The sequence below is a fragment of the Solanum lycopersicum genome, chromosome 6 (genome assembly GCF_036512215.1).
Source record: "Solanum lycopersicum chromosome 6, SLM_r2.1".
Lineage (NCBI taxonomy): Eukaryota > Viridiplantae > Streptophyta > Magnoliopsida > Solanales > Solanaceae > Solanum > Solanum lycopersicum.
The window spans coordinates 20,637,424-20,709,512 of NC_090805.1; the positions used below are offsets into that span (position 1 = coordinate 20,637,424).

Sequence of the window (72,089 nt, forward strand, 5' to 3'; positions counted from 1 at the left end):
CCATCCAACTTATGAGTGTGATATGTTATCCATACTGGTATTTTTTAACAAAAGGGTGGACTACAAGGGTATTTTAAGGCCAAAAGATGGATAGAGGATAATTTTTTACCTGTTCATGTACTTGAGGGGTATTTAAGGCCCTTCTCCATTTAAGATATTGATATTGCACAAAATTGATTCATAATTATATCAATTAAAACCTCGAGCAATTAAATTTTTTAAAATACATTGGAAGTTGCATTCATCAAGAAAGAATGTATTCTGAAGAGATGAGGAAAAATTTCCCAAAAGAAAAGCACACTGATATAAACAAAATATTTACTACAAAATATGAAAAGAAAATATAAAAAAGTACAAACAAAAAAGGAATAATTTCAAGTAGGCCATTGGCCCACCAAAACTGAAAAGTAGTGTCATCAATGCTCAATAAACGAAATACTAGGAGGCTAATAAAAGTTTCTCACCAAATTTCTGTAGTGGAGAAGCCTCAAGTAGGGGATAGATGTCTACAAATAGGATGATGGAGGTTGCAAGAAAGCTCGACTTGGGCATTAGTTCTTGACTCAATAAAGACAATTGTTGTTGACCATTAAGTGACTCCACAAGACCTGACTTATGTAGTCTTCCTAAGAGACTTCTATAGGTGTCACATCCAAGTTTACTCCCTAGACGTAACTGGCATCGTCGTCCTCTTTCAGGACTAAGACTAGCCTCTTAGTTTACATCATTACATTCATAGGTCAAATTTAGCGGAATACTTAAAACATTTAATTATTTTTACTTGGAGGTTTACATACACCTCTACATACACATAACATATATACCGAGTATACATTGACCCTTCATATAGGAAGGTTACATAGCCTTCAACTTTTATTACACATAAGTGTATAAGAGATAACATAGACATAATAGTCATAATAGTCTTCTCATCTCATAACCGTCTAATAAGATTGTAAGAACTTGGGCATAGCCCATACATCAAGTAAAAATGCCTCACATGGGCTATACAATGTTTCATACTAAATGGAAAGAAAGAACCATAATAGTCTTTAACGAAAAAGAAAACTCCATAAGCTAGATAGTGGCATCGCCCTCATAAAATGAGGACCTACCCTACTTGGATGAATAAGAGATCCAAGCCTTCTTCAAGTTGCCTTCCAAAACACTTCAACGACTGGAACCTAAAATGTTGGGGAAAAGTAAGAAATGTGGTTAGTACGCCACTTGTACTAAGTATGAGACCATATGCACACATACTTTGAAATCATGCTAAGAAAAAGGACATTTCATAAAGATATGCAATTTACATTGAAAACGCTTATGCATATTCAACAAGACCATACCAATCAATATTGCATATTCATTAAGTCATAGGCATGTACATTACAAAATAGCCAAAGAAAGTCAATTACTCATGAACCCCTATCAAGTCAACAAGTGCAATGACCAAGTAAAGCCCCATAACCTTACTCAATCAAGTAACCCAACAAGAATCATGACTAACATCCTACTTTACATAACATAGCATTTAAGAGTGCATATCATCTTACTTTAACCATATAGACCAATATATATACATAAGTGAAACTAATCATCATATAGTATCAACAATGTGTAAGTTCATCATATACATGTCATATAGAATTATAAGCATATTTATACATAAGAACATCCTTCCAAGACTCCCTTCAAGGCTAACTAGTGCAATGTTTAGGTAGAGTCTCATACCCCTACATAGACTAAGCTAGACCTCTTACGTTATCATAGTTAGAGTTCAATCTTTTAGTTCATTTTCACTTTTGGGAACATCTTTCCCTAACCGACATAGACCACATGAGCTAGTGTGGAATTCGTGTCATAAAACCCTACACCAAAGGAAGGCGGACTACATGCCAAGGTAGTACCAAAACATAAAACATAGAAACTATGTGGATCCAATAGCCAGTATTCCTTTGGGGTCAACATAGTTCAAGAACTAGGAGATATAATTGGGACCCTCATTAGGATATTAGCATTGTAGTCTCCAATCTCAAGAGTACATTAGTGATCCTACCATCCCTATGTGGGAAGGGACACTCCTCAATCTAGTTCAATTGGTGCTAAGCTAGAGTCCTTTTTTAAATGTCTTTAAGCCTTTATTATCTACCACAACTTAGTTTAGGTCATAGAGTCTAACCCTTGTATAACATCATCATCATAACTCAATAAGAATTGCATGAGTATAGTACTTTCATTATAATTCATATAGGTAAGGCTAGCACATTAGCATTTCATATCATGATAAGATACATTTGTATATCATTCACCCTCCTTATAATATTTACATCTTAATCAACCTGACAATCATTATCAAGAAATTTAAAATTCAACATCATACCACCCTATCAATCCTTATACAAGGCATAATCCAACACAACATCATAATTTAATCATATTTAACCACAATTTGAAGTAAAGGGTAGAGATTATAAGACTTACCAAGTCTTTATCGTAGTTCATCATCAAGGTCTTACCATAAACCCTCAATTCAACCTAATCTAGGTATACATCATCATAAATCAATAATCAACATGATAACAAGGGTAGAAGAATCACTACATTACAATTCAATACTAGATCATAGCTTAAGACAAGATACTTAGGTCAATTCACTTCCTAACCTAGATAATCTTCTCAAAAGCTAGAATGAAAGACTACAAATCACTCTAATTAGTTCATGATTAATTTAAAAACATCATATAATAGTAATTCAACAAAAAATAAAGTCAATCGAACCAATCACAACCTAATTCATATCAAGATAAAACCTACGGTTAAGGGTTAATGGTCATCTTCTACAAACTAGACCAAACCATCAAGATGTATCATAATTAAGTTAGAATACATGTTAATCAATCCATATTATCCAATAGAAAACATAAAAAAAATTCATAACATAAATTTTGAGATTGAGACCCACATGAAAACCCAATTTTTAGAAATACTTTGAAGGAACCCTTTGATGAAAGAGGTATCAAAGGTGAATTAGATCACATACCTAATCCTTTGATGAAGATTTGATGGTGAAATCATAGCTTTACAGCCTCCAAATCACCCCTATCTATTCTTCAATGGTGTCTTCCAATAGAGAGAGAGAAAAGAGAGAAGGAAGAGAGTATTGTTTTAAGCGTTGTAATTAGATTAATGGGGCTGGGTTCTTTATATGGGGGGTTAATTAGATAAGTTAGGATTACCTAAACCCCTAACTAACTACCTAAACCCTTAATTAAATAATTGAAACTTAATAAAAAAATGTGTAGGAAAATGCAGGTACACCGACAACACCACAATTGACGGATTATGGGTCTGTCAATAGACTAGCAGCCCTCTTCCATGCTGCACATCCGTCCTTCTTTGGAATAGACTGTAAAGATGAAGGACTCCAAAGAAATGGCTAAGTTTTTGTTGAAGTTTGGCATCGACTCCACTTCGATCAACACACTCTCAGTGGATTGCCCTTTCGTGGGTGCACACTGCCAATGCAGTATTGACTCCAATGTGCAAGGTTCCTCCTCAAGGTCCTTTGGTTGGTCCATGGGGAGTCGTACCCAGAAATTTTGACCGTGAATTAACTTGAACACATGTTAGCTACCCTTCCACCAATTTTCATGGATTTTGGACTCTTAAAATCTATTCAAATAAACTATGGCATGCTAGTACCTCCTAAAACTAGTTTCCGGATATCATGGATGTTCTAGTTCCTAGACTTTCTAAAATAGTGTATAGACCTTATGAAACCCATGTTAGTCAATTATCCAAAGTTCAACTTACCAACATGCTACATATCATTTCATAAAGATTCATCATATCAAAATGCACAAGATAACTCAAACAAGCCAAAGAGCAAAAATTTCAAGTTCTAATATACAAGTTCACTGTAAGTCACTATAAAGATACTCCAAAAGCACATTTTGCAAGACTTCACCAAAATCAAAGTAACTTCAACTTTTTCATTATTTTCATTATTAGCAAGAATTAATAACCTGAGTTATCAAATAGATATGGGTAACAGGACATCATGTCGGCCACGGCCTTCCATATTGCACCCTCAACTAGTTTATTCTTCCATAACACCTTTATTGAAGCCACCTCTTTATTTTTCAACTTCTTGACTTGCTTATCAAGAATTTGAACTGAAACTTCCCCATAAGAGAGGCTATCCTTCACACCAAGACCCTCAATATAAAGAATAGACTCGGGATCACCAATACACTTTTTAAGCATGAAAACATGGAAAATTGGATGACTCGAAGTCAATTCACTAGGAAGTTTCAATTCATAGGCAACCTTACCAACCCTTTGCAAGATTTCATACGGACTCACGTAACGGGGACTCAACTTTCTTGCCAAATCTAACCACCCATTTCATAGGTGAGATTTTCAAATACACTTTATCACCTTCTTCAAACTCCAAATCCCTTCTCTTATGATCGACATAAGACTTTTTCCGACTATTGGCAGCTTGCAATCGGTTCCTTATGATATTAACTTTCTCCAAAATCTTATAAATCAAATGGGGACTAAGAAGAGAAGGCTCACTCACTTCAAACCATCAAATAGGAGACGTACACCACATGAGTTAATGTGGAATCTGGTGTTATGGAACCCTTCACTAAAGAAAGGTAGAGTACTTGCCAAGGTATTACCAAAAGATGAACTTAGCAACTACGTGGATCCATTAGCTAGTATTCCTATGGGGGTAACATAGTTCGAGAACTAGAAGATATAGTTAGGGCCTTCTTTGTGATACATGCATTTTAGTCTCCAAATATCAAGAGTACATTAGTGATATTACCTCCCCTATGTGGGAAGGGACACTCCTCACTCTAGTTCACTCGGTGTTAAGCTAGAGTCCCTTTTTGAAATGTCTTTAATGCCTTTATTAATAATTATAGGTTAATGTAGGTCCTAGGGTCTATCCCTTGTATAATCATCATCATCATCATAGCTCAATAATAATTGAATGAGTATTGTACTTTCATAACAATTCATACAAGTGAGGTTAGTACATTTACATAGTCACATTATAATAAGGCACATTGGTAAGTTATCACCATCCTTATAACATTTAGATTTTAGATAACACCTCACAAACTAGAGTCAAGACATTTCAATTCAACATCATATCATCCCTATCAATCTCACATAAGTTAAACTAAAAAAATCATCACTTAATCACAAGTAATCATAATTGAAGTAAAGAATAGAGATCGCAAGACTTACTCATTCTCCTTCAAAATGTCATCATCAAGGTCTTACCATCAACCTCCAACTTAACCCAACAATGGTATAATAGCATCACATAATAGTAACCAACATAAAACAAGGCCAATTAATCACTATACAATAATTCATCACTAGTTCATAGCCTAGAATTAGAGACTTAGATCAAGTTCATACTCTACTTCACAACCTAGGTCAATTAATCATAAACTAGAATAATTGGATTATAATATATCACAATCTACTTATAATTATCATGATAACAACATACGATAGTAATTCACACACTAACCAAGACGATTGAGTCAATACTATACAAATCAATTCAAGATCACAACCTAGGGTAAAGGGGAATAGGTCATCTTCTAAAATTGAGACAAATACATAAAATTAACATAATGTAACAATTATACATGTTATTATATGTTATGCCTCGTATTTTTTTTATACGTAGTGCGCATCGTGATCTAGAAGACGTAAAGAAATATTAGGCAAGGATGTTATTTCCAAATGTGATATTAAGTATGAGTTGGTTAATGTAAGTGCCATTAACTTTAAGTGAGGGATTAATTAGTGGCTAATTTGGATTGATTTAATCCAATGGGCCCCACCACTCAAGGCAAAAAATTAAAAAGGGATCAGATTGTGGGCTGGCCTTAGTGGACAGGTGTAGAGGGGGGCTGCTTCCACTTCATACTATTAAATGAGGTGGGGAAATCCACTCCATGCTATATAAAGTGGTGAAATGCATTGCTACATATCATCTTCTTATTCACCACTTGTCTTAGGCAGCCATGGAAATGAAGAAACCAACCCTGCAACTCTTGGCCAGCAGCTGCAAATAATTTGGTTAGTAATCTCCTTGTTTGGTGTGTTAATTCTTTAGAATACCCTTGTTAATTATCCATTAATTTTAAGAAGGGGGCGTGACCAGTAGTTTAGGAAGTTTGTTTTAGTTATTGAATGTGCTAAGTATGAATGGAAACCATAATCAGATTATTAGTGGTGTCATGTTGGTGCTTGGGCTGTTTATATGATTCTTTGGGTTATATGTGTTATTGGTATTGCTGTGGATAATTTGGATTGTTGTCGAATTGGGACGAAGTAAGGAAAATAGGGGAGGTGCTGCCGAATTTTCGTTAGATTATTAGCTAGCTTACAAGAAAGTAAAGCACGATGTTTATCTAATTGCGGCACGATTGTTGCTTGTTATAGATTAATAGCTTGAGCAGTAAATATTGGACGTGCGGCTCAATTATACGGTATGTAACGCTGTCCCTTCTTTCTTTGCTTGGCATGACTTTTAAAAATAAGCGAATAACGGACAGATTTGATACTTACCTCTAAAGCGTCTAGGTGATGTATATTCTTGCTTCCACAATTATTCCTCTATATATCGGTTATGTCTAAGGCTATGATGATCTCTAATATCTATGGTAATGCTTCTTAGAGTCATTGAAATTTTACGTTTTCATATCGTATTAAAGGTTCATAATCTTGATAAAACATTAATCTTTGGTAATACTCCTTGCTGGTTCACGTTGATTGTTCTATTGAGTTATAAGAAATGATTTTAATTGCATATGGTTGCTCATAATATTCTGCTCGTGCATAGAGTCATTTATCATTTCACCGAGTCCCGGGCCGGGTAATGTTCGTGCGGAGTTTCTTGCATATGTCACCGAGTTCCTCACTAGAGGGCCGGGTATGTATATTATATATATGATTGGTGATGAGGATGGTTATGATGATGATGATGACGGAGATGACGTGATGATTATTTTGCCGAGCCCCTTACTAGGGAAGCTGGGCACCTTAAATGTTAAATATATGCATGATTTCACTTAAAAAGTATATGTGTAGCGATATTTTGTTTCGACTTGCCACATTGGTATCCTGTCATCTTTACCTTATGCTTTACATACTCAGTACATTGTCCGTACTGACCCCCCTTTCCTCGGGGGGCTGCGTTTCATGCCCGCAGGTGTAGACGCGCAGTTCGGTGATCCTCCCGCCTAGGATATCTACTCTGCTAATTGGGAGAGCTCCACTGTTCCGGAGCCCAGTCGTTTTGGTACATAACTTTTGTGTAGTCTTTTGCTCGTCTATGGGTATGGCGGGGCCCTGTCCCGCCGAGTTTCACTAATGTACTCTTAGAGGTCTGTGGACATTATGTGGGTTGTATATATATGTTTTGGATAATGGTCTGGACATGGTTTGTTTGGGATGTCCGCTTGTACAGGGGCAGCCTTGTCGGCTGCGTACATCATTATGCTTTGAATAGTGGCGGCCTTGTCGGCTCGCGTATGCTGTTATGGTTGAATGGTTATGACTCCTTATGAGACAGGTCCTCTTATATATATATATGACGTTGGGGTTGGCTTGATTTGATTAAATTCCATATTGTCTTAGTTTCAGTTGGTCATACTTAGCAGGTTTGTATGTGGGTGTCCAAAACGGGCACTAATCACGGCCTATCGGGTTGGGTCGTGACAAAGAGTGGTATCAGAGCGGTTCTTCCTCGGAAGTGCCTACAGACCGTGTCTAGTAGAGTCTTGTTTATCGGTGTGTTGTGCACCACATCTATAAACAGGAAGCTACAGGACATTTAGGATGTCATTCTTTCTTCTTATTCTAGATCGTGCGATAGAGCTATATTAACAGGATAATCCCTCTCTAACGAATCCATGTGTTTTCAGCTATGCCTCCAAAGAAAGCGACAGCCGCCCAGAAGGGAAAATCGGTAGCAGAAGGTACTAGTCAGACCCGAAGAGTTACTAGGGCCCGTGCCCAGTCTATGCCTGGTATTATGCTCCAGTCGGAGAGCTCTGCTACACCCCCACCGCCAGAAGAGCTTAGAGCAGCAGCAGCTCCAGTTCGGGGGACACCACCAGCCCCCGAGGCCCCAACATCTGAACCTCCAGCTCCTCAGTCAGGGACGGAGGATAGGGCCATGAGAGATGTGGTTCAATTGCTGACTAGATTAGTGGCAGATCAGGCTCGCAGGCATGGACTAGGAGTTGATCATGCGGACAGATCTGATAGCTTAAGGGCTCGTGACTTCTTAAGTTGTAATCCTCCAGAGTTCTTTGGGTCAAGGCCACAGGATGATCCGCAAGAGTTTATTCGTCAGATGCAGCGTACATTGAGGATAATCAAGGCTTCGGAGACCGAGTCTGTTGAGTTGGCTACGTATCATTTGCGGGATGTAGCTATTAATTGGTATGAGTCTTGGGAGTTATCTAGGGGTGAGGGTGCCCCTCCAGCGGTATGGGATGAATTTGTGGAGGCTTTCCAGGGCCACTTCCTGCCTCCAGAGATGAAGCGAGCTAGAGTCGATAAATTCTTGCGTTTGAAGCAAAATGGCAGGAGCGTTCGAGAGTATAGCCTCGAGTTTGATTCATTGGCTAGGCATGCGCCTACTATTATGGCTGATATGGCAGACAGGGTACATCGTTATGTGATGGGATTGGATCGTTATCTGATTGACGGTTGTATGGCAGTGACTCTTCAGCCAGGTATGGACATTGCTCGGGTGCAGGCATATGCACAGGGGGTAGAGGATCGGCACCGGGGACGTCAGCCAGATAGAGATTATAATAGAGGCCAGCATAAGAGGGCTAGATCAGCAGGTTATCCTGACGAGTTTCAAAGCGGGCAGTCTCAGCAGCATGTTAGATTTTCTTCCCAACCAGCACAGAGTGCACCCCCACGTATCATGGGTAGGGGGTTCGATCGTATGGGATATTCGGAACCTGGTCAGAGCTCTAGGGCGTCAGGGTCACAGATGGGCAGGGGTTTGAGCCAGTCGAGGCCACCTTTGCCTCGGTGTTCTCGTTGTGGTAAGTCCCATCCTGGGGAATGTCGTTGGGCTACAGGTGCGTGTTTTTCTTGCGGCCGTCAGGGCCATACTATGAGGGAGTGTAACCTTAGAGGTAGTGCAGGTGGTATGGCACAGCCTACAGGGTCCGTTGCTGGTTCATCTTCTTCTGTGGCTATGCGCCCTACGGGGCAGGGTATTCAGGCACCAGCAGGCCGTGGTAGAGGACGTGGTGGAGCTTCTAGTTCTAGCGGTCCCTCAAACCGTATATATGCTTTGACTAATAGGCAAGATCAAGAGGCGTCACCTAATGTGATCATAGGTATATTATCACTATTCTCCCGAAGTGTGTATGCATTGGTAGACCCAGGTTCCACCTTATCATATATATCTCCCTTTGTTGCTAGTAGGATCGGAATAGAGTCTGAGTTGATAGAACCATTTGAGGTAGCTACACCTGTAGGAGATTTTGTCATAGCTACGCGAGTATATAGGAATTGTTCAGTAGCTATATATAGTCATCATACCGTAGCAGATCTAATAGAGTTAAATATGATTGAGTTTGATATTATCATGGGCATGGATTGGTTGGCTGCTTGTTATGCTAATGTTGATTGCAGAGAAAAGATAGTTCGATTTCAATTTCCAGGGGAACCGATTATATAGTGGAAGGGAAGTACAGTATCGCCGAAAGGTAAGTTCATTTCATACCTCAAGGCCGGGAAGATGGTTAGAAAAGGCTATATTTACCATCTGATTCGGGTGTATGACATAAAGGCAGAGGCACCGACTCTTCAATCAGTCCCGGTAGTTAATGAATTTCCTGATGTATTCCCCGAGGAACTTCCAGGCCTTCCTCCAGAACGGGAGATAGAGTTTACTATAGATGTACTGCCAGATACCCAGCCTATATCTATACCTCCTTATAGAATGGCACCTGCTGAGTTGAAAGAATTGAAAGAGCAATTGAGGGATTTGCTAGAAAAGGGCTTCATCAGGCCTAGTACGTCACCTTGGGGAGCACCAGTACTGTTTGTGAGGAAGAAGGATGGGTCGCTGCGGATGTGCATTGATTATAGGCAGTTGAACAAAGTAACAATAAAGAACAGGTATCCCCTCCCAAGGATTGACGATCTATTTGACCAGTTGCAGGGTGCAAAGTGTTTTTCAAAGATAGACTTGCGGTCAGGTTATCATCAGGTGCGGGTAAGGGAGGCAGATATTCCAAAGACAGCATTCCGAACCCGATATGGGCATTATGAGTTTAGAGTGCTGTCTTTTGGGCTGACTAATGCTCCAGCGGTATTCATGGATTTAATGAATCGAGTATTTAAACCATTCCTTGATATGTTTGTTATTGTATTTATAGACGATATTCTGGTCTATTCACGTTCAGAAGAGGAGCATGCAGATCATTTAAGGACGGTACTTAGGGTGCTTCAGCACCAGAAGTTGTATGCTAAATTTTCTAAGTGCGAGTTCTGGTTGACTTCAGTGGCATTCTTGGGGCATATTATTGGAGCTGATGGTATTCGGGTAGATACACAGAAGATTGAGGCAGTAAAGACTTGGCCCAGACCTACGACACCTACTGAGGTACGCAGCTTTTTGGGGTTAGCAGGATATTACAGGAGATTCGTAGAAAAGTTTGCCTCAATTTCAGTGCCTTTGACAAGGCTAACTCAAAAGGCAGCCAAGTTCCAGTGGACAGATGCTTGTGAGCGAAGCTTCCAGCTATTGAAAGACAAATTGACTACAGCTCCAGTCCTAACTCTTCCAGAGGGACCAGATGGCTATGTTATTTATTGTGATGCTTCGGGTGTTGGGCTAGGATGTGTATTGATGCAGCATGGCAAAGTTATAGCCTATGCCTCCCGACAACTTAGGAAGCATGAAAAGAACTATCCTACTCACGATCTGGAGTTAGCGGTCGTGGTTCATGCCTTGAAGATATGGAGACATTATTTATATGGTGTCCATGTGGACATCTATACAGATCATAAGAGTCTCCAATATATCTTTAAACAGAAGGAGCTGAACTTACGACAGAGGCGGTGGTTAGAGTTGCTAAAGGATTATGATGTTGATATTTTATATCATCCAGGGAAAGCGAATGTTGTAGCAGATGCTCTTAGCCGTAAGTCCATGGGTAGCTTGACAGATGTACAACCAGAAGGGAGGGATATGGTTCGGGAGATTCAGCGGCTATCCAGCCTTGGAGTCCGTCTAGCTAATTCGGAAGATAGTGGAGTTTCTATTCGAGAGGTTGCTGAGTCCTCAATCATAGATGAGGTAAAGAGACACCAATACAAGGACCCTATTCTGGCACAGTATAGAGATGCAGCTCTTTAAAAGGAAAAGACCCCATTTAAGGTTACACCTGATGGAGTGTTACGATATGAAGGCAGATTGTGTGTACCCGATACTGCGGGGCTAGACGGCAAGTTATGGGAGAGGCACACTCTGCCCGTTATTCTATTCACCCAGGGTCAACAAAAATGTATCATGACCTCAGATGCTTATATTGGTGGGATGGCATGAAAAAGGACATAGCAGAGTTTGTTGCTCAGTGCCCAAATTGTCAACAAGTCAAGATCGAACATCAAAAGCCTGGTGGATTATTACAGGAGATAGAGATCCCGACTTGGAAATGGGAGATGATTAATATGGACTTCATTACAGGCTTACCTCGCACTCAACGGAAGTATGACTCTATATGGGTTATTGTAGATAGGCTGACGAAATCGGCCCATTTTCTTCCAGTCAGGACTACTTATTCGGCTGAAGATTATGCGAGGTTATATGTCAGGGAGATAGTGAGACTTCATGGGGTTCCCACGTCCATTATATCAGACAGAGGAGCTCAATTTACAGCCAACTTTTGGAGATCGTTTCAGAAGGGATTGGGGACACAGGTGAACCTTAGCACAGCATTTCACCCTCAGACTGATGGGCAGGCTGAGCGTACTATTCAGACACTAGAAGATATGTTGCGGGCCTGTATTATTGACTTCAAAGGCAGCTGGAATGACCACTTGCCGCTCATTGAGTTTGCCTATAATAATAGCTACCATTCTAGTATCCAGATGGCACCGTACGAGGCCTTATATGGGAGGAAGTGCAGATCACCTATTGGTTGGTTTGATGTTGGCGAGACTAAGTTAATAGGCCCGGATGTGATTCAGCAAGCTGTTGACAAGGTGAAGCTTATTCAAGAAAGATTATTAGCAGCCCAGAGTCGACAGAAGTCATATGCAGATAATCGGCGTCGAGATTTGGAGTTTCAGATTGGTGACTGGGTATTCCTGAAGGTATCACCCATGAGGGGTGTGATGAGATTCGGCAGGAAGGGGAAGCTCAGTTCGAGATACATTGGGCCTTATCAGATTGTTCGTAGGATAGGCAAGGTTGCCTATGAGTTGGATCTACCATCTGATTTGGAGGCGGTACATCCAGTCTTCCATGTATCGATGCTACGTAAATGTATTGGTGATCCTTCTAGAGTATTCCCTGTAGATGATATTCAGGTAACAGAGGAGTTGTCATATGAGGAGAAACCCGTGGCTATACTTGATCGTCAGGTTAGAAGGTTACGTACTAAGGATGTGGCTTCCGTCAAAGTGTTGTGGCAAAATAACAATAGGGAGGAGATGACTTGGGAAGCGGAAGACGAAATGAAAAATAAGTATCCTTACTTGTTCCCCGTACCTGCAGGTAATTCAATTCCTAGCTTGACTATATTGATAGATAATGAGATTATGTAGCTGTGAGGCATCTGTAAGTTATGGAATGCAGGTTGATAGGTATAACTTTTAGAGAGACCTCGCTGGAATTTGTTTTTGCAAGACGCTAACTTAACATTCGAGGACGAATGTTCCTAAGGGGGGAAGGATGTTATGCCTCATATTTTTTTTTATACGTAGTGCGCATCGTGATCTAGAAGACGTAAAGAAATATTAGGCAAGGATGTTATTTCCAAATGTGATATTAAGTATGAGTTGGTTAATGTAAGTGCCATTAACTTTAAGTGAGGGATTAATTAGTGGCTAATTTGGATTGATTTAATCCAATGGGCCCCACCACTCAAGGCAAAAAATTAAAAAGGGATCAGATTGTGGGCTGGCCTTAGTGGACAAGTGTAGAGGGGGGCTGCCTCCACTTCATACTATTAAATGAGGTGGGGAAATCCACTCCATGCTATATAAAGTGGTGAAATGCATTGCTACATATCATCTTCTTATTCACCACTTGTCTTAGGCAGCCATGGAAATGGAGAAACCAACCCTGCAACTCTTGGCCAGCAGCTGCAAATAATTTGGTTAGTAATCTCCTTGTTTGGTGTGTTAATTCTTTAGAATACCCTTGTTAATTATCCATTAATTTTAAGAAGGGGGCGTGACCAGTAGTTTAGGAAGTTTGTTTTAGTTATTGAATGTGCTAAGTATGAATGGAAACCATAATCAGATTATTAGTGGTGTCATGTTGGTGCTTGGGCTGTTTATATGATTCTTTGGGTTATATGTGTTATTGGTATTGCTGTGGATAATTTGGATTGTTGTCGAATTGGGACGAAGTAAGGAAAATAGGGGAGGTGCTGCCGAATTTTCGTTAGATTATTAGCTAGCTTACAAGAAAGTAAAGCACGATGTTTATCTAATTGCGGCACGATTGTTGCTTGTTATAGATTAATAGCTTGAGCAGTAAATATTGGACGTGCGGCTCAATTATACGGTATGTAACGCTGTCCCTTCTTTCTTTGCTTGGCATGACTTTTAAAAATAAGCGAATAACGGACAGATTTGATACTTACCTCTAAAGCGTCTAGGTGATGTATATTCTTGCTTCCACAATTATTCCTCTATATATCGGTTATGTCTAAGGCTATGATGATCTCTAATATCTATGGTAATGCTTCTTAGAGTCATTGAAATTTTACGTTTTCATATCGTATTAAAGGTTCATAATCTTGATAAAACATTAATCTTTGGTAATACTCCTTGCTGGTTCACGTTGATTGTTCTATTGAGTTATAAGAAATGATTTTAATTGCATATGGTTGCTCATAATATTCTGCTCGTGCATAGAGTCATTTATCATTTCACCGAGTCCCGGGCCGGGTAATGTTCGTGCGGAGTTTCTTGCATATGTCACCGAGTTCCTCACTAGAGGGCCGGGTATGTATATTATATATATGATTGGTGATGAGGATGGTTATGATGATGATGATGACGGAGATGACGTGATGATTATTTTGCCGAGCCCCTTACTAGGGAAGCTGGGCACCTTAAATGTTAAATATATGCATGATTTTCACTTAAAAAGTATATGTGTAGCGATATTTTGTTTCGACTTGCCACATTGGTATCCTGTCATCTTTACCTTATGCTTTACATACTCAGTACATTGTCCGTACTGACCCCCCTTTCCTCGGGGGGCTGCGTTTCATGCCCGCAGGTGTAGACGCGCAGTTCGGTGATCCTCCCGCCTAGGATATCTACTCTGCTGATTGGGAGAGCTCCACTGTTCCGGAGCCCAGTCGTTTTGGTACATAACTTTTGTGTAGTCTTTTGCTCGTCTATGGGTATGGCGGGGCCCTGTCCCGCCGAGTTTCACTAATGTACTCTTAGAGGTCTGTGGACATTATGTGGGTTGTATATATATGTTTTGGATAATGGTCTGGACATGGTTTGTTTGGGATGTCCGCTTGTACAGGGGCAGCCTTGTCGGCTGCGTACATCATTATGCTTTGAATAGTGGCGGCCTTGTCGGCTCGCGTATGCTGTTATGGTTGAATGGTTATGACTCCTTATGAGACAGGTCCTCTTATATATATATATGACGTTGGGGTTGGCTTGATTTGATTAAATTCCATATTGTCTTAGTTTCAGTTGGTCATACTTAGCAGGTTTGTATGTGGGTGTCCAAAACGGGCACTAATCACGGCCTATCGGGTTGGGTCGTGACAAAGAGTGGTATCAGAGCGGTTCTTCCTCGGAAGTGCCTACAGACCGTGTCTAGTAGAGTCTTGTTTATCGGTGTGTTGTGCACCACATCTATAAACAGGAAGCTACAGGACATTTAGGATGTCATTCTTTCTTCTTATTCTAGATCGTGCGATAGAGCTATATTAACAGGATAATCCCTCTCTAACGAATCCATGTGTTTTCAGCTATGCCTCCAAAGAAAGCGACAGCCGCCCAGAAGGGAAAATCGGTAGCAGAAGGTACTAGTCAGACCCGAAGAGTTACTAGGGCCCGTGCCCAGTCTATGCCTGGTATTATGCTCCAGTCGGAGAGCTCTGCTACACCCCCACCGCCAGAAGAGCTTAGAGCAGCAGCAGCTCCAGTTCGGGGGACACCACCAGCCCCCGAGGCCCCAACATCTGAACCTCCAGCTCCTCAGTCAGGGACGGAGGATAGGGCCATGAGAGATGCGGTTCAATTGCTGACTAGATTAGTGGCAGATCAGGCTCGCAGGCATGGACTAGGAGTTGATCATGCGGACAGATCTGATAGCTTAAGGGCTCGTGACTTCTTAAGTTGTAATCCTCCAGAGTTCTTTGGGTCAAGGCCACAGGATGATCCGCAAGAGTTTATTCGTCAGATGCAGCGTACATTGAGGATAATCAAGGCTTCGGAGACCGAGTCTGTTGAGTTGGCTACGTATCGTTTGCGGGATGTAGCTATTAATTGGTATGAGTCTTGGGAGTTATCTAGGGGTGAGGGTGCCCCTCCAGCGGTATGGGATGAATTTGTGGAGGCTTTCCAGGGCCACTTCCTGCCTCCAGAGATGAAGCGAGCTAGAGTCGATAAATTCTTGCGTTTGAAGCAAAATGGCAGGAGCGTTCGAGAGTATAGCCTCGAGTTTGATTCATTGGCTAGGCATGCGCCTACTATTATGGCTGATATGGCAGACAGGGTACATCGTTATGTGATGGGATTGGATCGTTATCTGATTGACGGTTGTATGGCAGTGACTCTTCAGCCAGGTATGGACATTGCTCGGGTGCAGGCATATGCACAGGGGGTAGAGGATCGGCACCGGGGACGTCAGCCAGATAGAGATTATAATAGAGGCCAGCATAAGAGGGCTAGATCAGCAGGTTATCCTGACGAGTTTCAAAGCGGGCAGTCTCAGCAGCATGTTAGATTTTCTTCCCAACCAGCACAGAGTGCACCCCCACGTATCATGGGTAGGGGGTTCGATCGTATGGGATATTCGGAACCTGGTCAGAGCTCTAGGGAGTCAGGGTCACAGATGGGCAGGGGTTTGAGCCAGTCGAGGCCACCTTTGCCTCGGTGTTCTCGTTGTGGTAAGTCCCATCCTGGGGAATGTCGTTGGGCTACAGGTGCGTGTTTTTCTTGCGGCCGTCAGGGCCATACTATGAGGGAGTGTCACCTTAGAGGTAGTGCAGGTGGTATGGCACAGCCTACAGGGTCCGTTGCTGGTTCATCTTCTTCTGTGGCTATGCGCCCTACGGGGCAGGGTATTCAGGCACCAGCAGGCCGTGGTAGAGGACGTGGTGGAGCTTCTAGTTCTAGCGGTCCCTCAAACCGTATATATGCTTTGACTAATAGGCAAGATCAAGAGGCGTCACCTAATGTGATCACAGGTATATTATCACTATTCTCCCGAAGTGTGTATGCATTGGTAGACCCAGGTTCCACCTTATCATATATATCTCCCTTTGTTGCTAGTAGGATCGGAATAGAGTCTGAGTTGATAGAACCATTTGAGGTAGCTACACCTGTAGGAGATTTTGTCATAGCTACGCGAGTATATAGGAATTGTTCAGTAGCTATATATAGTCGTCATACCGTAGCAGATCTAATAGAGTTAAATATGATTGAGTTTGATATTATCATGGGCATGGATTGGTTGGCTGCTTGTTATGCTAATGTTGATTGCAGAGAAAAGATAGTTCGATTTCAATTTCCAGGGGAACCGATTATAGAGTGGAAGGGAAGTACAGTATCGCCGAAAGGTAAGTTCATTTCATACCTCAAGGCCGGGAAGATGGTTAGAAAAGGCTATATTTACCATTTGATTCGGGTGTATGACATAAAGGCAGAGGCACCGACTCTTCAATCAGTCCCGGTAGTTAATGAATTTCCTGATGTATTCCCCGAGGAACTTCCAGGCCTTCCTCCAGAACGGGAGATAGAGTTTACTATAGATGTACTGCCAGATACCCAGCCTATATCTATACCTCCTTATAGAATGGCACCTGCTGAGTTGAAAGAATTGAAAGAGCAATTGAGGGATTTGCTAGAAAAGGGCTTCATCAGGCCTAGTACGTCACCTTGGGGAGCACCAGTACTGTTTGTGAGGAAGAAGGATGGGTCGCTGCGGATGTGCATTGATTATAGGCAGTTGAACAAAGTAACAATAAAGAACAGGTATCCCCTCCCAAGGATTGACGATCTATTTGACCAGTTGCAGGGTGCAAAGTGTTTTTCAAAGATAGACTTGCGGTCAGGTTATCATCAGGTGCGGGTAAGGGAGGCAGATATTCCAAAGACAGCATTCCGAACCCGATATGGGCATTATGAGTTTAGAGTGCTGTCTTTTGGGCTGACTAATGCTCCAGCGGTATTCATGGATTTAATGAATCGAGTATTTAAACCATTCCTTGATATGTTTGTTATTGTATTTATAGACGATATTCTGGTCTATTCACGTTCAGAAGAGGAGCATGCAGATCATTTAAGGACGGTACTTAGGGTGCTTCAGCACCAGAAGTTGTATGCTAAATTTTCTAAGTGCGAGTTCTGGTTGACTTCAGTGGCATTCTTGGGGCATATTATTGGAGCTGATGGTATTCGGGTAGATACACAGAAGATTGAGGCAGTAAAGACTTGGCCCAGACCTACGACACCTACTGAGGTACGCAGCTTTTTGGGGTTAGCAGGATATTACAGGAGATTCGTAGAAAAGTTTGCCTCAATTTCAGTGCCTTTGACAAGGCTAACTCAAAAGGCAGCCAAGTTCCAGTGGACAGATGCTTGTGAGCGAAGCTTCCAGCTATTGAAAGACAAATTGACTACAGCTCCAGTCCTAACTCTTCCAGAGGGACCAGACGGCTATGTTATTTATTGTGATGCTTCGGGTGTTGGGCTAGGATGTGTATTGATGCAGCATGGCAAAGTTATAGCCTATGCCTCCCGACAACTTAGGAAGCATGAAAAGAACTATCCTACTCACGATCTGGAGTTAGCGGTCGTGATTCATGCCTTGAAGATATGGAGACATTATTTATATGGTGTCCATGTGGACATCTATACAGATCATAAGAGTCTCCAATATATCTTTAAACAGAAGGAGCTGAACTTACGACAGAGGCGGTGGTTAGAGTTGCTAAAGGATTATGATGTTGATATTTTATATCATCCAGGGAAAGCGAATGTTGTAGCAGATGCTCTTAGCCGTAAGTCCATGGGTAGCTTGACAGATGTACAACCAGAAGGGAGGGATATGGTTCGGGAGATTCAGCGGCTATCCAGCCTTGGAGTCCGTCTAGCTAATTCGGAAGATAGTGGAGTTTCTATTCGAGAGGTTGCTGAGTCCTCAATCATAGATGAGGTAAAGAGACACCAATACAAGGACCCTATTCTGGCACAGTATAGAGATGCAGCTCTTTAAAAGGAAAAGACCCCATTTAAGGTTACACCTGATGGAGTGTTACGATATGAAGGCAGATTGTGTGTACCCGATACTGCGGGGCTAGACGGCAAGTTATGGGAGAGGCACACTCTGCCCGTTATTCTATTCACCCAGGGTCAACAAAAATGTATCATGACCTCAGATGCTTATATTGGTGGGATGGCATGAAAAAGGACATAGCAGAGTTTGTTGCTCAGTGCCCAAATTGTCAACAAGTCAAGATCGAACATCAAAAGCCTGGTGGATTATTACAGGAGATAGAGATCCCGACTTGGAAATGGGAGATGATTAATATGGACTTCATTACAGGCTTACCTCGCACTCAACGGAAGTATGACTCTATATGGGTTATTGTAGATAGGCTGACGAAATCGGCCCATTTTCTTCCAGTCAGGACTACTTATTCGGCTGAAGATTATGCGAGGTTATATGTCAGGGAGATAGTGAGACTTCATGGGGTTCCCACGTCCATTATATCAGACAGAGGAGCTCAATTTACAGCCAACTTTTGGAGATCGTTTCAGAAGGGATTGGGGACACAGGTGAACCTTAGCACAGCATTTCACCCTCAGACTGATGGGCAGGCTGAGCGTACTATTCAGACACTAGAAGATATGTTGCGGGCCTGTATTATTGACTTCAAAGGCAGCTGGAATGACCACTTGCCGCTCATTGAGTTTGCCTATAATAATAGCTACCATTCTAGTATCCAGATGGCACCGTACGAGGCCTTATATGGGAGGAAGTGCAGATCACCTATTGGTTGGTTTGATGTTGGCGAGACTAAGTTAATAGGCCCGGATGTGATTCAGCAAGCTGTTGACAAGGTGAAGCTTATTCAAGAAAGATTATTAGCAGCCCAGAGTCGACAGAAGTCATATGCAGATAATCGGCGTCGAGATTTGGAGTTTCAGATTGGTGACTGGGTATTCCTGAAGGTATCACCCATGAGGGGTGTGATGAGATTCGGCAGGAAGGGGAAGCTCAGTTCGAGATACATTGGGCCTTATCAGATTGTTCGTAGGATAGGCAAGGTTGCCTATGAGTTGGATCTACCATCTGATTTGGAGGCGGTACATCCAGTCTTCCATGTATCGATGCTACGTAAATGTATTGGTGATCCTTCTAGAGTATTCCCTGTAGATGATATTCAGGTAACAGAGGAGTTGTCATATGAGGAGAAACCCGTGGCTATACTTGATCGTCAGGTTAGAAGGTTACGTACTAAGGATGTGGCTTCCGTCAAAGTGTTGTGGCAAAATAACAATAGGGAGGAGATGACTTGGGAAGCGGAAGACGAAATGAAAAATAAGTATCCTTACTTGTTCCCCGTACCTGCAGGTAATTCAATTCCTAGCTTGACTATATTGATAGATAATGAGATTATGTAGCTGTGAGGCATCTGTAAGTTATGGAATGCAGGTTGATAGGTATAACTTTTAGAGAGACCTCGCTGGAATTTGTTTTTGCAAGACGCTAACTTAACATTCGAGGACGAATGTTCCTAAGGGGGGAAGGATGTTATGCCTCATATTTTTTTTTATACGTAGTGCGCATCGTGATCTAGAAGACGTAAAGAAATATTAGGCAAGGATGTTATTTCCAAATGTGATATTAAGTATGAGTTGGTTAATGTAAGTGCCATTAACTTTAAGTGAGGGATTAATTAGTGGCTAATTTGGATTGATTTAATCCAATGGGCCCCACCACTCAAGGCAAAAAATTAAAAAGGGATCAGATTGTGGGCTGGCCTTAGTGGACAAGTGTAGAGGGGGGCTGCCTCCACTTCATACTAGTAAATGAGGTGGGGAAATCCACTCCATGCTATATAAAGTGGTGAAATGCATTGCTACATATCATCTTCTTATTCACCACTTGTCTTAGGCAGCCATGGAAATGGAGAAACCAACCCTGCAACTCTTGGCCAGCAGCTGCAAATAATTTGGTTAGTAATCTCCTTGTTTGGTGTGTTAATTCTTTAGAATACCCTTGTTAATTATCCATTAATTTTAAGAAGGGGGCGTGACCAGTAGTTTAGGAAGTTTGTTTTAGTTATTGAATGTGCTAAGTATGAATGGAAACCATAATCAGATTATTAGTGGTGTCATGTTGGTGCTTGGGCTGTTTATATGATTCTTTGGGTTATATGTGTTATTGGTATTGCTGTGGATAATTTGGATTGTTGTCGAATTGGGACGAAGTAAGGAAAATAGGGGAGGTGCTGCCGAATTTTCGTTAGATTATTAGCTAGCTTACAAGAAAGTAAAGCACGATGTTTATCTAATTGCGGCACGATTGTTGCTTGTTATAGATTAATAGCTTGAGCAGTAAATATTGGACGTGCGGCTCAATTATACGGTATGTAACGCTGTCCCTTCTTTCTTTGCTTGGCATGACTTTTAAAAATAAGCGAATAACAGACAGATTTGATACTTACCTCTAAAGCGTCTAGGTGATGTATATTCTTGCTTCCACAATTATTCCTCTATATATCGGTTATGTCTAAGGCTATGATGATCTCTAATATCTATGGTAATGCTTCTTAGAGTCATTGAAATTTTACGTTTTCATATCGTATTAAAGGTTCATAATCTTGATAAAACATTAATCTTTGGTAATACTCCTTGCTGGTTCACGTTGATTGTTCTATTGAGTTATAAGAAATGATTTTAATTGCATATGGTTGCTCATAATATTCTGCTCGTGCATAGAGTCATTTATCATTTCACCGAGTCCCGGGCCGGGTAATGTTCGTGCGGAGTTTCTTGCATATGTCACCGAGTTCCTCACTAGAGGGCCGGGTATGTATATTATATATATGATTGGTGATGAGGATGGTTATGATGATGATGATGACGGAGATGACGTGATGATTATTTTGCCGAGCCCCTTACTAGGGAAGCTGGGCACCTTAAATGTTAAATATATGCATGATTTTCACTTAAAAAGTATATGTGTAGCGATATTTTGTTTCGACTTGCCACATTGGTATCCTGTCATCTTTACCTTATGCTTTACATACTCAGTACATTGTCCGTACTGACCCCCCTTTCCTCGGGGGGCTGCGTTTCATGACCGCAGGTGTAGACGCGCAGTTCGGTGATCCTCCCGCCTAGGATATCTACTCTGCTGATTGGGAGAGCTCCACTGTTCCGGAGCCCAGTCGTTTTGGTACATAACTTTTGTGTAGTCTTTTGCTCGTCTATGGGTATGGCGGGGCCCTGTCCCGCCGAGTTTCACTAATGTACTCTTAGAGGTCTGTGGACATTATGTGGGTTGTATATATATGTTTTGGATAATGGTCTGGACATGGTTTGTTTGGGATGTCCGCTTGTACAGGGGCAGCCTTGTCGGCTGCGTACATCATTATGCTTTGAATAGTGGCGGCCTTGTCGGCTCGCGTATGCTGTTATGGTTGAATGGTTATGACTCCTTATGAGACAGGTCCTCTTATATATATATATGACGTTGGGGTTGGCTTGATTTGATTAAATTCCATATTGTCTTAGTTTCAGTTGGTCATACTTAGCAGGTTTGTATGTGGGTGTCCAAAACGGGCACTAATCACGGCCTATCGGGTTGGGTCGTGACATTATACTCATAATATCCAAAATAAATCACAAAAAAAGTCATTCATAACATCAATTTCGTACTGGAAAAAAAGCCACTTGAATTTCATACATTTGAAATCAATTTGATGGAATCCTTCGGGAAAGAAGTTTCAAAGGTGAAAGAAATCACAACTTAATATTTCATGAAGTTTGATGGAGAAAATTGACATTTTTCATACCTATACCCCACTTCTATATGGGTCTTCAATGGGGGTTTATTTGGGAGAGAGAAGGAAGAGAATTTGGGTTTGGGAATTATGAGGGCTTAGGTTAGTTTAATTAGTTTCAGGTCTTTATATAGGTATATAACTAACTTAATTAGACCTCCCTTAACCAATAACTAATTTTCTAACCACTTAATTAATTAATTTATCCAACTTGAAAATGAGTAGCAAAATCATCCTCTCACAAACAAGACCACGACAAACGGTCCGTTTGTCAAACGACGGCCAATGGACCAACTTTCTTGTTAGTCCGTCGTTTTGGTCAAAGACAATGCAAAACATCCCTCCCATGGATTCGGATAAGTGTGTATTTATGGTGTCCATCGACGCCCCGTTGATTGACACACGATCCGTCGATAGCACTCGTTTATGCACACTACCTTTTTGCAGCTTTTTTCCAAATTGCAAGGGTCCACCTCAAGGGCTTTTTGTTGGTACTTGGAGAGTTATACCCAGACGTTTAGACTACAAACTAACTTTAATACGTGTTAGACACCATTCCACCAAATTTCATCATTTTTCAACTCCTAAAACTTAGTCAAATAGGCTAAGGCATTCTAGCACCTCATTAAACTAGTTTCCGGACGTCATGAACGTTTCTTGACGTTTTGGTTCCTAAACTTCATAAACGACTCATACACATTAAAATTTACCTTAAAATAGTGTCTAAACCTTTTGAAACTTATGTTAAGCTCTAGAACACGTCTTAGATTTTCGGAGTATAACACCACTGGCTTGAAGGTCCATGATTGCCTCAATCGGCAACATGTCAAAGTCGGCATCCGAGGATGTATTCACCGGTTCTACCCTCCTTCCGCCGGCCTCATCCCATATTTTATCGACCACATTACACCATATTTCAGTATAAGAGGTAGGAGTAACCTCCACATCCATCTTCACATCTCTCGGAACACGAGCCCATCTGTATAGCACAGTGATCAGCACCGGAAATGGGACTGGTGTCTTGATCTGTTTGGACCTTATGGTCATCTCTTTCTCAATTAGCAGCCCCAAATTCATCCTCTGGCAATCTGTGATTGACCATAGATAGCCTATCTTTGGGTGTCGGAGGATGGACTCATTCACAAAGTCATGATGGTGCTACTGATAAACCCAAACCAGTACCAAGCGACCATACTCAAGTCTTTCTTCTCGATATGTGCACTTACCTCAATCCACCTCAGAGTAGTTCCAACCAAACCTTTGGATCCTCTAAGGTCTTCTTCTTGACAAAATCTGGGTAGTTATCCATGAAATCTGATGAACACCAATTAAGCATTTAAATAAACAAAAATACCCTTAAGCATTATTACAAAAATCACATGATTATACCCCAAAAATTAGGATTTTAGCAACACATCACAAAAAGAGAGAAATATTTACCAACTATATTAAACATGAGTTGGGTATTCGTTTCTAAGTCTCTACAATGCTAAAAATCAGATTAATTAAAAACCTCAATTAAAATTCCTCAAAACCAAGTCTTAAAAGCATCAAAGTCTACACTAGAAAACTTAAGAGAACATAATTTTGATTCTAAAACTCTTAGATTAGAAGATTGATTATATTTCGTGACTTTCAAATTTGAATCTATAGTTTCCCAATTTTTGAACTTGATGACCATTAGGCGAAGTAAGTCGCACCTCATTAACTAGGTCGCGATATACCCTTTGCTCCATTCCAACGTTAGTTTGCCTTAGCTCTCAATATTTTGAGTTCTATGACTTTGCACGATCAGGATCGTGCTCACTGATTCATTTAGCTGTCTACCAAATGTCAATTTCCCTTGCCAAGTAGGTTACTGCCTAGGGCTGGAATGCTAGAACTTTAGGCAAGCTAAAGAGCCACATGAAGGCTCGCTGAGTGGTCTTCACGATCACCAGGATTGCCTTTATTCAATTTCTTAAGCTTTTTCTCTCCTTTTTGCCCGGTAATGTCCTTGTCTTGCTCTTTTAACCTTCATTGCATCAAATAAACACTTAAACAACAATTTAGAGCATAAATTAGTCACACAGGAAACTTAAGCTATCAAGACAAAACCCTAAATGAGTCGAAATCCTAGACTCATCAATGGCTCAATTTCATTCTTATGTACTAGATGGATAATAAGACAAGTGCTTAGACTTCTTCTTTGCTTTTGTAAATTGATCTGGACTAGAAATGATCATATTTACCTTTTTTTATTCTATTTCTTATGTTATGAATGACAAATGGCTTCTATGGGGCCTCTCGGGTCCTATACGCTATGTTACCCATAAGTACCTTGGGTCATGAAAAAACTTAGAAATCAAAGCACAAGGTTTAGAAAGTTCCTATAAGGCATCATAAACCACATTGAGTAGAGTCTTCTTTATGACTGTGTAGCGCACCACATTTATGAATGAGAGGCTACAAGATGTTTAGGAAACTCCTTTTCTCTCATTATTCTAAGGTTATGTGATATAGTTTAACATTATCAGGTCTCTCTCTCTCCTTATCCTTATTGGGTGCTCTACCAGATATGGCTACTCAAAGAGCTTATGCTAGAAGGAAAGTGAGGGAGAATGTGAAAGAAGAAGCCCCTCATCAAGCTACTCAAGTTGTAGTCGACCCTTTGGCCGAGAAAGTGAATAATATAGAGTTTAGGTCTACTTTTAAATTTCTATATAAATCAATGAATTCCCAATACAATAGGAAGTATGTAGTTCCCTTGAATCCAAATATGGGTACGGCGACATCTAGATTAAGGGACTTTACTAGAATGATCCTCTGGAGTTTCATGGTTCTTTGGTTGATAAAGATCCTCAACTGTTCATTGATGAGGCTTACAATGTGTTGATGATCATGGGAGTGATGATGGTAAAAAATTCAGAGTTAGGCACTTATCAACTTCTCAAATGTTTCTTAATCAATGGAAGGAAGGGAGACCAAAGGTATGGTTTCTCTCGATTGGGAAAAGCTCAAAGTTGCTTTCCTTGAGAGGTACTTTCCCCTTGAGATGAGGGAGGAAAATGTTCTTGAGTTCATCAACCTTCGTCAAGGAAGTATGAGTGAGAAGGAATATATTTTTAAATACACACAATTGTCTCGATATGCTCCCACAATGGTTGTCGATCCTAGGTTTTACGTAAGTAAGTTCACTTTAGGTGTGTCCAAAATGATGGTTAAAGAATTTCATACCGCCATGCTTGTTAATGACATGAACATTTATCGTCTCATTGTTCATGATCAACAAATTAGAGAATAGAAATTTACGGAAAAGTCTAAGGATACCAAAAGGGCTAAAATTAGTGATGGTAATTTTACTCATGCAAAGTCTGATGGACATGGTCATTCTAAATTTTGACATACATTTTCTAGCCTAGATACCTCCAATGATCCTTCTAATCTCAATAAAAATAAGGTGTCTAACCCTAAGCCTAAAAGAGAAAATGGTAGTCGATCAGTATAGCCTACTTGTAACAAGTGTGGAAGAAAGAACGAGGGAAAATATCTAGTCGGTTCCAATGCTTGTTTCATTTATGGTAATATGGAGCACAAGATAACAGATTTTCCTTCAGTTTCTAAGAATGAAGGAGATAATCGTTGAAGGGCTCAACCTAAACCTTTATCTTGTCCAAGGGGTTCGTGTCCAAATGCTGCCAAGAAAAATTGATATTATGCACTCCAGACTCGTGGTGAACAAGAGATTTCTCCCGATATGGTTGTCGGTATATTGAATTTCTTCTAATTTGATGTTTATGCTTTACTTGATCCCAGTTATACCTTGTATCTTGTGAAGCCATATGTGGCTATGAGGTTTGATGTTTTCTCAAAGTTGTTGTTAGATCCTTTTTTGTCTTCACTCCTGTTGGAGATTCTATTATGACTAAGAGGGTATACAAATCGTGTCTCGTCTACTTGTCCGATGGAGTTACTCTTGTTGACTTCGTAGAGCTTGGTATGTTAGATTTTGATGTCATGCTTGGTATGGATTGGTTTCATGTGTGTTTTGCTTCTATTGATTGAAGATTTCATGTAGTAAAGTTTCACTTTTTGAATAAGCCTATCCTAGAGTGGAAAGAGGGAATTCTATGCCTACAAGTCAGTTTATCTCTTGTATTAAACCTAGAAAGATGTTTTCTAAGAGTTGCATTTACAATCTAGTTAGGGTAGGGATGTGGGTTCCGAATCCCCTACTCTAGAGTCGGCCCCATTGTTGATGAGTTTCTGGAAGTGTTCCCAAATGATCTACCTAGTATTCCTCTCGAAAGGAAAATAGACCTCATTATTGACCTTTTCCAAGATACGCAACCTATCTCTATTACTCTTCATCATATGGCTCCAGCAAAACTTAAGGAACTTAAGGAGAAATTAAAAGATTTGTTGGATAAGGGTTTTATGCGACCAAGTAGTTCTCCATGGGATGATCCAGTTTTATTTGTTAGAAAGAAAGATGGTTCAATCCATATGTGTATTGACTAACGGCAATTAAATATGGTCATTGTGAAGAAAAAATGTTCTCTATCAAGGATAGTGATTTGTTTGACCAACTTCAAAGAGAAAGTTACTTCTATAAGATTGACCTTTGATCGGGTTATCACCAATTGTGGGTGAAAGAAGATGACATTCCAAATATAGCTTTTTGAACTCTCTATGGTTATTATGAGTTTTTGGTGATGTCGTTTGGGTTGACCAACACTCTAATGGCATTTATGAATTTGATGAATAGGGTGTTTATGAAATATCTTGATATATTCGTGATTGCGTTCATTGATGATATATTGATTTATGCGAGAAATGAGGATGATCACATCAATCATTTGAGTATTCTGTTGAAAATTCTCATATACCAACAACTCTTTGCAAAGTTTATGAAATGTGAGTTTTGGCTAACTTTCGTATCTTTTCTTGGTCACATTGTTTCAAATTAGGGTATTGAGGTAGATCCTAAGAAGACGTATGTGGTCAAAAGTTTGCCTAGTCCTCTATATCCTTCGGATATTAGAACTTTCTTAGGTTTAACTGGTTACTATAGAAGGTTTGTTGAAGGGTTCTCTTTGATTTCCTCTCCTTTAACGGCTTTGACTCAAAAACAAGGTTAAGTTCATATGATCTAAAGCATGTGAAAAGAGTTTATAAGAGTTGAAGGATAGACTTACTTATGCTCTAGTGTTGACAGTACCTAAAGGTACTTATGAATTTATTGTTTATTGTGATGCCTCGAGAATTGGGCTAGGATTCTTGATTTGGTAAAATGTTAAAGTCACTGTTCATGCTTCAAGGCAACTCAAGATTCATGAGTAGAATTATCCTACCCATGACATTGAACTAACGGCGGTTGTTTTTGCCTTAAAGGTTTGGAGGCATTATTTGTATGGTGTTCATATAGATGTTTTTAACAATCATAAGAGTTTGCAATACATGTTTAATTAGAAGGATCTAAGTCTTTGCCAAAGATAGTGGCTTGAGTTATTGAAAGATTATGATATGAGTATACTCTATCACCCAGGTAAAGTGAATGTGGTGGCGGATGGACTTAGTTGATTATCGATGGGTACTGCTATACATGTTGAGCATGATCAAAAGGAGTTGGTTAGAGATGTTCATAGATTGTACCACGTGGGTGTTCAGTTAGTGAACTCTACCAAGGTTGGTGTTATGGTTCACAATGACTCAAAATCATCTACTATGGTAGATATATGAAGGCCAAGAAAGGTCTTGATCAGACTTTGGTTGAGTTAAAAGAGGTAGTGCTCAAAAAGTATGTAAAGGTTTTCTCCTACAGGGGAGATGGATTACTTAGATATCAAGATGGCTTGAGGGAGAAGATCTTATCAGAAGTCCATAGTTCTCGATATTCCATTCACCCGGGAGCCACCAAGATGAACCATGAATTGCAAGAGATCTATTGGTGGAATGGAATAAAGAAGGATACTTGCGGGATTTATGGCTCAGTGTTCTAATTATCAACAAGTGAAAGTTGAGCATCATAAACATGAGGTTTGCCTCAAGACATTAGCATTCCTACTTGAAAGAGGAAATATGTGAATATGGACTTCATCATTGGTTTGCGTCGCACTAAGCGACAACATGACTCGATTTGGGTTTAAGTTGATAGCATGATGAAGTCATCCCATTTCATTCCTGTCAAGGTTTCTTTTTCGATAGAGGACTATGCTAGATTATACCTGAGATAAATGGAAAAGTTGCATGAAGTGCCTTTATCCATTATCTCTAACCGTGGTACCCAATTCACTTCAAAGTTTTGGAGATCTTTTCAAAACAGTCTCGGTACTTATGTTAAGCTCAGTATAGGCTTCCACCCGATGGGCAAGCTGAGTGTATTATTCAAACCTTGGAAAATCTGTTGAGAGCTTGTGTGATTGATTTCAAAGGTAATTGGGATTACCATTTACCATTAGTCAACTTTGCTATAACGATAGTTATCACTCAAATATTTGTATGGATCCATTTGAGGCTCTTTAACGTAGGAGGTGTAGATCTCTTATAGGATTGTTTGAGATGGGTGAAATTTCCCTAATAGGTCCTGAGTTGGTGCATGATGCTACATAGAAAGTTTGACTTTTTAGAGAACGGTTTAAAATTAATCAAAGTCTACAAAATTCATATGCCAATGTGAGAATAAGAGATCATGATTTTGATGTTCATCATTGGTTTTATTTGAAAATCTCACCATTGAAGGGCATAATGAGGTTTAGTAAGAAAGGGAAGTTAACATCCCGTTATGTGGTCCTATATCAGATTTTGAGGTGTGTTGGTAAGGTTGTTTATGAACTTGAATTGGCATCGGGGTATCCCATTTTCCATGTCTCTATCTTGAAGAAGTGTGTTAGTGATCGAACAACTATAGTTCCCTTAGAAGGTTTAGGAGTTGAGAAAAAAATTTCCTATAAAGAAGTTCTGGATGAGATTTTAGACCGGCAATTCAAGAAGTTGAGAAATAAAAAAGATGATTTTGTGAAGAGTTGTGGAGGAATCAGTTAGCTAAAGTGCTACTTGGAAGGCCGAATCCAATATGATGTTTTGATATCCTTATCTCTTTCCTTATACCCCTACACTAGCTTGAGGTATTGAGTTCCTCATGGTTTAATCTTTTGGTGTTATATGTCTTAGATATTCCCATGATTTCCTCATTTATGAATGTTCGTGAAAGTCTTAAATTTTGATTAAATGAGTCAATATGATTGATTTTTACATGTTTATGTGCATTTGGGTATGAGTTGCATATAGACTTTATGGTATAATGTTTTGAACATGCTTTAGCTTGGCTTTGATGTTTCCTCCTCGGATATGTGCATTATATGATTGCATTCATGTAACAACTAAGATTCAAAAAGGGTAAAACTTTCAGCTTTTAAGAAGTTCCAAATTGAGGACGTCACAAACGATTTGTCATCTGATACACGGACCGTAGGTAGGCCTGTGGTTTGCCAACACAAGTTTTCAAAAATATCAAGTTTATATACTTTTCAATGGTCCACCAGAACGGTCACTCAGCTAATTCTCAAGTCTTAGATAGGAATCGTAATTGAGTCCCAGACTTAGAGAAAACTCAAAATCAAAGATCAATATCCACGACTGGGATCACTAAACCATCGATTGGACTATGGTACATGGACTAGGTCTATCAATCTAGGTACTCAGGACCAAGCCTTTGATCCAATGACGCCCTAACAAGACAGCCCGTGGTTTGATCTACGAATCCATAGTCAGAACGTCGTCTGGGTTGACAGTTATAATCTTGAGGGGATTTTGGATACTTTCTGAATTAGTCTAAGCTTAATAATAAATCATTTTACCTTTCACCAAAACCCCTATATAAATGTTTTAACTTCAAAACTTTCCAATTGAAAATCATTCTCTCAAATTCACAAAAGAAGAAAAAGTCTTCCTCCCAAATATTTCTCTCTGTCAAAAGCTTGAAGAAGAAGGGTCCAGGCTAGGTTTGCAAGCCAAGTATTCAATTCCACCATTGAAAGTTATGCAATTCGCATTAAGGTATGATATTTTTCATCAATAGATTCCTTCCATTCATGGAGTTCCAAAAATATCCTATTTTCAAAGTTAGAAATCATCAATTGAGTTAGGATTTTCCTTCTATATTATTGGTTCTCTGGTTTATTTATTTAATTGTTTGAACTATGATTTGTTATGCATGAATTGAGTTAATTCTATGTATTTATGATGAATTCCATGTATCCATGCTTGACCCATGTTCTAAGATGAAATTAAGTTGAGTGTATTTGCCTTCAGTTTTGGCATTGGTGTATCTGGTATTTCATGTTTCAGTTTTGAATAATTGTATTGGTAATTCTACTTTACTTGTGCCTTTTGAAAGTATTGTGTGAAAGAAAGTCTCTCTTATTAAGAGATTCTGGTTGATATTCTAGACCACTAAGTTTGGAAGTTATGAAATAAAGAAGTCTCTTTTGTGGAGGTTCTTTGGAGGATCAGTTAGTTGAGGGTGCTACTTGGAAGGTTGAATATGATATGATGGACAAGAACCCTGATCTCTTTCCTTGTGCTTCAGTTTCAATTTAGGTATTATTTCCTCCTTTTGTATTGATAAGCTCAAATATACATTTTATAAATCAACACGTATGCAATCGTTAGCAACAAATAACCCAACAAAGAGTTGTTGAATCCCACAACGAATTGTAAAGCTAGATTTCAATCACAAAGTACACCCATGAATTTATCTTTTCTGAATTGTTTAATTAACATTAACATATATAAATTCAAAAGATCTCAAATTATCAATAATGAGATTTATTAATGAAGGACAAGGGAGTTTCCTAAGTAAGAAAAGGAATCCCGGGAGTGTTGTAATTGAGTATTAATTCTGAATGTGGTTAATTGTGTGCTCACCATAGTCAGTTTTTAATAAATAGGATAGATTACCAAATATGATAAGCATTTATCAATCTAAATCTTCTTTCATGATGTTTTTGTCAAACCTCAACATGTGCAAGATACAAGGCTAATCCTTTACATTAATAAAATTTCCTTTTTCAAGAAAAACTAACAATTGAATTTAATCAATGATTGTCAATTAACCCATTCAGTCCAAGAATCTTTCTCAAGAAAGCATAGAGATCTACAACTAAATTTGAGTTTTAAACCTCAAACCATACATGAAAACATGGTAAGATAATTTAACCTATAATAAATTAATATTTCATTGAGAAAACACAGAGACCCACATATAATTTAGCACCCAATTACATTACAAACCCCTAGAATTATGGGGTTTGGATAATCATGCTACAAAGAAAAGGAATTATACCAAATAAATTGTTCTGCATTGAATCAAAATGAGCTTGAGTCTTCAATTCCAAAATACCAAGATCAGAAATCCAATAACCCAAGGTTTTACAAGCTAAAACCCCAAAAATCATTAGAATGTTATATGTTCAGATGTTCATAGTCCTGAAATATTCTTTTTCTATCTCTTCAAAAATATTTATACCTTCCAAAAGTATGAAAATAATTGCACCTCAGATGCATTTAAGTGACGTTAGTCGAGCTCGCCAAATTGCGTGCCTTCTCGCTTTTGAGCTTTATTTCAAGGCTTTAGGTGTTGAAATCTTTTGTCCATCCATATGGAACCCATCAATCATGATCCATGAGTTATCGAGACTAACTTTCACTCGCCAAATTATTTCCATTTTTAGCAGAATCCTAAGGGTTTTTTGGCGATAATACCAGAGCTAAGTGATAGGTCTGGCGAGTCTATGTTTAATTCTTTTCCTCACTTTACTGCTTTGAATTTTTAGCAAATTTTTCAAAAGTATTACACTAGTTGTTTCTTGTTAAGCGAATAGCTAAAAGTACTTGGTGAGTCTCAAGTTTATTATTGTCTGTACTTTTCCATGTTCTTAGTTTTTCACTATTTTTTATCATGTTTTGTCCTTAAGTCGCCATAGCTGCAATTTATCAATTTAATATCAGAAACAGATATAAAATAGCATCACAACACTATTTGGTGAATTATATGCCTGAAATGAGTCCAAAATATCTGACTCATCAAGACCTCCAACTTAAATTTTGCTTGTACTCATGTAATCAAGAGATAAATTAGCTTAACAAAGATGTCTACAAATAGTGTTTCTTCAGAGCTAATATGCAAGTGCTATCATCACACTGTTACATCTAAGACATATTTTCAATTGTTTACCAAAATTTTCAAATGATTACTATCCATTATCAATCAAAGTTCAATCTCACTAAGATGCAAAACTATGCTCAACAAGAGTATTCTAGTGTACATACACCGAGAAGGATTCCATGCGCACATAGAGTTAATTAAGGGAAAAACATTAGGAATCAATACAAACTCTCACACTCCCAAAGGGAAAAATATGCATGTTTCTACCAATATGTTTGCCCGTATTTTCCAAATGATCAACATATTTGCTCTTGCAAAACCACAAAGGTCTTTCACGGCTTATAACGGGGTTGAAGGGCATGGTGTGATCATTTTATTTTATAGTGACTCCACATTCTTGAATCATTTCCAGAATTTCACTTCTTATTCTTTTCTTTCCTCATTTAAACATGAGATTCATCTCATTCTTTTCAAAACATTCTTTTTCTTGTTCAGCACATTGGAGATCCCTTTTATTCTACAACTCAATAAAATAACCTTTGCATTATTTGATAGAACAAGACTTTTTTTACTTCTTTTCTCTTTTTTTCTTTCTTTTTTTATATAAGGGGGTTCTGTCTTTTTGTCAAATGGATATAAGGTCAAAATCTTTTCTCTTACGTTACCGCAGCCTTAACTTAGGTTTTTAACTTGAGTTGGTCATTCGTAAAAACTGATGCTACAAGAAGATTTTAGGTGTGAATGAAAGGTCATATAACATAACTAGTTGGGGCTTAAAGGCTTGTTTCATTGTCAAAAAAAAAGGTTTGATCCCAAATGATGTCAATTTTGGTACACAATCTCACAAGCTGGTCACAAAAAAGGTTCAATAAGTAGGCTCACATTAAAAAATAAAGCCTAAGGTTCTTTTCTCACATTTACATGTACCAAACTATCAAACCAACAATACTAGTTATGGGTAACAATAACGCACTAATTTCAAGTATACTTCACCACACATGACACTCAAACACTCTTCCAATCATAACTGTACAAAGCTAGCTTGCGTGCAACGATCATTGCAAGTCGCTCAATCGATACTTAAAATAGTCACATCTAGACACTAAGAGTTCATGCAAGAATATGCAACTTAAATTTCCATTGGAACTATATAAGCACACTTCTAATAAAAAGCACTATGATCATTAGGATGTGATTATAGATTGATCGAAGAAGTCTTATAAATTGCTTTAGGGGATGAGATTCTTAATTCAACACGAGTATTGTGAGTAGTAATCTTAATATAATTGTGTTTTACAACTTTTATAATTTATACATGGTTTAAAAGTTAAATGTTGCCGAATAATTGGAAATTGCATGTGGGACAAGTCTTATGATATTGAAATTGTTATTCGAGATATTGTAACTTTATAAGAAATATTCATTGATAGTTGAAATATTATTTTACCCTTATTGAAAATTCTTTATTACTTACTTGAGAATAATTATTTCGACATATATTTTTGGTTAAAGATTTATATACTATGATTTGATAAGATGCTTCTAGTGTTTTAAAAAAGTACAAATGGAAGTAGACCTTGATGAATTTTGTAAGTAATGGTGGGTTTGTTAGATCTGGTGCATCTTGTAGTCATAGATTATCGATATAGCCCTTGCTAATGGGAAGGTTTAACTAGCATACCGTTACTGATATCCCTCGAGTAGGGATCTACCAAAATGAAAATTTGACTTTTTTACTAGGAGTTCACTGTTATTGGTTATATCTTAAAGAGGAAGGCCACACTGATTACATGATTAATTTATGAAAACCTCCCAAATATAAAATTTGATATGAAAGTGGTTTTATGAGTTTATTGCTAAATTTTTATATTGATTTTGCAAATAAGATGATATATTGTTATCGTTTCTGAAATGACATCTATTTCATGATTTTGATTATCATACTAGCATGTTTTCTGACCCATCCCTTATTAAAACAATTTTGGTTAGGTGCTATTACTTATTCAGCTAGCATCTCATTACCCGCTAAATTTTTACAAAGCATACATGCGAGGTTGATGAGAATTGCATTAACTAGAGCTAGCAACATGACATTCCATGTTGACCCCTGCACTTATTTGCATGGGTATCAAGCTAATCTATTTGTTGTGAACCTTCCTTTGAACTCTTAGAGTCACTCTATAGTCACTTAATTTACTTGATTCATTTGTATTTTTTCATTTTTTTTAGACATCTGACTAGTGTTAAACTTCTTTCCAATTTTTTTGGAGATGAAGTAGTATTATTGTGGCAAGCAGATTCTTCATGGATATTGTGCTTTGATTTGGAGAGGTTGTTAACAATGTAACTGATTAATCAGGCATGGAAATTTGGATAAGCCCAAAAATAGAGAAAACTTTGCCCAATTTTCTATAAAATTTAATTAATGCTTGTTTTGGATTTCACTTCCTTAGCATCATCATGGTCCAAATTAGATCTTGACAGTAACAATTGTTATTAATACTTATGTATTTTATTAATGATGTCACAAAATCTTCATATTTTCTTATATTTAACAAAAAAAATGTCGGTCTTCACCAAACATAGAATAATTGAAATTGAAGAAAGAGAAAGAGGGTGAGAGAAAGACCGAAGAAAAGAGAAGAAGGAGAGAGAGAAAGACAGAAGAAAAGAGAAGGAGAGAGAGAGAAATAAAGAGAATGTATTTTTATTCTTTTTGGTTATTAAAGTATAGAACTTGTACTAGAACTCATATTAATGTTATATAATATATTATTGGGATATTTACGCGGTTAAGCAAACTTATACTACTTAATTACTCATCATAGCTATATGTCACGTCCCACTAATTCTCAGTAAGATTTGCATTCGGATAGGGGTGGAAAAGTCTAGAGTTTTGGAGAGGATTATAGAAAACTCTAGAATAGAAGCCCCTAGATCTTTCTTGAAGACTTTCGAAAGTTCTAGAAGAAAGACTATATATTTTCTAGGAAAGCTTTGGAAAAATCCTAGAAAATGTAGAATTCTCTAAAAAAGAGGGACCAAAATGAAATAACTTAGGGATTATAAGTAATTATAAATTAAACTTTAGCCCCTAGGAAGTAATATAAATAGAGGGGCTCTCATTTGTAAATCATCCAACAAAGTTGTAAGCAATCATCCAAGCAATATAAAGCATTCTTCCAAAAAAATTTAAGTCTTCATTTGATTCTCTTTGTGATCTTAGTGTTAAAGGCTTACTTGAGCTTACAAGATCGTGAAAGATTCGTGAGTAAGTTGTCAAGTGCCGAACGGAGCTTTAGTGAGACTCTAAGTCCGTGACAACGTGGTATCAGAGTGAAGGTTGATACTAAGGGAATGTCTACTGAAGGAGACGTAAATGTCGCTAACACCACTAACGTCAAGTTGGATAGTGGGGAGGAGTGGATCGCAAGGGTTGAAACAGCGAGGCGGGCCATGGAGATATTAGGACAGCGTTTGAATGTGGTTGATGGCAAGTTCAAAACCCTTGAAGACTTCAACCTCGAGGAGACAAGAAACATCTTTAAGGAGTTGGAGAGACGCCAGCAGGCCGAGTTTGAGATGAAGGAGGTTATCACTTCCTTGGAGTGTCGGCTCATGGAAGTGTTGAGCACGATTTTGAGACCATGAAGGCCGAGATAAGAGCACTCAAGAAAGGCGTGGAAGTTGGAGGATCATCGTTGTTGACCAAGATAGGGAGGCCAAAGTCGAGGCTCCTAAACCACCTATGTTCACAAACGTTCGTGATGCACAAGAGATGGAGAATTTGTGGCATTTGGAGAATTACTTCAAGTGCAACAGGTTGAAGAGCGACGAGAGTAAGATCAACACCGCTTTGTTGTATCTTTTGGAGATGGGCATGTTGTGGCAGAGGTGTAAATAGTAGGAAATAGGGAAGGGTCGTTTCACCATCAATGCTTGAGAGAAATTCCAAGAGGAGTTCGAGAAGGCGTTCTTCCCTAACAACGTCATCTATGAGGTGAAGCGCAAGTTTAGGGAGCTGAAGCAAATAGGTAGCATACGCGTATATGTGCAGGAGTTTATCACTCTCACACTTCAGATTCCCAATCTCACGGATGAAGATATGTTGTTCCACTTCATGAATGGGCTGCAGAATTGGGACAGGATAGAGTTGGAACGCCGACAGGTCAAGACTATTGATAAAGTCATCACGTAGGCCGAAGCTTTGAAAGACTTCAGGCACGAGAAGCCTGACAATGCCAATGGAGAGGAGATGAGAGGTAGTCATGACAATGGTGGGGGATATCGTGGCAAAGGCAAGGAGCAGCGGCTACATCCTAAGAAGCATGATACCTATAAGTCCGATGGCAAGAAGTCTGGACGTCATGGCGACACGGAGAGAATGACAAAAGTTGCCAAAAGAGGTGGTTGCTACATATGCGGTGGGCCGCATGACTATGCGAGATGCCCTGAACTGAAGAGACGTGGTGTTATCCTGTGAGAGAGTAAAAAGAAGGAAGCACATGAGCAAGAACAAGGCGCAGAGACGACGCAGTTGGGCTTAATAGGACTATGCGGAGCTATCACCAAGCAACCAAAGAAGCCGAAAATATGCGGCGCGCAGTATGTCGACATCATGATCAATGGAAGACCCGCTCAAGCTATGGTCGACACAGGTGCAAAGGTTAATATCATGAACACGACGACAGTGACAAGGTTGGGGTTGCGGTACAGTCCAAGTAATGCCAAACTCAGGACGGTCAATACACCAGCGACTCTCATGAGTGGAGTCGCACATGGAGTAAGCATCACACTAGGCGAGTGGCAAGGTAAGACCAACTTTAATGTCGCTCCTTTAGATCTCTTTGACATTATTCTTTGTCAAGATTTCTTCCAGTAGTGTCACATGGTGATCGATCCTTACCTCCAACGACTTTTGGTCATGGAGCAAGGAGGAACATTCATGGTTCCTATGTTTAAGGCACCGAAGATAGAAGGGCAGGTCCGACTAATGTCTGTGCGGCTCAAGAAAAATCCTAAGAAGGAGAAGTCGACATTTGTAACCACCATTACAAGTTCGAAAAAATACTATTGTGCTAAGAAGTCCTTGCCACTGTGCACAAAGAAGGTTCCAAGAGGGAACAATGTCGTGATGCCAAAGAAACCGTCGAGGCACTTGCCTCCTAGGAAGGAGGTAGATCGTGAGGCCGAGTTAGAAGAGATAAAGAAGCAATCGAAGGAGTTGAGCAAAGGCATTGCTCGAGTCAATGGACTGTTGGTCACGCATACGAGAAGACAAGACTCGGTTGCCGATGTAACGATGATGCGACACGGTCGTTGCATCAATAGGTGGGGGAGAGTGTCACATTCCGCCAATTCTCAATAAGATTTTGTATTCGGGTAGGGGAGGAAAAGTCTAGAGTTTTAGAGAGGTTTGTAGAAAACTCTAGAAGCCTCTAGATCTTTCTAGAAGGCTTTGGAGAGTTCTAGACAAAAGACTAGATATTTTCTAGGAAAGCTTTGGAAAATCCTAGAAAATGTAGAATTCCCTGGAAAGGAGATCAAAGTATAAATAACTTAGGGATTGTAAGTAATTATAAATTACATTTTAGCCCCCTAGGAAGTAGTATAAATAGAGGGGTTCTCATTTGTAAATCATCCAACAAAGTTGTAAGCAATCTTCCAAGCAATATAAAGCCTTCTTCCAAAATTTTCTAAATCTCAGTGAGACTCTAAGTCTGTGACATATAGTTTGGTATAATTATCACTCGTGACTAACACTATACATTAATTATGTGGGTTGACTCCCAATTTGTATAATTAGCCACGTTTGTATATGTATACTTCACCAGAATACACAAATACATACACATAACATACAATTATCTAACCGATATACATATACAATTCATCTCTCTCTCACTCTCTGCCCTCTCTAGCTTGCCTCTCCTCCCATTTATCTCTCTCCCACTCTTTACCCTCTCTCCCTCACCTCTCCTCCCTCTTTCAATCTCGTTTGTCATATATACAAATGCATTTGTATAATATACAATTATCTAATCGATATACATACACAATTCACCTCTCTTCCACTATTTGCCCTCTCTCGCTCACGTCTCTCCTCATTCTCCCAGTAGGCTACCTCTCTCCTCCTTATAACATAGAGCTACAATTTGTAATATCAAACATTAGCTATGGAGAGTAATTCGGATATTTTCAAGTGAATATATGAGAAAGTTCCTCAATATTATTTAAGTAATTGGGCCTATTTATTTTATCATTGTAGCTTAGATAAATTTGTGTAAGCTTCATGATTGTCTGACAGGCCCTTAGGACATTGGGTGCTTGTCCGTTGAGGGATTTGAGGAATTTTCTCAACAAGCTAATTTTTATTCAATCCAGACCAACTCAATAATCCTAGTTTCAAATTTTTTATATGAGCTTCTTCATTTACAACAATTTATAATGATTTGAAATTTAATTTCAAAGTGACAATGATTTATTACCGACCAACTCGTGGTTTAATAATCTAACATTCAATTAGAACAATTTGTATGTTTTAATTTTTAAATGTAAAATTCACATCCGATCAAATTCATATTTAGGATTTTTATTACAATTTTATTTATTTTTTTATGTTCAAACAAACCATGCATTAGATGAAGTGTGCAACTAAAAATTTCAAGTCATAGAGCAAGCGTGTGAACTGTTGTAAGAGCAAAAAAGAAGATATAATGAAACTCGCAATTAGCATTCAATCGACACCCACAGAGATAAGAACTTCCAATCCCACATAAATGCACTTCACTTGCAAGAAGTGTGGTCAAGGGAGCCATTTAATTTATTTTGTAATAAAATAGATTATTATTTTGGATAAAGAATTTTGGCATTTTGTCTAAATTTTCCTATAAATTAACTCTAAGTTGAGTTAAGAAGGTGGAAAGTTGAAAGATGAACAAAATACCATAAAGTAGTATTAAATATCATTAACGTTTTTATTGTTGGGGTACAGAATTCGAAGTTTTAATAATAACTAATTGGCAGCTAATTGACTAGAGCAACCAAGTAGTAAACCAACTTCATTAACCTCTGCTAATTACAAAAATTATTTCACCCACCTGCCCCTGGTTCCTCTTTTCTTCCCATTACAAATCAATATCAACAGCTGAAACACTTGTAAATCTCAGGATAAGCATCAAAATGCGCTTTACCAAATCCAAGTGTAGGTAGATCCAAAGAGGATAATAGTAATAATAATAATAATAATAACGTTAACAATAATAATACTTGCATACATTTACTCTCAAGCCTCCAGATTAAGGTCTTTGTGAGTGTATACAATTTCTTTATCACCATCAACAACTTGTCCAGATCCCCTTGCAAGCCTACAAAATAAAAAGGTTGTACATACCACTACGTCAGTGTTTTGAATTTCATTTCAAAGTGCAAACCAAGAAAAGTTACAATATCTACTTATGTGATAAAACCAGAAAATGGTACCGTCAGTTTGGCATAGTACACCAAAAACAGAAGCTATAATTTCATGTTCCTTGAAACCTACTAAAACCATCTAACTATTAAATCAAATAGCTATATTATCGGACCTAACGATTTCTTTGGACTAAATATTCTTCAAAAGTCATGCTATCACAAAGGAGTGAATGAATCATCATACGATTTATAGTAATACAACCAAGCAGCCAAACATTCAGGGAGAAATGCTATCAAAAATGTGGTGCTCAAAAAACTCAACTGGTTATTGGGGAACTGGAAGAAACAATTTTGAAAATGCTGACTGACTATTTATTTCTAGTAAAAAGAATATATGATCACCATATGAGGTTGCATGTGCAGAAAAGATGGAAGACATTCTGTAGGACTAGGGGTCTAACTGAAAGGGCATTATTGCAAAGAGAAAAAGCACACAATGTTTTTCCCCTCATGGCAATGTCTCATGTGAAGTTCCCAGCTAACTTCTATTTAATGCAGCATGATTGCAAGAAACATATACAAGTCAGCTGACTCATATTCAGAGAGCTAATAGCATCATACCATCTAGTTGTCAGCAATCCCTCAACTCCAACTGGACCACGAGCATGAATGCGACTTGTACTAATCCCCACCTATGCAGCCAAAAACAATGTTATGTTGCACTGTGAAACAAAGATAGCAGGTTGCATACAATCTAGATCAACAGATCAATTTTATACCTCTGCACCAAGTCCAAAGCGGAACCCATCACTAAATCTTGTGCTTGCATTATGAAGTACAGCAGCACTGAAAAGTCAATACATTAAGAAGATCAAATATTATTTATTAGCAGCTGTTATGAGTAGCAATATGTATGTTCCTGGAAACATGTGAAATCCTAGAGGTCTTAGCATGTAATGTTTCAAGAAACTATGTGTGCAGGAGGTTGAACATTAAAGGTACAGACTCAATTTCGAACTAAAGAAGGCAGTGGCATGTATGTATACCTGTCAACTTGACGTAAAAACAGTTCAGCAACTTCTTTGTCTTCAGTAATGATGCTATCAGTGTGAGCACTGTCAACAAGTGAGGTACACATAAGCATTTTGCAATTCGCATAAAAGAGATTCAAATAAAATACATTGAAAATGACATACAACAGCCTTAACATTGAATAGTTATGAAAAATGTAACTTGCCTTCCATGACGATGTATGTGCTCTATTGCAGTATTCACATCTTCAACAATTTCCACGGTGCAAGCCAGTGCACCATATTCATGATGGAAGGAATTTGCTTCAGGAATATTAAGAACTGAGCTTGCTTTAGGTCCACCAAACAAAGATACACCTGCAAAATATGCAAGCATCATTTTACATATCTTCACATCTACTAACTGTGCTTTCAGGAAAAACAATTGGACAGAAAGCCTAATATTTGGTATATTTAAAGAGATAATGGTAAAAAAATACCCGAACTATGACTTATTCACAAGCATCACACCCTAACTACTGATTGTTCCCTTTTCCTACCTTATCATCACCATCTATGTATTAAAACACACCTTGTTAAGTAGATGGGTTCAGGTACGAAAGGGAACAACTAATAGGTGGCCCAGACCAGTTCAAGGTGTGTTTTTATACCTAGATGGTAATAGCTAAGGTAGGAAAAATGAACTGATAATTGGGGTACGAAACCTGAGAAAGTGATGGTTCAAGAGTGTTTTTTACCATTAACTCATTTCTAAAACACATGACCTACTTGTTTGCTGGTGAAAGATATAGATTGAATTCATGCTTGCATGTGGTTGAAATCTATAGGATCCCTAGCAACTTTCAGCTAAATTATTTAAAGGAAAAATACCATTATCTGAAAAATACTGCTAGGAAGAAAACACTATAACTCGGGTTTACAACAGTTTCAACTGAGAATGCAATTGTGCAAATGAATAATAATCAAAATCCTTTAAAGACGTAAACTGCAAAGAAAATTTTAATTAATAACAAAAAAAGCAAACTCGGTCAATGTTGCTCGGACTCTTCAAAATATCATCAGATGTGTCGGGTCCTTTTTTAAGGATCCGACACGGGTGTGGAAACAAATTTCAGAGAGTCCGAGAAACTTAGAATTCAGTAATATATAACTTTCACGTCATGTAGATTAAAGTTGGAATGATAGATGATAGCCATAAACATATGTACAAATTTGAAGTATATTGGGAATCTTTAGTTGTACAGTGAAATTTAGAGGATCTCTAGTTTTACAGAAACCCTAATTTGCCCAAAAAAGTTGAATTACTAGGCATTGGAATGACATTAACCTAAATAAATCAGAGTAGATAAAGACGATTTGTATAGCAGACTGTGTTTATATTAATCAGAGTAAAACACAGAATTCGTTTATTTGATAGTTCATGAATGAATGGCAATCATGAGTTTCTCCAACTTATTTGGGATGGGATGAGTTGATCATACTAAGCTAGAAGTTGAATTCTAAAAAAACAAAGATGATTCGAAACTACATGGAGAATTACAACAATGAGAAGCACTTTGAAACACAAAATGAACCAAGAGGTGCCTTGAACTAACAGTAGAAAATATACAAAGTAACGAATGAAGCAAAGGATGGATTGGTTTTGTATCAACAAAATAAAGGTTTAAACAAGGAAATAAGAAGAATGCTCAAATCATACCGAACCAACAAATGAGACGACACAATGCACCTTGTGTAAACACACTTGATAGATATGATTTAATTACAACAGCCTCTTACAGCAGGAAAAGTAAAATGAAGATGTAACTAGTTATAGAATAACCATCAAGAGACCATGTCACTACCACACTTACCTTCAGATGCTTTTTTACTTGATTAAAGCTAAGCAGTCAAACAGAGCGCATTTAGAAGGTTAAAATATAGAAGGAGTCGGCAGAAGAAGCCTCACCTTTTTCCTGAAGTTCCAGAATCAGGTCATTAAGACCTCCAGTTTGCACCAGATCCTCATGAACGAGAAGTGTTTCCTATAAAAAAAAGTAATTAAGCAAATGATGTTAAAGATTTACATGATTGATTCTGGAGATTGCATTAGGACAAAGAATTACAACTTACCATTGCATTGCAGGCTGCTGGGTAATCTGTTTTTGCATCCAACACAATACGTTTGGCCATATCCAAGTCAGCAGACTTATCAATGAAAACGTGGCAAATACCATCTGGAAGAAAATGAAGCAGCTTCACCATCTTAGCACACTTGCTATCAAAGAAGCAAATTGTGCATATAGCATATAAAAGTTATAAATAATTGTGATAAGATATGAATTACCAGCATGGCCAAGAACAGGAATTTTTGTTGCAGCTTTAATTTGAGAAACAAGTTTATTGCTACCTCTTGGAATAACAAGATCAATCACATCATCAAGCTGGGCAAAGGGAAAAAAAGATCAGAGCCAAACTCACATCTCATGTACACTTCTATTTGATTTTAAAAAGTACCTTAAGCAATTCAGGGATCTCTTCTCTAGAAGTCACTAACCCAATAAGTCTTTCACCAACAATTGGAGGAATGGATGAGGTAATCACCTGATATAAAAGAAAGACCAGAAAAGGAAAGTGGAATAGGTGAAAAGCTGTACTTCAAGTGGAACACCATGGAAAAATGGTCTGAGAAAACATATCATAATCTCAACTGAACCTTGTGTAAAATTGCATTCGATCTTTTAGCCTCCTTCCCTCCTTTCAACAAAAGGCCATTCCCACTTCGGACTGCTAGAGAAGCTATCTGCTCCACAAAATAGCGTATAAGGGTTTGTGAAGATGTAAGAAATAAACCAAGAATAGACAATTCAAGCATGTTACGAACTGCTGCACAAGTACCATGGAAATCCAACCACTCTGCTTTTATTTTTCCTTTTGATATGTTTTTGTAACTTAAAATGGAACTACTCTATAAGAGAGACATGTAACTGCACATGCAGTAGAACTTTCGGATAAAAGAAAAAAGGAATATAATTTGCAGCCCTGCTTACCTGTACCAGTGCATCAGGTCGTGACTCAAATATAATCAGGAGAACACCCAATGGAGATGATGTTTTCTCCAATATGATTCCATCAGCAAGCTGGATAAGGTTATAACATTCCAGAATCAAGATTACATCCAAGAATGAATTCAAAGATAAATCAGTGATCAAATTTTCGAGTCATAACTGGATGCTCTTTATCAATATTCCCTAAAATTCCAACTTGGCCAAGCTTCTCCATGGATTAAAGATACAATAGAGTGAAAAATAGTTGTCTATACCATTTGATTTTCCATAAAACGGCATTGTTAGCTTTTTCAGGTATACAATTAGTGACGAAAACCCAGAGGACCAAGGAAAATTTAGCTGTTCACTAATATTATTTGTCGCTACTTTTAGGCTGCCTTTAAGCAACCAAAATGAGCTTCAAGTGCATGAAAGCCACTGCCTGGATTCCATTCAAGAAGTACTTGATAAAAAAAATGGGATAGATTGAAGAATGGGGCAGATACTATGTGCTACGAATACACTGCAGGTCTTTTGGTTGCAGAATTTCTGCTCTAAGGGAAAGAGCACTCTCTTCAGAAAGTTATTTCATATGAAGCTATTTCAAAAGACTCCTCTGCGAACTGATCTTTGTTCCTAATCTCAATAAAAGTAATCTTGTTGTACAAATAATGGTATCTGGTTTATTACCTCGTCATTTGCAAGTCAAAGAGAATGTTTGAAGTCATGTGGTAGTGCCCGAAAAGCAAGATTCTTACCTCCGTCCTCTTTAAAATGCGGCCAACTGGCTCATCCATGTTAGCAAGCACACGGACTGAGTTTGCAAGACTTGAAATCTGTAATTAGTTTCAGAAAGATTACTAAAATAAGTATTTGATCTTGCAGTAAAAATTATTTACATGACACTATCTATCATAAGTGAGCGATGTCTTACTTTTCCTGGTTTCATAGCTAACCGAGATATCAAAGCATTCTCATATCCAGCTTGTTGAGCCGCAGCCACATCAGCTTCATTTTCAGCCAGGATTTCTTCTTCTTTTGCTTCCAGTGCATCAGCTATATCTAGCAAAATTTTACTCCTTTCTTGAGAAGAGAGGGTCTGAAGTTAAAGGAAGAAATAGTCAGCAGCCACATCCATGCAGCTCTACTGCAATTTATTATACTTAGATGTCCTCTAGATATAATACCTGAAGCCGCCTGGCACATTCCCTCGCAGAAACTGCCATCTCTCGAGCATCAAAATCTCCTATTGATGCCCATTTAATGGCTTCACGATGAAAGAGAGTGCCAACACGTTGTCCATCTAGTGCTTTAATGATATTATTGTTGGCAAAGCCACTTGAACCACAGAAAGAAAGGGCAATCAAAAAGAGTTGACATATAGGAAGCAACACTAGTGGTGTGCAACCACAACATTACATGAACAGATTGAAGAGCAATACTTTGCTAAATGCAATATGCTTCCATCAGCTATCGATTTGTGTTCATTTTAAACTGAATGACTCGTGTGATTACAAGCATCTTGTTCTGCTCACCTTTGAAAACTCCATAGGCCTATTAGAGTAATTAGATAAACCTCTTCATAAATTTATTAAATTACTGCCTAATCTTTGTGAGGTTTAATGCAAAAGCAGATCTATACTATGGGTTCAATAGAAAACGTCATGTCTGGCTTAGACAATAGAAATGTATATAGATGAGCTCGCATGGCACACAAATTTACTCTCAGCTCTATCAGTCCCAAAACATAGGATCGGACTTGCAAAATCAAAGTAGAGATGGTTCGGCCAAGTGAAGAAGATGTGAGCAGAAGAACGAATAAGATGGTATATGAGTTTGGATATAGCAGAATATAATTGGGTTAGAGGTAGACCCAAATGAACTGGGGAAGATGATAAGACAGGGCATGATACATCTTCAGTTTACTACTGAGGGCATGACCGTAGATAGGAAGGTTTGGATGTCGAGGATTAGTATAAAAGAGTTGTAGGTAGCCGTGTGTTGTAGATTTGTACTACTTATATGGAGAAAATGCAGGGAGTTAAGGTCTACGTACATCCTACTCCCCCGTCCCTGACCCCACTTGTGGGATTACACTTGTGTATACATTTTTGATATAAAAAAAAAAAATATATATATATATAGGCTCCAAAGTTAATATCTACGCTATTCTAGGATTTTCAAAAAAATACTTTGAAGCCATAAAATTAAAATCCTAGATCTCTCTGTTTTGATGGCAGCATCACATTTTCCATGGTAAAATTGCAAGGGAGAATTTGCTACAACTTATTAGCAATTAATGCAGCCATTTGTCGATGCATCAAGCAGAAGTTAGCAATACTGTAGAACTTCTTAAACACCTCTGCTTGACCAAAAGAGAAATTTTAAAGCTTTTTATCATCAACCTACATCTTTGGATCATGAACTTGGGATCGATCAATGCATATCCATAAAACAACATAACAGCTAGAACTGAAATGTGCAAGCTAATACACCCCAATTGAAAGCTAAAAGTTAAACTAATGTAGATAGAGTTTACAATGTCAGAGTTTTGTAAGTACTAGTACCATACCTAGTTATCACAACGGGAATGCCAGCATAAGCCGCATAAACTGCAGCTTTTACCTTGGCAGTCATACCACCTCTTCCAACTCTAGACTTGTCTCCAAAAGTAATCAATCCCTCATGCTTCTCCTTAACATATGTATGAATTAGCTCTGATTGTGGATCGGTTGGAGGGCCAGTGTAAAGGCCTTCAACATCACTCAACAAAACAAGCAGATCAGCTTTTAGCTCCAAAGCCAATAGAGCTGCCAAACTGTCATTATCCCAAAAGATTCCAGAAGAATCCTGCAAGGAGAGCTAAAACTGTCATTATTATTAAGACAAACATGAACCTAGGAAGAAACGAAAATGAAAAATTTTGAAGACATTGTCCATGGATACTAGCTAAAAGTTGAAAATCAGATCACGTCAAAAAAATAAAAAAGAAGCTGAAGGTCAAATGAAATCAACATGATATTTTGGACATAATTTAAAAGAAACCAATATAATAGAAGGGTTTGTGACATGAATAATGAAGGTAATAAACAACATCCAAATAAAGAGAACATGTGTAACTCATGGTCTCAGAAATATCAATGATCAAGCAGGTTCCAAAGGATCCATATATGAAACAGCTGCATAAACATTTCTCAAGAATTTAAGAGTTGCACTCTTGGTTGGTCGGTCTTATACACAAGTTACAAGCCTGTTTTATTTTCATAAAAATAATTAATGAACTATTAGCGAAGGAACTTTTATAGGAAGCACCAACTACAGCAAGTAGAGTATAAAAAACAAGAGAAGTGATACCTCATAAGGAGCTTTCCGCGTGCTGATAGCATCGTTCTCATTAAATATAGGTACAACTTTTAGACAGAGCAATGAGTTTACAGTTTCATTGAGTTGTCTCCTAAAATCTGGATCTCTAAAGTCATTATCAGTCACCATAAGCTGAGCTGAGGTTACATCCAACTGTATAAAGGTTAGAAACAAGGTGGGAAGGTTAGGTTACTATGCAATCCTTGAGCAAAGAAAGGAATGACTCCGACAAACAAAATGAGGTACTAGACCGTAGAAATATACAGAGAAGTTCCAAAAACAAAAGTTTTACCTGACTGAACAACGTATCATACAGAGCCATGAGGCCATTCTGACCTACAGCGGCACAAGCCTTGCCATCAAGATCACCTTGAGGCTTTTGAAGGTCCGCAAAGCTGAGAACATAGAGTTTCTAAGGATTAGTAAATATACTGTCGAGGAAAAATTGATTAGCAGGCCCGATATGGAATTTGCCTATGACAAGTTTCAGAATGAACGGGAGCTGTGAGACATTTGATATTTAATAACATAGAGAAATAGCGATTGAAATATGCCAGAATGAATCAGTCAATGCGAAAATCAGATGTAAACATGTGCATATTTAGAACAGAAAGAAAGAACCTGCTATTAATAAGCTTCCTATATCGAAGGCGCTGACGGCCAACACCAACAGCACCTGAGGTGACCAAAATAACTTCAAAGCCTTGAGAGGTAAGTTCCCGAATCTGTAAGTAGTTTGTGAGGAAACAGAGTGATCCCACAGCGAAATTGAGGAAGCATAAGATTGACCTACCTGCTCACACAGTGATCCCATTCTTCCAAGTGCTAATCTTCCATCACCTCGGGTAACCACGGCAGTTCCAACCTTGTATAGATATATTTATATATATGTATATATATAACATTAGATACAGATTGGCCCATAAACAATCTAAAAGAAAAATAATAATAATAATAATAATAATAATAAAGAGAGAGAATTGGGTAATGGTACCTTAATAATGATTCGTTTGACATCCTTTACAAATGCCCGAGCAGGATCAGCGGAATCCATTGTTAAAGAATACCCGTATGTATGTTTCTGCTGGCTGGCTGCTGCTGCTTTGAGGGTTTAGTATATAGTGAGTATAGTAGAATAAAAGTGATAAGAGTGTGATAAGTTGCTATCCAACTTATATATAAACACTAATGTAGGTTGAGGGGTTAGAGAAAACGTAGGAGATCGACTCACATACCTAGAGGATTTTTTAAAAAAAAAAATACAAATATTTTATGTGGCATTCATTGTCAATACAGCAATTACGGTATGCCACGTCTGAGGGTATTTTTGGAAATTTGAAATGAACAAGTCATCAGTAAAACAAGGACTTCCACTTCCCCCCACCTTTTCTCTCTCTCTCCTTATTTCTCGCTTATTTAATCAGTACCCAAATCACGACAAATTAGGTCAGAAAACTAACTTGTCTCTTCCCAACGAATTTTCGCAAAACCTCTTTATTTATTTTTTTATATTCTATCTCAACCACAACCATATACTAAATAACAAAATTGCATGTGAAAATGAAACGTAAACAAACTAAAAACACTTCCATGTGCATACTGATTGGAGTTGTTAACCACGTCCATCAATCCAATACTATCAAATTTCTTATTTTAATTTTATTCATCTTTTTTCATCACCTTACAATTTCTAACACGTACTTAAACTACTATTGCACCCTAACAACTCTAATTTCACAATTTAATATTTATTAAAATTGTTATATAGTGATTAAATCAACTCGTTGTATGAGACAGAGTATTGATCAAACAATAATTTCATATTTAAAATATGCAAGTTATGAAAATAAGACTATTAAGATATATAGGTACGTAGATATAATAGAAGCCATGAGATTAGAAATAAGAATATCCAAGCAAAGTAAAAGTAGTCATTGTTGGGGAGAAAGAATGTTAGATTCAAAGTTTCAACTAAGTATTGATTTTTATGGTAACAAACCAACACAATTACTTGTGGTAAATTTATATGTGGTATACGTTTATTTGATGAAAAAGGATTTAGGTTCATTCACATGTACAATTACTATTACTACTACTACTATTAATAATAATAATAATAATAATAATAATAATAGGAAATGGTCGAAAACCCTTTCAATTTATATTTGCAATTTTAACTGCACACTTCAATTTTACGAGTGTCCTATTATCCATCTAAACTTTATATTTCTCTAATTTCTACACACTTAAACACTGACCTCAACATATAAACCAAATTAATAAGTCTACGTGATTGGAAACGTGGGTCCCCAACCTCTTTAACTCCTAGTTCTTGTTTTTTCCCCATTTCCCTTCTAAAACGTAAAAACCCCAAGAAAATATTCTTTCTCCTTTTCATCTCCTTCACCATTTGCATATGCATTTTTATTGATGATCGAATGAATCCATACAAAGCTTATTCAAGATTTCATTTGCCATTTTTGACGAATTTCAAGAAAATTTAAAATTTAAATTAGAGACCTAAATAAGAAATAGAGCAGATTACACACCCTAACAATAATAATATAACAACAACAATAATAATAATAATAATAACAGAAAAGGGTCGTATTTGCTCTTATACTATTAGGAAAATGTCACATTTACCCTTCATACTTTTTTGAATTATTTGCATTTGTCATCCAACTTTGAGTACATGTTCGTCTTTATACCGTTAATTATCACATTACCACCTTTACTTTCCTATGTGGTGTCTACAAGGCGCTTACATATCTTCATGTGTATATATATTTATTATAATTAAAAATTACTCCATGTATTTCACAAAGAATGAGTTAATTTGACTTCGCACGGAGTTTGAAAAATAAAGAAGATTTTTGATTTTGTGATCCTAAATTAAAGTTATGTCAAATGTACAAAATTGTTATTTAATCTTGTAGCCTTAAACATACCACGTGGAAAACTAGATTTAAAATGTTATTAAAAAAAGAAAGAGATTATTTCTTTTAGAACATACTAAATAGGAAAAACAGTGATTCTTTTTTAAACGAAGAGAGTACTTTTTATGAGTCAAATTCCTAAATGGTCACTCAAATAGAGAGAATTGCCTTACAATATCATTTATATTTTATTTAGGACCAAATGTTATCCAACTATCACTATTTTCCTGCAAATATACTTGACACTTCAAAATCATCACTCTCTTAGTTGACATGACATGTCATCAAAAAAAATTATAGATTAATTTAATTCATTAAACTCATTTAACTAAAATAATGATAATATTATTTTAAATTTTTAAATTAATTTATTACGAATAAATTTTCATACTTCAAATATTTTATCATAATTAAACTTTTTAATTTTTTTATGTTATGCAGAAACATTTTTAAAATGTACTATAAATCTCATAAATTTTGAATACTTATAAACACATACATTCAAAAAAATATTGATTTACAAATCACTCATGAATGCTAATTTACTTTAATTAATCATAAATTATATAATGAATCAATAATATTAAAGGCCGATTATTTATTTAAAAAATAATTATTTGGGTGCTTTGAAATCCATATATACTTACAGTATCGTTTTTAAAAAGAAAATAGTAAGTGAATAATATTTATAAAAATTAAAGTTAATCTTTATTTATCAGTATATTAATCTCATATAATGTGTATATTATTGAATTATATCATGAAATTCAATTAATTATTAGTTTATTCATTGATGTTTAATTGTATGAAAATATATAATATAATATAATAAAAAAAGAATAAAAAATAAAATATAAAATTAAAAAAAGATAGATAAATAATAATTTCTCTTTCTTACCATTTTTTTGTCAACGTTACAAATTTATCTAAATACTTTTATAAAACAAATTGCTTAAAATTTTCAAATAATTTAGTTAGAAATTTTAAAATTATCAGGTAATAAGTGCACACAAAGATTTTCTCATTGAATTTTTTATTGACAATATATAAAGTTACTAGACTTTTAAAAAAAATATCTTATAATCTTCATAAATTCTCATGTAATTTATATATTTATTTTGTAGAAACATAAATTTAATGAATTGAATATGTCTATTATTTTTCAAAATGATGATTTAATGACTGACATATCAACTAAAATTAAAGGAGACTTTTGAGGTATTTAGTATTTGTAATGGATGAAAAATATAATATTATTCAAAAGTATTTTCTTTTTAAAAACGATATTGTAACTCTGTAAGTATATATGGATTTCTAAGCACCCAAATAATTATTTTTTTAATAATTATTCGACCTTTAATATTATTGATTTATCATACAACTTATGATTAACTGATGTAAATTAGCGTTCATGAGTGATTTGTATATCAACATTTTTTAAAATTTAAGTATTTATAAGTATTCAAAATTGATAAAATTATAGTACATTTTTAAAATGTATTCTTCATAACATAAATAAATAAAACTTGAATTATGATAAAAGATTTTAAGTATGAAATATTATTCTCAATAAACTAATAAAAAAAATTAAAAAATAATATGATCATAATTTAGTTAAATGGGTTCAATGAATTAAATTAGTCTATTATAAAAAAAAATTAATGACATGTCATGCCAACTAGAAGAGAATGATGATTTTGAAATGTCAAGTATATTTGGAGGAAAATAGTGATAGTTGAGTGATATTTTGGTCTTAAATGAAACATAAATGATATTTCAAGTTAATTCTCTTAATTTGGGTGACCACTTCACGAATTTACTCTACTTTTTATTTAAAATTCTATGTGCCTCGTTTAGTAAAATTTGATTGAACCAATAAGACCCATTAATCCTAATTTCAATACCCATATCTTCCCATCCCTTAACTCATCAAAATATATAGGTATACAAAGACTACTGATGGTTCGATACAAAGAGAAGGAGCATAGTCATGACGAGGTGGAAATGAGGATGAGGAGGATTACTCCAACCGCCATTGTCGTTTGGGAGAAAATACTTGAGAGGGCGAAGTTAGTAGCAGCAATAAAGATAGAAGGATTTCCAGCATGACACCGTTGTTGGTATTTATTACACCATTGATGGAAGGATCTCAAAGCACACTTCACAACTCAGTCCATTGTGCTCATTGTTTACTCTCTAATTTTTACTGTATAAAGTCGCTATGCCCCACTTGTAAACCCATATCAAATATCAAAATTATAGCTACATTACACTTCTAAATTTACAAATTGACTTACTTTTGAAAAGATTCAACCAGTAAATACGATACAAAAAGGGTAAAGACATGATTTAAGAATGAAAATTTACCTTTTATTACATCTTCTCTATCAAGACATGAATGAACCTTCTCTTTAATTTCCATATAAGTTGTCTTTGTAACATGATGTTTTAATGGGTATTCAAATTAAGGTTATTTTGATTGAGTTGGATTTTACTAAATGGTTCATATAGGATACTAATTAGAAATTTAAATTTTAATTATAATAAAATATATACATGTGGAGTCATGTAAGCGCCATATAGGCATATGCCACATAAATAATAAAGGTGGTGACATGATACTTAACTGTATAGAGATAAATATGTGTCCAAAGTTAGATGATAGAGACAAATATGTCAAGAAAGTATGACGAAAAATAAATACGACCCTATTCTAAGAATACAAGGACAAATACGACCCTTTTTCCGGTAAATATATAGTTTTATCCCATGTATTTGTGCCTATAATTGTGAATAACTAACTAATCTTTATAATTTTTTTATATATATATTTCGTAAAAATAATTTTTAATCACAATTAAAATATAAATTAGCGGCTTTAAATACTTTCAAAATATGCAGTTTAAAATACTTTTTAATAAAAAAATCAATGAAATTTCACATTTAAAATATATCGAATTTGTCATACGTTGGCTTCTTTTTAAAAATAATAAGCAACAAATAATTAAAATTTTAAGAGCCTTTAAATTTGAAATCACAAAAAAAACTTTCAATAATTTTAAAAAGCATGTTGAAAGCATAGGACTGTACAAAATAACCAACTATCATGCCACCTGGCAGAAGTGGTTATAACTAATTTTATGATTAGTTAGTTGGTTAATTAGCAATAATTATGAGTAGTTAATTGATTTAGATATTTTTCACCTTCGAAGTCGGTTAGTTGTATATATAAATAGATATAAGCATTGTACTGTACATATGATGGATGAATGATAATTTCTCATTTTCACTGTAATATTTTCTCCTCTGTTTTCAGTTCATATTCATCTTTCAAGTATAGTTTTAACATGGTATCAGAGCCATTAATGACTGCTACAACTTCTTAGATTGTTAGTTTTCTTTTGTAATGTAATTCCTTAATTCTGTGCAGTCTTCATCAATGGCGATTGGGGGTGAAACATCTTCTGATGCTGCTAGATCGGAAAATGCTCAAATTTTGAGATCAACTTTTGATTCGTTCGATCCTTTATTCTTACAGAATTTAGATATTCCTGGTGTAAACTTGGCTCATTGTGTTCTTACTGGAATGGAAAATTATATTCTCTGGAGTAAATCAATGCTAATTGCATTGTTAGGGAAAAACAAAATTGGTCTCATTGATGGAACTTATAAGAAAGATATGTATGAAGGTCAGATGGCTAATCAGTGGGAGCGTGCAAATGCAGTTGTGCTTTCATGGATCATGAGCTCAGTTTCGAGGGATTTGGTTAATGGCATAGTATACTCATCAAATGCTTACAAGGTCTGGGTAGATCTCAAAGAACGATTCGATAAAGTAAATGCCACGAAGATCTATCATATTTCCATAGGTATTGCTACATTAATTCAAGGTACTTCAACAATTTGAGTTTACTATTTGAGATTGAGTGAACTCGAGGAGGAATATGAATCTATGGTCCCTCCTCCTTCTTATTCTTGTGATAAATCTCGTGATTTCATACAAAACTTGGATCAACAAAAGTTAATGCAATTCTTAGGAGGTTTGAATGAGAATTATAACCATTTGAGGAGTCAGATTTTAATGATGTCTTCTATTCCCTCAGTAAATAAAGCCTATTCATTAATCATTGATGAAGAGAGTCAAAGGGCTCATCTGAATATGGCTGCACAAATCTCACGTCCTACTACACATTATGAAGATGGTGAACCTTCAGTTGTTGCAGCAGCTGCTGCAATGCGACATGATCAAAATTCAAAACAGAAGGGAATTATGACTTCTCGATATGATTCTCGATATGAAGTTGGTGAATCATCGGGATCAACCAATGTAAATGACATTTATTGAAACAATAGAAACATAAAACTGAGGATAAACTCTCATCTTCAATGTGAATTTTGTCACTTGAAGGGTCACACAAGAGAGAAGTGTTACAAATTGATTGGATACCCTTCAAATTTTAAGTTCACCAGGAATATGGATAAAGATCAGAATGGTTCTAGAGGAGGCAACCACAATAATGCTGGATATAATTAAGGTCAAAATGGTTACAGATCTGGTGGTTATAATGCACAAAATGCAGATGTAGTTTTCACCAATCATGAGCAGTCACAAAATGGCAGAAAAATGAATGTCAAGGATCAAGGATTCACAGCTGAACAATTTCAGAAACTCCTCAGTCTCATTGATAAGGAGGAGACACTTGAGAGTTTAGCAAATATGTCAGGTACAATCAACTGTTTTTTAGCTGGTATTAAGACTAACTTCTGTATTGTTGACACAGGGGCATCAAACCAAATGGTTTTCTTTGGATTTAATGTCATCTAGTCAGCCTCTTCTTCCTTCTTCGCACAACCAAGTATTTCTTACTAATGGGAATATAGCCAAAATCACTCACAAAGGCATATGTACACTGGACAAAAATCAAACCCTTCAGGATGTTCTTCATAAACCAATGTTTAAACACAATTTACTTTCAGTGTCCAAACTTACTAAAGACCTGCAATATTTTGCATCTTTCTATCCTGATTTCTTTCTTTTTTAGGATCTTTACACTGGCAAGGTGAAGGTAATTGGTAAGGTCAAGGATGGGCTTTCATTCTATCTACCAAATCACCAATACCTGCCACTTCAAATAGTTTACAAAATGTTCTTGCTTGCTTCTCATCTCAATCTTCTAATGTCAAAAACTCCATCTGGCATCAAAGGCTTGGGCATGCACCAATTCCAGTTGTCAATCAAATTCAAACGGTCAAATCCACATTAGACATATCTCAGATGTAAATGTCATATTTGTCCTTTAGCTAGGCAGACTAGAAAATATTTTCCTACTCAGGCTGTTGTTTCTACTCATGTTTGTCAATTAGTGCATATGGATGTATGGGGTCCTTTTAAACAAGACACTTATAATGGCAACAAATATTTTTTTTTACTCTTGTGGATAATTTTTGTCGAATGACTTGAGTATTCTTGTTGAAGTTCAAAAGTGATTGCTTACTTCACTTAAAAAACTGATTTTTCTTGTTCAAATCAGTTTGATACTTCCATTAAGATAATTAGATCAGATAATGGTTTGGAATTCGTTAATACTCAATGCACTGCTTTGTTTCAATCATTTGGTATTGTCCACCAAATAACTTGTGTATACACCCCACAACAAAATGGGGTGGCTGAGAGAAAGCATATACATCTTCTTGAGGTTTCTAGGGCTTTAGGATTTTAAGGTCATATACCTCTTAAATTCTGGGTTGATTGTGTACTTACAACTAATTACATTATTAACAGACTTCCCTCTAAGGTGTTACATGGTGTTTCACCTTATGAAAAACTCCATAATGCTGCTCCTAGTTTAGAACACACGAGGACAATGGGCTGCCTTTGCTATGTTACTGAACCTAATCCTTCTAACAAATTCTCACCTAGAGCAATCCCTATTGCTTCTATGGGGTACTCATCTACACAAAAGGGTTATAAACTCTATGATCTTCATTCTCATCTATTTTTTGTTAGTAGAGATGTTCATTTTCGAGAAAATCTTTTTCCTTTTCAGTCATCATCCACCACACCATCTATTCCTCAATCTTCTGATATGTCTTCCTATTTTTTTGATTCTGATTCTGCTCCCAGTTTGTCTGAGCCTACTTCTTCTAATTCTTCCCTTTCTCCTATTTCACCACCTCATATTTCATCTTCTCCCATTCCTTCTTCTATACCAATCACAGTGTCACCTAAATGTCTATCTCGAGCTACCATACCTCCAATTTGGTTGTCTACCTATGTTCAGCCTCACATACATTCTAGACCTTTTACTTCACACTCCATTAACAGTGACGTTCATTATTCTCATCTTAGTTCTGAATACCAAGCTTTCTTGTCTAAGTTTTCTCCTTCTATTGAACCTCAACATTATTAAGCTATACTAGATGATTGATGGATTCAAGCCATGCAACTAGAGATTGATGCTCTAGTGGAAAACAAGACTTGGGAAGTGGTTGATTTACATGTTGGAAAGTTTCCAATTGGTTGTAAATGGGTCTATAAAATAAAATATAATGTTGATGGTTCTATTGAGAGGTTCAAGTCTAGGTTAGTGGCTAAAGGTTACACTCAACAAGAAGGTGTAGATTTTCATAACACTTTTTATCCTGTTGCAAAGATGGTCACTGTCAGGTGTACTCTTTCTTTGGCTGCTACGAATGATTGGCCTATCTTTCAAATGGATGTGTCCAATGCTTTTCTCCAGGGTGATCTTCACGAGGAGGTATACATGGTACTGCCTCAAGGTTTTGGTAGTAAGGGGGAGTCCTCAAATTCCTCAAAGGTATGCAGATTAAAGAAATCCTTGTATGGTCTTAAACAAGCATCCAAGCAATGGAACATAAAACTCACAAATGCATTGATCAATTCTGGTTTTCAGTAGAGTAAACATGACTATTCCTTATTCACCAAGAAGGTTGATCAGAAAATTGTGATGATACTCATATATGTAGATATTTATTGATTACTGGTAAAGATATGCTGCTTATCAAAGAATCGCAAAACACATTACAAAAAAATTTCAAAATTAAATATTTGGGGGAATTGAGATATTTTCTAGGCATAGAGTTTTTGAGATCTAGCAAAGTAATACTCACGACACAGAGAAAGTATATTCTGGAGTTAATTTCAGAATGGGGACTAGCAGGAGCTAAGCCAACAATGACACCTCTAGAACAACATATAAAGTATACTACAGCTACATATGACAAACACTTGAAGAAGAGAGTCATGATGATCCAGAATTGGTAGATAAATATGCTTATCAAAGATTAGTGGAGATTATTATGTCTGGAAATGACCAGGACAAATATCTCTTATGCAGTCCAAACTTTAAGTCAATTTATGCATGATCCAAAACAATCTCATCTAGAAGGAGAACTTCATGTGGTAAGGTATCTTAAAGAGAATCCTGGTTTGGGGATCTTGCTGAGTAGTGACAAGGATGATTCATTGAATGCCTTCTGTGACTTTGATTGGGCATCGTGCGCAGTCACAAGGAAGTCAATAACAGGCTACTGCGTGAAGTTGGGAAAATCCTTAGTTTCTTGGAAGTCAAAGAAGCAAGAGACTATGTCAATGAGTACAACAGAGGCAGAGTATAGAAGTATGGCTTCTGCAGTTGCAGAGATTATTTTGCTTGTAGGACTGTTGAAAGAAATGAATATGGAAGTGAAAATACCAGTGAATTTGTTTTGTGATAATAAGGCTGCTATACAAATTGCTGAGAATCCTATATTTCATGAAAGAACCAAACACATCGAAATAGATTGTCATTTCGTAAGGGAAAAATTACAAAAGGGCTTGATCAAGACAATGCACATTATTGGAATTGATCAAGAAGCTGACATTCTTACTAAAGCTTTAAGATGACAACAACATCACTACACATTAGAAAAGTTGAGGTTAATTGATGTTTTTCAAGCCTCAACTTGAGGGGGAGTGTTGAAAGCATAGGACTGTATAGAATAACCAACTATCATGCCAGCTGGAAGAAGTGGTTATAACTAATTTTAGGATTAGTTAGTTGATTAATTAACAATAATTAGGAGTACTTAATTGAGTTAGATTTTTTTAACGTTCGAAGTCAATTAGTTGTATATATAAATATATATAAGCATTATACTGTACATATGATGGATGAATGATAATTTCTCATTTTCAGTGTAATATTTTGTCCTCTGTATCCATTTCATATTTATCTTTCATGTATAGTTTCAACAAAGCAAAACTGCCAATTCAGAAATAATGTAATTTCCACTCGCTTTTTTTTTAAATTTTTTTCACAATCTCCGTATCATTTTGTATTTATTGATTTTCTTTAAAAACTTTTTAGGCTTCAATTTAAATAAAAAATTATGTATGAAAGAATATCTTTTTAAGTTTTGCCAAAAAGAAGAAGAATGCAGATCATATTTGTGTTCTCAATTTCATATTTGTGTTGTTAGGAAATGAATTTGAAATGTGTTTTCAATGAATTCATCTTTTTATTTCTATCTGAATTTGTATTATTTCTATCTATATTATAAAATTAGAATTATGATTTTGCAGGGTTGAAATACACTTTATCACTGATCAAAAATTCTCCACAACGTAAAACTCAAAACTTGAGTCTTTATTTCCTTTTCTATTATATATTTTTTGTTAGGTTATTAGCATTTTAATATTAATATTTAACATATTAAATTGCTTTATTTTGGAGTTATAAGAATGAACTTTGGAATGGATGACTTTTACATCATCCATTAGCATTGGTTGTCCATCACTCTTAATTCCTCCATTACTCTTTGTAACCTATGTAACTCCTATTGTAACCTATGTAACTCCTATTGTAACTTATGTAACTCCTAAGACCATTATCTTCACTATTTACTACCTCCATTATCTTCCTATTCATTGCTAGGAAGACTTCTTGTAGTATAAATAGTGGTGGTCTTCATTTGGTTATACACACAAAACACAAGAGAAAACAAAGAGTGAAAGAGTTAGTCTAAAAGAGAGTTCTTATTAGTTGAAGGGAGGTGTTCTTTTTTGTGGAGCTTTGGACTCAACTCTTGTCCAGGGTTGTTGAGTTATACTTTGTGAAGGCTGTTGTATCCTGGAGGAGACAAGTCAAAGAGAACTACTGCTGGACCGGTGAAAACATTTGCTGCAGTGGGCTTGAATCTCCTTAAAGAGAGCGAGATATCCGCGCCTCAGCCTGAAGAGATTACTTTCTTCATTTTAGTTTCAATTGTAATCTTGCATTTTTATTATCTTGTAAGTTTTTTTCACTAACAATTTTAAGGAGATTCAAAGATGGCTACAATTGAAAAAACTGCGGATGTCAAGATGGGAGATCTTAACAAGCCATTTCGGTTCAATGGTAACCATTTCAAGAGATGGAAGGGTAAAGTACTTTTCTACTTAAGTCTTCTTAATGTTTCTTATGTATTAACCGAGAAGAATCCAAATAAAGAAGACATCACCTCTATGAATGATGATGAAACTATTTCTCATCTACAGAAAGTGGAAAAGTACGATGGTGATTCCTATAAGTGTCGGCATTATCTTCTTAATTGTCTATCTGATAATTTTTATGATTATTATGATAGAACTTACTCTAGTTCAAAGAAAATTTGGAAGGCATTGCAGAGTAAGTATGATACCGAAAAGGCTGGAGCGAAAAAATATGCAACTAGTATATTTTTTCGTTTCCAAATGGTGGACAACAAATCAGTGGTAGATCAAGCTCAAGACTTCATCATGATTGTTCTCGAGCTTAGGTCCGAAGAGGTTAAAATTGGAGATAACCTTATTGTTTGTGGCATAGTGGATAAACTTCCACCTTCTTGGAAAGAATTTCAAAAAACTATGCGCCATAAACAAAAGGAAACCTCTCTTGAAAGCTTGATAATGAAAATCCGCATGGAAGAAGAAGCAAGAGGCCAAGATGCACTTTTACAAACAGAAGAGAACAACATCACATCGAAGGAAAATTTAATTACTTCGAATAATGCTACTCCTGAAACTCACAAAAATACTTCTTTAAAGCCTAAGAATAAAAAAATCAAGAAAAATAATGGTAGACCTCCCAAGAAAAATAATGGTGAAAATCACCAAGCACAAAATCAACAAGTTCAAGAAAAGGGACCATGCTTTGTTTGTGGCAAGAGTGGGCATATTGCTCGATTTTGCAGATTCCAGAAACGTGGTCCTAACCCTCAGGCAAACGTTACCGAAGAACCTTTTGTGGTGGTGATTACTGACATAAACATGGTTGAGAATGTTGATGGATGGTGGGATGATTCTGGTGCAAACCGTCATGTCTGTTATGACAACGACTGGTTTAAAAAATATACTCATTTTGAGGAGCCCAAAACCATCATGCTTGGTGATGCTCACACTACTCAAGTACTTGGAAGGGAGATGTTGAATTGTGTTTTACTTCTGGAAGGATATTAACATTGAAAGATGTACTTTATACTCCTTCTATGAGAAAAAAATTGATGTCTAGTTTTCTTCTTAATAAAGCAGACTTTAAACAGATTATTGAATCTGATCAATATGTAATAGTGAAAAAAGGTATTTTTGTGGGGAAGGGGTATGCATGTGATGGAATGTTTAAGTTGAATGTTGAAATGAATAAAACTTCTACTTCTGTTTATATGCTTTCTTCTACTACTTTTTGGCATGCTCGTTTGTGTCATATTAATGATAGTTATGTTTGAATCATGAGTATCTTAGGATTAATCCCAATGGTTAAAAAGAATTTTGAAAAGTGTGAGGTTTGTAGTAAAGCCAAGATCACTAAAAGGTCTCATTTTCAAGTTGAAAGAAAAACTGATTTGTTAGAATTAGTTCATACTGATATTTGTGAACTTGGAGGAATTCTAACTCGTGGAGGTAATAGATATTTTATCACTTTCATTGATGATTTTTCTAAGTTTACATATGTTTACTTGATGAAAAATAAAAGTGATGCTTTTGAAAATTTCAAAACTTATCTCAATGAGGTTGAAAATAAGTTTGTAAGAAAAATAAAGAAAATTAGAAGTGATAGAGGCTGTGAATATGAATCAAATGAGTTTAATTCTTTTGTTAGATCATTGGGAATAATTCATGAAACTACTCCTCCTTACTCTCCTTCGTCTAATGGAGTAGCAGAAAGGAAAAATAGAACTTTGGTTGAATTGACTAACGCCATGCTTATTGAGTCACATGCACCTTTAAATTTTTGGGGTGAAGGTATCTTAACTGTTTGTTATGTGTTGAATCATGTGCCTCATAAAAAGTCTAATTTGACACCTTTTGAATTGTGGAAAGGTTACAATCCAAGTTTGGGTTATCTAAGAGTTTGGGGTTGTCTAGCCTTTGTGAGGCTAATGGATCCCAAGATTACAAAGTTAGGTAAGAAAGTTACTACTTGTGCTTTTCTTGGTTATGCTTCAAATAGTACAGCCTATAGATTTTTTAATCTTGAAGATAATATTATAATAGAATCTGGTGATGCTATTTTTCATGAAAATAAATTTCCTTTTGATACTAAAAATAGTGGGGGTCAAAGGATTGAACAAAATATTTTGTCACTACCTAGTTCTTCTACTTCAACTTTAAAAAATAAAGAAGTTGTTGATTTTGAGTTAAGAAGAAATAAAAGAGCTAGAGTGGAAAAAAAATTTTGGTCCTGACTTTTATGTGTTTAATGTTGAAAATGACCCTCTAACTTTGAAAGATGCATTATCTTCACATGATTCTATTTTTTGGAAAGAGGCTCTAAATGATGAAATGGAATCTCTAAATTCTAATAAAACTTGGAAGTTAGTTGATTTACCATCGGGTTGTAAAACAATTGGTTGTAAATGGATCTTACGAAAAAAGTTAAAACCGGATGGATCTATTGATAAATACAAAGTTAGGCTAGTTGCAAAAGGTTTTAAACAACTAGAAGGCCTAGAATTTTTTGATACTTTTTCTCCGGTAACAAGAATTACATCCATTAGACTTTTAGTTGCTATGACTGCAATTTTTGATTTGCAAATTCATCAAATGGATGTAAAAACTGCTTTTCTAAATGGAGGCCTAAATGAAGAAATTTATATGGACCAACCCAAGTGTTTAGTTGAAGCAGGCCAAGAAAGCAAAGTATGTAAACTTACTAAATCCCTATATGGCTTGAAACAGGCACCAAAGCAATGGCATGAAAAGTTTTTTGATTCATGTATGATTGAAAATGGTTTTAAAACAAATGAGTGTGATAAGTGCATATATCATAAGTCTTGGAATAATTCTCATGTCATTATTTGCCTATATGTTGATGATTTGTTGATCTTTGGCTCTAACATGAATGTTATTGATGAAGCTAAAAATGTTCTTAGAAGCCATTTTGATATGAAAGATCTTGGTGAGGCAAATTTTATTCTTGGAATAAAAATAACAAGAACATGTGAGGGGATTTTCCTTGACCAGTCACATTATGTTGAGAAAATTTTGAAAAAATAACTTTCATGATTCCAAGCATATTGCTACTCCTTTTGATTCAAGTGTTCACTTATTTCCTGCTGAAAGTGAAAATGATGTAATAAATCAAAAGGAATATGCTAGTATAATCGGAAGTTTGAGATATGTGACTGATTGCACTAGGCCTGATATTGCATATGCAATAGGAGTACTTGGCAGGTTTACAAGCAAGCCAGGTAATGAACATTGGCATGCTATAACAAGAGTTATGAGATATTTAATTGGAACGAAAATTTGTGGTTTGTTCTATAAAAAATATCGTGTTGTACTTGAAGGCTTTTGTGATGCAGATTGGAACACTTTGTCAGGTGATTCCTGTTCTACCACTGGTTATGTCTTTACTTTAGGTGGTGGTGCTGTTTGTTGGAGATCAAAAAAGCAAACTATAATTGCTAACTCTACCATGGAGGCTGAACTAATTGTTTTAGCTTCAACTAGTGAGGAAGCGAATTGGTTAAGAGATTTATTGTTTCAAATTCCTTATTTTGAAAAACCAATTCCTCCTATTTTAATTCATTGTGATAGCACCGTTGTAATTGGTAGAGTTCAAAATCGTTGTTACAACGGTAAATCCAGACCTATAAAGAGGAAACACGGTAATGTAAGATCGTATTTGACAAATGGTACCATTAATGTTGATTATGTCAAATCTTGTGATAATCTTGCAGATCCTCTTACGAAGGCCTTAACAAGAGAAAAGGTCTGGAGCACATCGAGGGGGATGAGATTGAAGCCTACAAATTCTTGAGTCATATATGAGGAAACCCAACCTGGGGACTAGAGATCCTATAACCAGGTTCAAACGGAAAAACTAATCATATGATGACTTGTTGTGAAAAATGCACTATTTTTTGTTTCCCTCCCTATAATGTGAGTGCATTATTTCCTGTAGTTTGTGAAGGTTGAGTTGATAAAACTCTTAATGAATATCTGTAGCCCGTATGGGTGGAGTGTTAATCTTACAGGAGCACTCTCGACAGATTTCACCTATGTGATGTGTGGAAGTAGGTCACTTCCTATGAGAATGGGGCTTATTCTCAAATGCACTCATGAAACCGGGATAACACATGGCCATAACGTGCTGGCTGTTAAAGCTCATGTCAACACCTTGATTATTATGTGTGAGCAGTGATATTTTATTTCCTTTAAGCAGTCATAGTTCAAGTCTGAGACCACTACGACTCTGGAGTAAAAGTTACTGTTTCACTAAGTGGAGGTTCAATGCAGAGCACACCTTCATTATGCATAGTAGTCTTCCTTCAACTGATATACTCTCTTATCTAAATATTAAAATGAGTAGGGGATTGTTAGGTTATTAGCATTTTAATATTAATATTTAACATATTAAATTGCTTTATTTTGGAGTTATAAGAATGAACTTTGGAATGGATGACTTCTACATCATCCATTAGCATTGGTTGTCCATCACTCTTAATTCCTCCATTACTCTTTGTAACCTATGTAACTCCTATTGTAACCTATGTAACTCCTATTGTAACTTATGTAACTCCTAAGGCCATTATCTTCACTATTTACTACCTCTATTATCTTTCTATTCATTGCTAGGAAGACTTCTTGTAGTATATATAGTGATGGTCTTCATTTGGTTTATACACACAAAACACAAGAGAAAACAAAGAGTGAAAGAGTTAGTCTAAAAGAGAGTTATTATTAGTTGAAGGGAGGTGTTCTTTTTTGTGGAGCTTTGGACTCAACTCTTGTCCAGAGTTGTTGAGCTATACTTTGTGAAGGCTGTTGTATCCTGGAGGAGACAAGTCAAAGAGGACTACAGCTTGTTTAATATCATTTTTTCATCTTTGTAAATTGATAGTTTTTGATAAATTTTTGTGTTTTATTTTAAATTTAATTAATTGAAACTGAGAATTCGAGAATGTAATAAATTTTGTGTAATGATGGGTTAATAATAATATAATAACGACAAAATCAAACATGTACATGTTTCTTCTCATTTTATGACTTCCTCATATTTAGAAGAAAGAATGATCAAATAAAAAAAATTCATCAGATGATTTAATAAGTACTAAATAAAAACTTTTAAGGTTAATCAAGAACTCTATACCTTCCCAATGCACTTAGATTAATGACGACATTAGTTGAGTTTAAATAGAAAAATGTTTTTTCATAAGAATTCTTGTAGCAAATATCATAATTGGGATTTTATTTATAATTAAAAATGTTAGTGAAAAAACTTACAAGATAATAAAAATGCAAGATTATAATTGAAAATAAAATGAAGAAAGTAATCTCTTCAGGCTGAGGCGCGAATATCTCGCTCTCTTTAAGGAGATTCAAGCCCACTGCAGCAAATGTTTATCATCAAAAGAATTTTGAAAAGAAATAAAAAAATATTGAATATTTAAAATATCATATTTCATAAAACCTAGTAATGGTATTTAATAAGCCATCAATGTAATATTGTTTAAAAAAGAATGATCTACTTTTTTAGTTTCTTTTAAAAAGAATAATCTTTTTTTTTGCATAACTTTAATTTTAACTTGCATATGACATGTTTAACAGCACAAGATTAAAGGAATGTAACTCGTGCTTTACATGTTATTTATGTTTGAATTTCAATTCACCAATTATTCTAAAATTATGACACTCTGTCGAAAAAATGAAACTCAGACAGTAAATTATTGAAAAATAATTACCGAATTTTTATGATATTTTATTGGATTTTTGAGTTTCGATTCACCAGCTTCACTTTTATTATTGTGAGAATCTGCACTTGGCAGTTTTTGCAAAAATAAGCTCCAATCAATATTAATTTGCAAAATTAATATAAAATATAATAATTAAGAAATGAAATGCAAAAAAAAAAAAGAAACAATTTTGCTCAAATATGTAATCACTTTTTACTATTCAATAGTAATAATAATAATGAAAATAATAATAATAATAATAATAATAAAAAAAAAATAATAAAATACTATATCAAAAACCAAAATTATGTGCAATTAAAATTAAAATATTTTGCAGATTATGTACAATTAAAATTACAATATTTTGCAGATTATGTACAATTAATTAAATTAGTGACGTGTAATTAGTTTGAAGGATAATGATAATAATAATAATAATAATAATAATAATAATCTATCTACATATAGTACAAGATAAAAGAAAAGTATCATGTGTCAATACCACAAAAATTCAATAATTATAAATTTCAAAAACTAATTTAAAAAGAGTTTTAAAAAGATAAATGATAATATGTTAAGGGGTGGTTTAAGTGTCCCAAATAATTTCAAATTTTAAATTGTGGTAAGGGTAGTGATTAGTTTTAAAATTATATATATAGAGAACATACACGACGATAGTTGATAAAACATTTTAAGTAGTGTTTTAGTTGATAGTTATTAGTTAAAATCTCCTATTATTTGGATATCAACCAATTTTGATTTTATTCGTAGTAAGATTTAGCTAAAGTAATTGGATTTAAGTATTTTTATGGTTCTACATTGCTATTATACAAATATAAAATTAAATTGAAAGATAAAATTTAAATTAAAAACTAACTATATTTTAGATAAAGTCGAATTTAGATCTTTTATTTTCTATATAAACTAATTTTTCCATCAGACTGCTTATTTTATCCTCTATATTTTGTTAGTTGGTTATACATTATTGAGATATACTTGAATTCGTAAATAAAACAAAAATATATATAGATAGCTTTAAAACTTCCCATTTAAATTTCTATACAAACAAACATTCTAAAGAAATATTAAGAAAAAAATTACAATAAAATAAATGAATTTTAGAAAATATGAAACTTCATTGTAAAAAGATTTAAGAAAAGTTATACAATAATTAAAACAAAACGAATTGCCATTTTAAACGAAACCAAAATTTTAAAATTTATTTTTTAAAATACATTAGATTAATGTTATATAACCATTTTACAAATTTTTATATTTAAAAAAATTAAATATTTAAATGACATGTATCTATCTATCTATACATACATATATATATATGTATATATATATATATGTGTATATATATATATATATATGCATATACATATATATATATTATAAATTATAAATTAAATATTTGAATGATATTTTTTTATTAAATAATTAAAAATTAATAATTAAATTCTTTGTTTAATAAAAATTGAAATATAAATAGGCAATGTTAAAACTTCCCATTACATTTCCAGTCAAACACAAACTCTAAGACCTGATCAAGTAAAAATCAATAAATTAAACAATTACATGAATTGTACCATTTTACAAATTTTTATATTTTTATAATTATAAAAATTAAATATTTAAATGACAAGTATATATATATATATATATATATATATATATATATATATATATGCATATACATATATATATTATAAATTATAAATTAAATATTTGAATGATATTTTTTTATTAAATAATTAAAAATTAATAATTAAATTCTTTGTTTAATAAAAATTGAAATATAAATAGGCAATGTTAAAACTTCCCATTACATTTCCAGTCAAACACAAACTCTAAGACCTGATCAAGTAAAAATCAATAAATTAAACAATTACATGAATTGTATTTCTTTTTAACATGATAAAATACTAATAAAAATTACATAATTTTAAAAAATCAAAAAATAATTTAAAATTTTATATATATATATATACATATATATATATATATATACCAAAAAAAATTTAAAATATTAACCAACTAAAAATTCTTTTAAAAATAAAATTTACAGAATTGTATTTTGCAAAAAAAAAGAGAAAAAAGCACATGTGATTGTAGTTAATTGTTTTAAAATAGTGGGGTCAGTTTTAAAAAACAGTAACTATAATTGATTAAATTATTTCAAATTCATAACTTTTTTAATTGCTATTTTAAAACTAAAATTTTATAAAAACTATAAATTCTTTATTTAAATTAAATGGGGGTGTAAATAGACAGTTTTGAAACTCCTCATTAAATTCCTACTCAACCACCACAAACTATAAAACAGATTATGGAAAAAAAATACAATAAAATAAACGAATTTTAAAAAATAAACTTCACACTTAAAAGACTTACATTAAATTGTCATAATTAAAGTAAATGAATTGCCATTTTAAAATTAAAAAGTTCAAAAGATTTATTATTTATTTAAATAAAAACAAGAATATAAATAGGCAGTTTGAAACTTCTCATTACATTTCTACTCAAACACAAACTCTGAACTGATTAATCAAAAATTAATTTAATTAAACAAATAATATCACACAAATTGTAAAGTTTAATGTTTATATAAAGAGAAAACTTAAAATTAAATATTTGAATGATATTTTTTAAAATAAAAATTAAAAACAATAATTAAATTCTTAATTTAGATAAAAACGGGAATATAAATAGGCAGTTTTAAAACTTCTCATTACATTCCCTCTCAACACAACTCTAAAACTACGGGCTCGCCTAATGGCTCGGTGATGCGCCCAATGTACGAATCCTGCTCCTTGCCTTCGCTGGGAAGCTACTGGAACTTTGGGGGGGGGGGGTCTGGGTACCATCGCCCAATCCACTTGGCGATGCACCAATGGACTTCAGCTTGCCTAATAAGCAACTTTCCACTTCATAGCTCCTGGCCAGTTGGCGATCTTGGAACCCTCACCAAGGAGGTTTGGCGAGTTGCCGATGTAGAGGTCATCTCGCCGAATGGAACAACATCTCCACTTGCTCCTTCTGCTTCGTTAGGCCTCCCACGCTCCAAGCTATCATCCAATTATGGTGTTGCGCAACTTGGAGCTCCTTTAAGGTGCATATGTTCCCATGCAAGGCATGGAACTCTCTCCTCGTCATCCGTAAATGCTCACCAGCCTCCATCCTTGTGAACGATCCATCAATACATTAAAGTTAGTGAATAAATGACCTTGAGGTAATCTGGATTACATCATTCTCCCCTTCTTTAATAGGATTCATCCTCGAATCGATACCTTGCAAAACCATTGGGGAAGCAAAACAATACAAAGATCCTCATATCCTAAGGGTTAGCGTTAGCAATAACAATTTCATTACCATGCCAAGGATGAACAAATTTAACATATAACCAAGTATCACAAATATCAAGCAAGGGTTTGTAACCCATCAAAGCAATAAATACTTGGCTAAGCAAGAAATATTGACAAAGGGGTAGAGAGAAGGAACTAACACACTCAAACAATCTCGTATGTACGCCCTCATTGATCCAAACAAGTACAAGACCTTCCTTATGTGAAGTAGTATATGAACACTCTTATACAGAAGTGCGAAGGCACAAGGAGAGTTGACCCAAATTAAGACCCCATCCAATGCACTAGATAACTTTAATAGAGTAATCATTCCCAATTCATCAGCAGGTTCAAGTACATAAGTATTCCCCACCCAAATTAGTCAACATACCTCATTCAATTACATTGGATCAAGTAATAACACCACGAAAGAATCATGCAAATGACATATGATGTTACTACTACACTCAACACAGTTAAAGACGACACTGGGGTCAAATGGAAATGAATTTCATAACATCAAGTCAAGGAGATGCCCACTTTATACCACTACTATCTTAAGATATCCAACCAACATAAGTATGAGTAGCATCATATGCAAGCAGATAAAAGTGAGTCCTAGAGTAGAAACCTTGTAAAACCATGTATGTCACAAGAAAGAAGTTTATCCTCTTAGCGTGATGGGTAGTATAAAGGTTATCACTTAAAATATTTAACCGAGGAGACTCAAACTCAAGGAACAACCAAACATCCTCTATTTTCATGGCTATCAAGTCCACTAATTGAGAACAAGGACAATGGTTATTCTTCAGAACAACAAGGGAATACCACCCAAAATATGATACTCTCACCAATTCAAATGCCTTCAAGCATCCACCGGGATCAAAATGATAGAAGGTCCACAAAACTGGATCAAGTTCTCCTCCATTTATTAGGTGGACACTTGTTCCTCCCAACAACATACTCCACTCAACAACATGAGCATCATCATATGTAAACAAGTAATAAAGAAAGGTGTATCTTAAATCAACTTCCTCTAGAGTGTTTTCATGGGTATGCCTACTAATAAATTCAAACTCATGGGTCATACTATTGACAATTGGAACACACCAAGAAGAGGAGTTAATTGAGAAACAAACACCACCTTCTTCCTCATAACATTCCTTCTCCACAATAGTACTCTCATCTTCCAAGAAGAGATTCCATATTTGGGAGGGAAAGCCTCACATCATAGTGGGTTACTATAACAAGTATAACTATCAAAAACTGTATTGGTCTCAGGATTCACACCACTAGACATTACTAGGAGTGGTTGCATCATCTTCAAAGAAGATATTGTACTTAAAGAGGGAATGATCAACCAATAGGGAAAACATGCAAGTTCACCCTAAAAAACACACATCTCATTTTTCAAAGCATGTTCAAGCACATGATATCTATGAGCAAATCAAGAAATTGGATCTTCCACAATAGATATGCTCATAGAGTCACTCTTATTCAATTGATCAACATTGTCATTAGTACCAGTAACTTGAGGTTTCTTAATCACATTAAAAAAACCATCAACCAATGCATTACACTCACAAAAATGTTGATCAACACAATCATGACAAAATAATGTGATACCATTCAAAGCATATGTTTCAACACTAGGTGGATGATAAATAAATATTACTACAAGAATAAATTCAGTCATCAATAGGATCAACTAGTGTATCCACACTCTCAACAAACACATTACAATATAAGGTAAAGAATATATAGTCTCACTAAAGAAAAGCTAACATTCACATTTTGTTCATTTGTAATGGTAAGAGTGTTAGGTTTAGCTATTGTACCTTGATGCCCGCAAGAAAGATCTTATTTACCTTGGATGTTGGAACATCCCATAAGTGTATTCATCACACCTTCTATTGTAGATTCTTTGTTGGGAACTTGTGTTTCTCTATTCATCATGTTTATACCTACATAAGAATCCTTACCAAGTGAAGGATAAATAGAAATGTTAGATTGAGATTGTGGACACCCTCTCACTTCACTCCTTTCAACCTCTCTTTTTGCCACTCTAAGATTGCAACCTTGCTTTCCCTTACTCCTTTCAATCTTATGTATCTCATTTTTCACCTTAGGAAGAGTAAATACAGGTGCTCCCAAATTATCCACAACACATTTGTACTCGTTCTACTCGTTTGGGAACCCATGCTCATTGAACCAATTGACCCCCCTAACTTAAGTGACAAGAATCCATATGAATTATATTACATCAAACCTCCTTATAATATTTACCGCATGTGAAAGATACTCTTACTCTTGCGGTAACCTTACATCCCTCCATGGTGTATGGACAAGTCCTTTTTAGTCGAGGTAGTCCCAAGTAGGATACCACCTTAGAGTGATGTAGTTTAGGTTGTACACATATTCTAGGACAAGGTGCAGTTCTAAAGCCCCACAAATACCTTTGTCCTAAGAATTTATCTTTTTTGACTGACAATGAAAAACTTTTTGTAACCCTTTGGGACATACCTGAACCTCATCATACTCTTCAATTTTTCCCATGTCAATGAATGGGTATTTCCTTGAAGTGTTCAGATCCTTCCCCCTTGAATCCACCAATCCAATGCAAGACCTTTCAAATGAAAAAGGGCATACAAGGGTCGCCCTTGACCTCTCAAATCATAGCTTTGGAAAGTCTGTTCACATTGCCACTTCCAATTAAGATATGCATCGGGATCACACCTTCCTTTAAAAAATAGAAAAATCAACCCTTGTGGTGCATAGTCCTTGCACGTCCCTCATACCTGACTTGGTTCTTGTATCCCGATAAGCGTGCATTACCATGAGAAGTATAGGATAAAGTATCGTTAGACTTTAGAGTTGCACACTGTCTTTTTCCCTCAGATGACTTTGACTTGAGATAGTGTAACCATATACACTACTTTGGATAGGGCAATGATTAGCACAAGAATACGAATATGAATCTTCACAAGCCTTAGGGGCATGCTCCTCATACATCTTATATATTAAACTGTTATACTTCACCTTACCTTTATCATGGGAGTGGGAAGAGTCACATGTTCGACATCATCATAGGAATCATCTTCA

The 72,089-nt window shown here is 36.0% G+C and overlaps 3 protein-coding genes across 5 annotated transcripts; 2 read left to right on the forward strand and 1 right to left on the reverse strand.

Moving 5' to 3' along the window:
* The first annotated feature begins 6,480 nt into the window (after positions 1-6,480).
* LOC138349118 (uncharacterized) lies at positions 6,481-14,899 on the forward strand. 2 transcript variants are annotated; one of them, XM_069299116.1, is made up of 4 exons: positions 6,481-6,527; positions 7,250-7,339; positions 7,965-9,407; positions 14,540-14,899. In XM_069299116.1, exons 3-4 carry the CDS (start codon positions 7,967-7,969, stop codon positions 14,572-14,574), a joined length of 1,476 nt encoding a protein of 491 aa, XP_069155217.1. In that variant the 5' UTR covers positions 6,481-6,527; positions 7,250-7,339; positions 7,965-7,966; the 3' UTR covers positions 14,575-14,899. The 2 variants fall into 2 exon arrangements, with proteins under 2 accessions (XP_069155217.1, XP_069155216.1); XM_069299115.1 differs by lacking the exon at positions 14,540-14,899 and having other exon boundaries at positions 7,965-11,439.
* A 24,708-nt stretch (positions 14,900-39,607) lies between these two features.
* On the reverse strand, positions 39,608-48,806 carry LOC101244293 (delta-1-pyrroline-5-carboxylate synthase-like). Of its 2 annotated transcripts, none has more exons than XM_004240639.4 (20): positions 48,501-48,806; positions 48,300-48,371; positions 48,128-48,231; positions 47,799-47,901; positions 47,498-47,659; positions 46,716-46,993; positions 45,331-45,481; positions 45,078-45,242; positions 44,902-44,979; positions 44,147-44,236; positions 43,813-43,899; positions 43,614-43,700; positions 43,444-43,540; positions 43,230-43,333; positions 43,066-43,141; positions 41,324-41,474; positions 41,133-41,201; positions 40,866-40,932; positions 40,708-40,778; positions 39,608-40,040 (listed from the first exon to the last, which is right to left on the reverse strand). In XM_004240639.4, exons 1-20 carry the CDS (start codon positions 48,558-48,560, stop codon positions 39,959-39,961), a joined length of 2,154 nt encoding a protein of 717 aa, XP_004240687.1. In that variant the 5' UTR covers positions 48,561-48,806; the 3' UTR covers positions 39,608-39,958. The 2 variants fall into 2 exon arrangements, with proteins under 2 accessions (XP_004240687.1, XP_010321953.1); XM_010323651.3 differs by having other exon boundaries at positions 46,716-47,005; positions 48,501-48,735.
* A 5,078-nt stretch (positions 48,807-53,884) lies between these two features.
* Positions 53,885-56,855, forward strand: LOC138349270 (uncharacterized). The gene is made up of 7 exons (XM_069299589.1): positions 53,885-54,335; positions 54,549-54,772; positions 54,854-54,938; positions 55,026-55,169; positions 55,227-55,243; positions 55,488-55,693; positions 56,228-56,855. Exons 1-7 carry the CDS (start codon positions 53,885-53,887, stop codon positions 56,853-56,855), a joined length of 1,755 nt encoding a protein of 584 aa, XP_069155690.1.
* Positions 56,856-72,089: the final 15,234 nt, after the last annotated feature.

Bases quoted from the DNA above. Each gene is read 5' to 3' on its own strand.
- LOC138349118 (XM_069299115.1), top strand. From the start codon at position 7,967: ATGCCTCCAAAGAAAGCGACAGCCGCCCAGAAGGGAAAATCGGTAGCA.
- LOC101244293 (XM_010323651.3), bottom strand. From the start codon at position 48,560: ATGGATTCCGCTGATCCTGCTCGGGCATTTGTAAAGGATGTCAAACGA. The intron at 45,482-46,715 runs GTATGGTACTAG...CTGTGGTTCAAG, and splicing joins ATTCCCGTTGTGATAACTAG to TGGCTTTGCCAACAATAATA. The intron at 41,475-43,065 runs GTGAGGCTTCTT...CATATTTTGCAG, and splicing joins TCTGGAACTTCAGGAAAAAG to GTGTATCTTTGTTTGGTGGA.
- LOC138349270 (XM_069299589.1), top strand. From the start codon at position 53,885: ATGGCGATTGGGGGTGAAACATCTTCTGATGCTGCTAGATCGGAAAAT. The intron at 54,336-54,548 runs GTACTTCAACAA...CTATTCCCTCAG, and splicing joins TATTGCTACATTAATTCAAG to TAAATAAAGCCTATTCATTA. The intron at 55,694-56,227 runs GTCAAATCCACA...CATTATTAACAG, and splicing joins TTGTCAATCAAATTCAAACG to ACTTCCCTCTAAGGTGTTAC.